This window comes from Triturus cristatus, chromosome 5_1, assembly GCF_964204655.1.
Source record: "Triturus cristatus chromosome 5_1, aTriCri1.1, whole genome shotgun sequence".
NCBI classification, from domain to species: Eukaryota; Metazoa; Chordata; class Amphibia; order Caudata; family Salamandridae; genus Triturus; species Triturus cristatus.
In genome coordinates, this window is record NC_140587.1 from 975,769,534 (window position 1) to 975,841,622 (window position 72,089).

Genomic DNA, 72,089 nt, shown 5'->3' on the forward strand with positions numbered 1-72,089 from the left:
TCCTCAAGCTACTTGCTCCTTGTTCGCCAGACTCCACTTGGTAACTTGGAAACACCTGCAAACACCACCCGCCTCGGGAGACACTCGCAGCCCGCAACTAGCCGGCCGCCATGTTTTCCCTCCTTCCTGTGGGAAGAAGAGTTTTTACTTGAAGTGAGTGAAGTTGGAGATTCTGGGAAGAGAGAGATTCTCCTTTTTGTGACATCACTATTGATGGAGTGAAAGTGCGAATGATGGCTGACTCAGGAGCATGCTACATATTGGTGGGGGAGGAATATCTAGGAAAGTTTCTGGATAGGAAGTTGTGTGCTCTGGACATAAAATTAGCGGTGTATGGAAACACGCCAATTGAGTTGGTGGGCTATTGGATGGTCTCACTTGAATTTTAAGGTGTAAAAACACAGCGCAAAGTTTATATTGCCAAGTGTGATTCAAGCTTGTTTGTTTGTCCACAGTACAGAGAATTAGACTAGATCCAAAGCACCCTGACCAAATATTGGGAGCACAAACTAGTGTGAATGTGATTGGGGAGACAAAGTGGGAAAGTGAATTTTCAGGTGTCTTCCAGGACAAATTGGGTCTGTTGAAGGTGTTTGCCCACAATATCATACTAAGGGATGGGGTGTGTATCAAAGCACATAAACCTGTGGTGTACCTTTGGTGTTGGGAGAACTTTTGCTGAAGGAGTTGCAGAGATTAGGTCAAGAGAGTATTATTGAGGAGATTGAAGCCTCAGAATGGTTGGCCCTTTTGTTTGCAAGAGTAGTAGGGACTTGCGGATGTGTGAGGATCTAAGTGATCTCAACACGTGTATCTGGGTAGATTGTATTCCTCTTCTCAACATTGGTGATATGCTGATTACAATCAAGGTAGCTTACTGTTTTCTACATTGGATCTGTCATCTTCATATGACCAGATCCTGAGTCGAGACCACTTACTTTGTTTATCATGACTGAGGGGGCATGCTGTTTTAAGCGCATGCTTTTTGGTTTGGCATCCACGGAAGCCATATTTCAGAGTGCCATGCACCAACTATATCAGAAGGAAGGCAATGTGACTTTTTTCCAGAACTATATCTTGGTATTTGGGAAAGATAAGGAAGAGCATGACGAAGTGTTGTGGAGGGTGAAAGGTATTTTACAGGATTATGGATTCACCATCAAGTGTGATAAATTTAGGATCAATGAAAGAGGTATGGACTACTTGAGTAATTGGTTAGATGAACAGGGGGTGGTGCCAGAGCTGAACCTAGTAAGGGCCATAAGAAAAGCACCATCTCCACAGAACAAGGACCACTTGCAATCATTTTTAGGGCTTGCAGCGTATTACTCCTGATTTGTTTCTATATTTGCAGACAAGACAGAATGCAGCAGGACACGGATGGCAAAAAATGGGATGAAGGTTGTCAGAGGGAGTTTGTGCCAATCAAAAATTGCATTGCATTAGCCCCTTGAAACCGTTTGACACAAGAGCTAATTGAGTAATTTACACAGATGCAAGCAATGTATGTTTGGGGGCCATTTTGATGCAATACAGAAATGGGACTGGAGAAACTATTGTATATGGTAAGACCTTTGAGGAGAGCAGAATTGTCTTATTCCACTATTAAAAGGGAAGAATTTGCACGTAGGTGAAGTGTGTGTAATTTCCTGAAATTTGTGTGGGGAGTGGATTTTGTGATTCGTGCAGATCATTGACCTTTGGTAGATGTGTTCACAAGGAAAGGTACAGGTCAGGTTTCATCGAGAATCACCAAGTGGATGTTGAGATTGTTGGAGTTCACATTCAGAATGGAATATGTTCCAGGAAAGAAAAATGTGGTGGCCTATTGTTTCTAGTGGTTATCTGTAAAGAGTGAGGTTTGAATGATTGAAAGTGATGAAGAGTGGCTAGTAGCGGTTGTATATAACCTTACCGAGGGGCGTATAGCTCATGAGGAGTGGGTGCAGGCAGTTAAGGAGGACATCACATTGCAAGAATCAAAAGGAATTTGACAAAAGGTTGGCAGCAAAAGGTAAAGCATACTATTGGGTAGAGTTGTTCAAATGTAAGCACTGAATTATCAGTTTCCTGTGAAGTATTACTCAGAGGTGAACTATTGGTAGTACCAAAAAGGCTGAGAAGTGAGGCTGGCACATGAATGACACGCTGGCATGAGTATAAACAAGCGCAGGGAGAAGTCTGAATACTGGTGGTATCATACGTTGAGGTGGTGCTAGACTGATCCTATGCTCCCCCTTTAGGATATGTTGGTCTATAGACCTGCTAGCTCACAGTGCTACCATAAGTTCCACTAAACCTGGCAAGGTAAAAAATGGTTTGGGCAACCTCAGAACATGACAAACCTGAGTCCCCAAGGAATCTTGGTAATCGATTTAGAACCTTTTTGCTCAGTTAATCAAGCTCACTCAGAAAGGTACACAAGAAATACACAAAGAGGCATTTTTCAATATTTATTAAACCACTGTGATTCTTGTATAAAATATATGTGCTGCAATGATTAATAGACAGAGGCAGGTAAAAGTTATTAGTGAAACAGAGCAGTAAATTTGATAAATGATTCAACCATCATGCCAAAGCAGTGTATATATGCGGGCATATAAGTACTGTGCATAGTGTACTACTACCATGCGCTCCCTAACCCAGGTGCCTTGGGCAGGTGTTCTGCCAAGAATCCCCTACTGGATGATCAAACTCCCCATTACATGAAGGAAAGGCAAGTAGGTCCCCATCTTGGTTACAAGGTGGACATCCCTCCTCGCAGAGGGTAAACAGGAACCAACTGGTCTGAGACACAGCAACGACCTCGCAATGAAGGCAGACTGTTCCTCTAATTTGAGCATGGAAATGCATGCGTATGTATAATAAACTCAGCCTTGCTTCTGTGCCGAGGTTTCAGCCGTGTCAACATTGTTTATTGTCTTGGTGATAGCCATGTCCCCTCATGGACGATTAACAAATAACAAAATTGCAAAATGTGTGTTCAGGCCCTGTACTAATTGTTCAAGGTGTCATGATAGTATACTTACAAAGTGGAATTGTAAGCAAAGTGGTTTCAGAGAAACTAATCCTGTACTGTCACGGAAGCCAATTTGTGTCAAAAGTCATCAATTAGAAAAGAAGGCAACTTGAGAAAGGAGTATATGTAAAATGGCAGTGTTTCTTCCTGGGCCTAACCTAGTCAAATGACAGTGGCCGAGATTAGATAAAGATGTTTGCAGAGCAATAAGGTAGTGTATGCCATGCTCTTGGAGTGAAAAGTTGCAGAATACGGTGGAGTATCCACTGGTTTAGTGGACAAAAGGGATGCTCCCTGGAAGAAACTTGGGTTGGACATTTCATGTTCTTACAGGTAGGGGTGAATGACAAATTCTTCACCACCGGTGAAGCTCGCAGAGTTTTGTCCATTCCAAGCTCCGCGTAGAGCACGAAGTTCCGAAAAACTACTTGAAGCGCTGCTGAGCCAAGTTTTTCTTCTCCCATGGCTCACCAATGTTGAGTTGGCGAGCAGGAGCGAGGAATATCATATTTTAGACCACCTTCTGGCAAGATTTTTGAATGCAGGCGGTCACAGCAGGTCACCACTGCTCACTTTGCGGACTCTGCCACTTGTGTTGAGGGAGTTGCTGTGAGTGGCAGAGAGAAGCAGCGCTGTCTTGTGCTGCGAGTGGTGCCATTCACACTGATTTTACAGCACTGGACAAAATCCTGGTGCAGCTTGCGGAACACCGGGGAGCACGGCAGTGTTTTTTGGGCAATTAGTGGAGTTCCGCACAGCTCAACTCCGCAAACTCCACTCAGGCCTACTTACAGGATGCTGAGTTTATGCCCTAAATCTGCTTTGAGAGCCATAGATTATTTTTCAAGATGGCCATAAATTAAGATTACTGATAATGTGACCACTCAGGATGTAATAAAATATCTGGAGGAACCATGTCATGGAGAGGGGATGCCAGAGCAGATGGTAAGTGAGATTGAGGTACAGTTTGTCTCCCAAGAGATGAAGGAGTTCTTGGAGATTGAAGGTGTTTAGCACATTAGATCATCAGTTTATTATCCCCAGAGCAATGGATTGTGAGGGGTGAAACAGGATTTTAAAGGAAGGTCTACAAGTGGCATTGGGTCAAGGGAACCAATGGAACCGTATGGTGAAGAGGTTTGTGTGGGCATATCACACTATGCCTAACAGTGTCTCAAGAAAAATGCCATTCAATGTTATGTGAGGAAGGATAGCAAGAGGTATGATTTCTAAAGGAGTGGAGAGGAAAAGGTGGGTGGAGGATGTCACTGGACTTAAAAACGTTTTGGGAGGTGGAGACTTGATGCATGTGAGGAAAGGATGCAGGGATGACAAAGGCTTAGCAAAAGTTTCAGAACCCTTACAGGTTAAGAGGGTGTGTCCTTATACAGTGGTATTAAGTGATGGCAATGTGTGGAATTACAAAAAAGTGGTGAAGATTGCTGACTGCTTGTTTGAAGAAGGAGATGAAGATAGGGTGACTGAGAATAAAAAGAAAAGGCTAAGGGAATGAGAAGAAACAATGTAAAGAGGGCAAAAAGCGAAAATTCAAGGTGATTGTAAGCCTTTCCATCAGACAAGGGAAAGAAAGGGTGATGGCATTCATGACAGCATCAGGCAAAATCCCATCTGTCATGGAGATTATGTTATGAGCTGATACAGGCGTATGGTTTGGAATTGTTAAGTGTTATGTTAACAATATTTATAATTGATGCTCATTTTATTATATTAAGTGGTAAAAATCAAGAAATATTTGATACTATATGTACACTGTTTAGTTTTCATGTTATTTTATTTATTTTTTGTTTTTAATTTTGCTTTTATCACTGTTGTTGTTTAATATATGAGGGAGATGTGTTGTATTGAGACTCGTCTGAGTCCTGACTCACGTGACACGTGTTGTGCATGGATAAGAATTCAGGCTGTGATGATTGAGACGAGGACCAATGGGGGAAGTGGTTGGCAGCTCACTCCGGATGTTACAAGATACTTTAAAAGAAGAGTAAAAGACTAGCACTCACTCTGATGTTACGATATACTTTAAAAGAAGAATAAAAGACTAGCACTCACCCTTGTTGTAACAACCACTTCATTTTACTAATCTAATAGAATATCGAGGGGAGGGCTATTGTGCTTTAGTTGAGGGTAGAAATATGCATAAAATACTCAAACATCTACAGAAACACGTTTCAGGTTTATGTGGGGAAAAGATAACAAGAAATCCTGAAAATATATAGCAATGTATGCTAATATTTCTCAATTTAAGTTCACATGTGCAAAAGGGGCATTGGACACAGTAAAAAGTAAGCTTGTGAGGGTTCACAAATATTTTACAAGTAGTTTTACATTCTGAAAATAGCTGACAATTTGTTCCAGTCAAGGTCAGAAGTTAATATGTTTACACAGTGTGAACTCACACAGAATTGATTGTAGAGTAGGGAAAGGGGCTTCTCTAAAAGAGATGAACTTTTTAATGTTGATAAACAGAAATGTAACCATTTTTATCAGTTAACATACACTAATACATAACATTTATGCACTTGGATATGTATATTTTCCACATTTCTGAGTGGATAAATGTTTTTAGAATTGATGAAATTGAGCAAATTAGTTGTAACCCTAGGAAAGCAAATTTCCACATTTCTCTCGGAATCAGCCCTATTGGGTCCAATGAGTAAGTAAATTCAAAAATGAACAATCAATGGCTTATACTTATAGGGGCATATTTCTAAGAGGGTTTAGTCACGTTTGCACCATGCAACACGGTATTTGCTTGAAGCCATATTTTGCAGCCACGCAAAGTCACTTTGCGTTGCTGCAAAAATCTGGAGTCCCACAACGCAGAGCTAATCACTGTGTTGTGTTTCTATATACTAGAAAGGCATTCAATGGGCATTGCGTGGGTGTTCCCATGCAACTCTTATGGTTTTTACTCATTCCCACATTTACAAGACCTTGTAAACCTGTGAATGTGCCAAAAAGATGCGCCTGACTAGAAGAGGCGTAACAAGGAGAATTATCTTTATTTCTCCTCATTATTTCCTTTTTCTATGTGTGCTGCATAGAAAGAGGAATAGGCCTCTCAGGCTTGTATTTGTAGAAGAATGTGGCCCGTCCTGCACAAAAACAATCCTGCATGCAACACAGGCACGCCTGCGCCATGGTGCAAGGGTGCCTGCTTTGGTGCTAGGCAGCCCATTGTGCGCCAGTGCAGGGGAAAGAATTCAGGAATACGTCATATTTCTTAAATATGGTGACTTCCTGCCCTTTCGCAGTGGTGTAATGTGGTGCATTAAGGTGAATTGACAAAGGTTTTCAAGATCTAACTCAATCTTAGAAAAAGTATATATTGCCAAAGATAAAGAGGCACTGCATAATGAGAGAGAATATCGAGTTACCAGAATATTGTAGCCAAAATATTGAGGACCAAAGTATTAACTGGAAAGCATGTCTAGTATAGGGTTACTCTACTTAACTCCACACATATGTACCTTGATGAAAAATAAAATATATAAATATATGTATTATTTTTTTGGGGTGATACGTCAAGCGATGACCGAGAAAAGGGGAACTCAAAAAAAGAGCTTTTCCCATGTTAGTTCCCATAGATATTTTAGTTGCAACTACAGCCAAATTTGTCAGAAAGGTAGCTCTTGGTCTTGAAAGAACCCTTTTTGTTATTTGGCATAAATCTGTTCAGTAATTTTTGAGAATTAAAAAAAAACTAATTTGTATATATAGGGATGCATATCCTCTGAGGATAGGCTACCAACAATTCCACCAGGAGGAGTTGGCAGCCATCTTGGGACTTAGCTTCAGCCGAGTCTCACGAACAAAACATAAAAAAGAAGGGGGTATGGTAGAAATACCCTGACCCCTTGGCCTCTTTGGGGATCTCGCAGGGACCCTGCCTGGGGCAAAAAGGCATTTTTTTTTCAGCGGGAGTCACACTGAATCCATGGATCCTACCACAAAATGGAATAAAACTGAAGCGCAGGCTCCCGTGCTTCTCTAATATTTTGCCCCTAATAAAATGAGGGGGATGAGTGGGGCCCTCCTCCTGGGGCTCTTTTAAGCCCTGGCAGCCACCACCTCCCTGTGGCTTTTTTAATTGAAGGCAGGGGGCCATGGGCTCTTTTGAGCCCAGGGGACCCACACTGCCCTGGCACTTTGCTTTCAATTTTGAGGGGGGCCATACTGGCACCCCTGCTAAGGTGGGTTTAAGCCGCGGTGACCACCACCTCCCTGGGGCTAAATTAAACACAATGGAGGGGGGCCACATGGACTCCCCAAGCCCCGAGGACCACGACCTTATTGGGGCTTAAAATATAATTAAATCTGGATGAGGCTGCGTGGCCCTCCTCCTGAGCTATATATGGCCCCAGGGACCACAACCTCCAGGCACCAGCCCGTGCTCACAGAAGAAGAGGGGACTCACGGCCCCCCTCCTTGAGCCAATAATGGTCCTGGGGACTGCTACTCCCCGGGCTGGCTCCTGTTATGGCCTGGGGTGCCCAGACCCAGGACATAGTTGTTAGCTGTGACATGGCAGGAGCTTAGACAGATCCCACCAAGTCAAAGCATACACTCCACTTCCAGCAAGCGAGAGCTGTAAAAAATACTCCCGCTTGCTGGAAGTGAAGGTTTGGTTTGTTTGGGAAATAGATGAAAGGATTGCTCCTGCACAGAGGGAGCTGCTTTTCAGCAGCTCCCTCTGTACAGCGACAATGCCAGCTCCAGCAGGAAGTGGGGACCGGGTAGGGACCGGCATGGCCTTGAGGCTCCCCCTGCACTCCTGGGGTAATGAGCAGCAAGAGGCAAAATAAAGGTGAGAAATGAGCAGTAAGAGGCAGAATAAAGGTCAGCAATGAGCAGAAAGAGGAAGAATAAAGGTCAGGAATGAGCAGCGAGAAGCAAGATAAATATCAGCAACGAGGAGAAAAAGGAAGAATAAAGGTCAACAATAAGCTGAAGAGACAAAAGCGATCGGAAAAAGGGCAGAAAATGAGCAGATAATAAGCCGAAGAGGGTCAAACAGAGAGTGCTCAGACATGCACATACCCACTCATAGATCAACTCAGAGACTCACACACCCACTCACAGACTTACTGAGACACTCATGCACTCACTCACACACTCACTGTCAAAGGTTAGTGGCTACATTTAGGAAATAAAATTCAAAAACCTTAGAAATTCACCTAAAAATCTAAAGGTTACAGGGGTGTTATAGTTAGGAAATAAAAGTTAAAAAATAAAGAAATTCACTGAAAAAACCAACGGTTATAGGGTTATTATAGTTAGGAAATAGAATTTAAAAAACCTTAGAAATTCACTCAAAAAAACAAGGGTTACATGGACGTTATAATTAGGCTAAGATTTCACTCATACATAACCATAGAGATTCAGCAGTTATAGTTACCTGAGCTAACTATAACTTATGCACCTGCAATGTACTATTTATGACCTCACATATTAGATCACTCATGACATGGTCACAGACATCACTCTTTTAAACCCCAGGTACCGCCACTTCCCTGGGGCTAACTGTAAAGAAATCAGGATGGGCCTTACGGACCCCCTATGCCCTGAGGACCACCACCTCCCCAGGGTAAACTTGATAGTAAAGGGGGGCCAAAATACCATTTTAATTGAAAGGGGGCAGCAAGGGATGCCCCTACCGGGCCAGACCCAGACCAGACCCAGACCCAGGAACCACTACCTCCCCAGAGCCGGGCCGTGCTCACAGAAGGAGGGCCGCACAGTCCACTCCTGGAGCCAATAATGGCCCTGTTGACTACCACCCCCGGGCTGGCTCCTTCCTTGTCCTGTGATACCCACTCCAGGGACATAGCTGTTTGCTGTGATTTGGCAGGAACTTTGACAACTCCAGCCAAAACAGAGCATAGCACTTCGCTTCCACAAAGCAACAGCTGACAAAATGCTCTCACTTGCTGGAAGCAGAGGTTTTGTCTTGTTTCCTTACGTACTGTCAAGAGGGCACGGAAACAGACAAATGGATTGCTCCTGCAGTGATGGAGCTGCCTTTCAGCAGATCCCTCCGTGCAGCAGCAATGCTGGCTCCATAGGAAGCAGGGAGCTGCCTACCCATAACTCTGCATAAAAACTCCTAAATGCACCTTACATGTTTGAAAAGTTACTTCATTTCACTATGTCAATTTGAACAATCATACCAAATTCTAAAGTATGTATCTTTACAGAACTGTATGCAAGTTGGTCCCAGACCCTCTCCCAATGCTGCTACATAAAACTATAGTGTCCAAAAAATAGAAAACAGCTGCCCCACAAAAATGAACTATTTCCCTGGTGTCAAACAAGTTACCTTGATTATGACTAAATCATAAGAATGTATACAGTTCTTCTTCAAAATTTAAACCATTGGGTGATTTGGAATCTAAGTTCAGTTTGTAGCATGTCTCCAATTGCCTAAGCAGCGTTCACGATTCCTTCCACGTGTCAGCTTAGAAATGGCACCAATCACAAAATACACAAAACATTTAGGGTTATTTGCTGTGACTTTCATTAACATGCATCACCCTGAGTAGATGAATCAATGTTGGTGATTGCTATCAAATGCTACATCATTCCCTTGTGAACTACAGTTTGGTGCTGCCAACATATCTTAAGTTGCATTCACACTCTAAGATGTAAACTGCATATTCAGTTTTGCAGTGAAATGAGCTAAGTATACTTTGTGGTCTGTCATGATGTATTCAAGTGTATTGAAATATCCAGGTCTTACAGGAACTACATTTACAAACCCTCTTTTTAGTTTAAGCCAACTGAGTTGTTCAATTACTTCTGGGCCTCGCTTAACCAAGGCATCTTTCATTGAGGGAGTCTTTCTAAAAGTAATAGGTGGTGATTTAGGTATAATGTGTCCTAGCACAGGATACCCCAGAATCAAAGACCAATGCTTTCTAAGGATAGCCCTTAAATGTGTTTCTTGCTTACTAAATGTCAAAACTAAACTGACATTAGAGTCTTTAGCTCTAGGCCACCTGGCAAATAAAACAACATACCTACTTCTCTGGTTTGCTTTGGTTACCGCCTTATCTAGATTTTCCCTTGTATATCCTCATTCTAGAAATATAGCTATTGCCTTCTCCTGACATTTCTCCAAATCATGATTGCAACTACAATTTCTTTTTAGTCATATCATTTCCCCATACGGGATGCTGGCCTTTAAATGCATGGGGTAAATACTACTTTCATGCAAAAAGGAGTTGACTGCTGTTGACTTCCTGAACAATCGAGTCTCAACTTTGTTATATTGGATGAACACCTGCAAATCTTAAAATTAGACCTGTTCATTACTCATATTTGCTGTTAAATGTAAGTTGTTAAATTGTTGTTAATGTTTTCAACAAATGCTTCTGATGTGTCTGGTGTGCCCCTCCACAATACAAATAAATCATCTATATAATGCAGCTAGCATTTTACATGTTCATCTCAAATTGTGCCACCGTCAGCGATGAGCACCCACTCCTCCCACCATCCCATGTGAAGACATATGTAGCTGGGGTTGAAGCAGATGCCCATCAGAACTGATGGAAAATGTCCTAGTTGAAATGAAAGAAATTGTTCTCAAGGCGCCAGTTAATTATAGACAACAGCATCTTACTATGATTGTGCAATTTCAGCTGTCTACCCTTCAAATAATATTCAATGGCCCTCAGCCCATCATGGTGATTAATGCTTCTATATAGTGAAGTCACATCAAGTATCAATAGCAAGTACTCATGTTGTCAAGGAATATCATATATTCTCTTGAGGAAGTCCTCTGTGTCTTGAACAAAAGATGGCAGGTTGTGGACATGTTCCTGTAGAAAGAAATCAATATATTGTGCTGTATTTTCAAATACACTGTCCCTTGCTGAGATTGTTGGTCTGCAGGTGGTTGTGATCTATTTTTGTGGATTTGGGGTATCACGTACATGTTGGCATTTCTGAAAGTCATTTCTACAAACAATCATTCTTCTTGGCTGAGCAATCCCTGATTCTTCCAAGTCATCAGCTGGATTTGATACTCTGCATTAATCTGTTTCACATGTTCAGGACTACATCGCAAATAACACTGAATGTCATTTAACTGTCTATATGCCTCCTCGTTATAGGCAACCAATGGCCAAAGGACTATGTTTCCTCCCTTGTCAGAATTGCGGATAACCACTTGAGTTTGCAATTGCAGTTTCGGAATCAAATTTTGATATCTGACTTGCTGACAATTGTGTTTCCTGCACTTTCTCTGCATGGTGGAATTCAGGTTTCTGACTTCCTCTACCACCTTTTCATTGAAAAGTTCACTGGAATCATGTGTAGAGAATAGTATAAATGTAGATCTTGGTTTAATGGGGGTCTCAACTTCCCTTAATAGATTCACTGAAAACTCATCAATAATTTGATGTGTGGATATAGGTTCTTGAGTTCCTGAACCTTCATTTTGCAATTCACTTAAATCTTGCATGAGACGCAAACCAGCGATTTGTAGTTGATCTTGTGATTGATCTTTATTAGAAGGTACTTCTATTGGATTATTTATTTTATGTCTCTGTTTCTGCAAATGAAACTTCACTGGTTTTATTTTGAAAATGTCAATTCTGGTTTAGCTCTAACTAAATATCATCCCTCCAATATATTCACTGAAAAACAATAGGTTACAGGGATGTTACAGTTATGCTCAGATTTCAATAGTACAAAACCATAGAAATTCAGCAGTTATAGCTACCTGAGCTAACTATCGCATACAACCCCACAATGCACATCATGACTTACTTACTATGAATTACTATGACTATTATACTATGTGTACTACTAATGAGTGATACTATTTCTATTATATACTTTGTGAGTGGTTTTGGGACTGTGTATCTGTGTGTGTGAGAGTAGCTGCATGTGTGTGTGAGTGACTGTATGGGTGAATAAGTGTGTGTGTGTGTATTTGTATGGGTGAAAAAGTGGGTGTATGAGTATCTACCTGGGTAAGTGAATGGCTGTGTGAGTGGCTGTATGGTTGAGTTAGTAGTTCTGTGAGTGGCTGTATGTGTGAGTGAGGAGTAGATATGTGAGTGGCTGTATCAGTGACTGGGTAGCTGTGGGAGTGGCTGAATGGGTGAGTGACTGTGCGTGCAACTGGCTCTCTGGGTGACTGAGTGACTGTTTGAGTGGGTGCTTAGTTAGCTAAGTGGGTGTTTGATTGGCTGTATTGGAGAGTGAGTGTCTGCATGGGTGAGTGAGTAGAAGTGTGAGCGCTTGTATGGGTGTGTGAGTGATTGTATGAGTTTAGTGGGTGGCTCTGTTGAGAGCCTGTATTGGTGTGTGAGGGGCTATGTGAGTGACTGTATGGGTGAGTTAGTGACTGTGTAAATAGGTGTATGGGTAAATGAGTGACTGTGTGAATAGCTGTATGGGTGAATGAGTGGGTGTTTGAGCAGTTGTATGGGTGTGTAAGTGTATGAGTGATTGTGTGTGTGGATATGTGAGTGATTCTGTGGATGATTTCATCAGGGATGTTATCAGTGATGTTATTTGAGATGTCATCAGTGATGTCACTGACCATGTCATGAGTAATATAATATGTGAGGTCATAAGCAGTGCATTGCGGGGGTGTAAGTTATAATTAGCTCAGGTAACTATAGCTGCTGAATTTCTACAGTTTTGTATGATTTAAATCTGAGCATAAATATAACGTCCCTGTATCCTTTGTTTTTTTCAGTGAATTTCTAAAGTTTATTAAATTCTACTTCGTAACTATAATGTCCCTGTAATCTATGATTTTTTTAAATGAATTTCCAAGGTTTTTTTAGTTCTATTTCCTAGCTATAATGTCCATGTAACATTTGTTTTTTCAGTGAATTTCTAAGTTTTTTTTTTAATTCTACATGCAAGGTTACAAACTACTAACCAGAATTCAGATGTTTTCAGGAAAAGATCCACAGCCCATTTAACAGGCCAAACAAGTTCTAACCACCTGCCCATTTTCATCCTCTGCTCGAACTTTGCGGATCCCAATCCACTGCATGTGCTGCAACCGAACCTCCACCAAAAGCTTCAAAATCCCCATGAGTAATAACTTGCAAAGCAGGAGTCCAGTGGAAAAAACCTCTAGACCAGATGCCTTGGAACAAACCACCTCTAAACTTTGCAATAGGATCAAGCCCAAAAGGGACAACTCATTGTTGAAGCAAAAGCTGACAGGCGTAAACGTGGAAAAGGGAAACTATCTGGAAGTTTACATCTCTAAAAAAAATACAGTAAGCAACTTTATCCCTTATGATAGTTTGGTGGTCACTTTTCTCCTCTCACTCCGTTATGATTTCACAATAGGACACTCATTTAACTTCAGCTAGGACCCCCTGCACTTAAACAGCTGCTGAAGTGGCTGTGGGCATCAAATCATTGCTGGAGGAATGCAGTGTGATCTACATCTCAGGAACTGGAATCTCTGCCAGACCAACTCACCCAATCATTCTACAAGGTAGATACATTACGTATACTATTAATACTTAGCAGTTTGAATGCTATATATTGTTCCACTTTCAGTACCCCATCTCTCAAAGATTAAGCATGGTTGGAGCGGCATTTCTCTTTGACGATATATGGACCTACAGAGCCCTGACTCATACAGTATAAAGACATTTTATGTACTTTTACACTTTTGTTGATGTTTATTTTAAAAGTGAGTACATAAGGGATAAAGTGAGAACTGAGATATGGTGCAGCTGTGTTGTAGGAGAGGGTGCTATAATATTAAAGGTAAGTAATAAATTAAGTTTTCTGTTTTGGTTTGGTATTGGTACATTGAAGTAAGTGTTTATAGTTATGTAGGTAGGTTGATTTGTAGATTTAAAACTGCAACATAACATACAACCTGTTTTTATATTATGTGTATGCCAGTAGTAAAGTAAGTTTTACATTGACTAGAAAATAAATTAAAATATATTTCTGGGTGAGAATTGTTGCTGGTGCCACTGATGGTCCTCCAGGTTCCCTCTACTTGATTGCTAGTTAGAGATGTTCTCTATGTCATGCTTTAAGATGATAGAGCATGGACGTCATCACACATGAATATTTTTTGTTCATCCCTCTGGAGTGGTTCTTTTCACATGAGTGTGTATTGCACTAGTTTTGGAGCAGTTTTTGATTCCTGTTGAGTTTGGGTAAGAATGGGTACTTTGATGGGTGTTTTGTAGGTATGTTCTATTCGTTAGTTCATAATTAGAAAGTTATTTTTTGGAATTGTTTTTTTTGTTAAATGTATTGTTAAAATAAAGTTAAACAATCATGTTACTAAACAGCTAGACTCCAACTTTGTGTAAAATATGTTTATATATCTGTTTTACATTTTGCCATTTGGATTTGTGACTACTGACCTCTGGTGTTGCTGTGAAGAAAGAAAATGAATTTTTGATGTAGTTATTTTGACAAATGAATGCAAAGAGGAACGTTAAATTAGTATCTAACTAAATAGCTACACTGAAACTTTATGTTAAATATGTCTATATGTGTCTATATGTGATTTACACAAAAAAACGGAATTTGCAATTTGCCCTTGGCAATTGCACTCCTAGAATCACACAGGAACTACCTGTCCAATCATAAAGGACGTCCTTTCTCCACCTCTCTTCAAACACTCCTCCTGGCACACTACTAGTTGGGGGATGAAGTTTCCTTGGCTTTTTAGAGTTGTTGGGGGCCAACTACCCCTCCTGTTACCTCCAGCAAGTCCCACACAGTGTGCTTCCTACAAGGTCTTTGGAGACCCCGTCCCCTTTCTGTACCACTCTGCAAACGCATCTCCCTGGTTGGGGGATTAAGTTATCTTGGATGCTAAGGGACCTAGGGGACCAAGAAGCCCTCCTGGTACTTTCTGTAAGTCCTACACAGCATGATTCCTGAGAGCTGGTCAGAGGCCCCAACCCCTTTCCCCACCCCCTTTCCCCATCACCCTGCCAACACCATTGCTACTTAAAAAAAAATTGAAATTCACTAAAAAAATCTAAGTCTACAGGGATGTTATAGCTAATCTGACATTTCAATCGTACAAAACTAGAGAAATTCAGCAGTTATAGTTAGCTGAGGTAACTATAATTCACACCCCCACAATGCACTGCTTATGACCTCACATATAACATCACTCATGACATGGTCAGTGACATCACTGATGACATCACTGATGACATCATCCACAGAATCTCTGACACAACCACTCACTCCCCAATATAACCTTTCATATACCCACTCCAACCTCTACAATATCATTTTCAAAAGCATTGACAAACCCATAACAGTACTTACACACCCACTCACTGATTCATAGGTCTACTTACACATTCACTCAGTTACCCATACAGCCACTCATCTACCAACTCACTCACTAATACAGCAACTGATATATCCACTCATACACCCATACAGACACTCGCACACACAATCACTCATAGAGCTACTCACACACCTCCTTACTCACCCATAGTCAATCACACAGCCACTTACTCACCTGTACAGTTATACACACACCCACTCACTTATCCATACAGATACTAACACATACTCACTCACCTATACATTCAGTGACACAAGCACGCACTCACCGATACACCCACTACCACGATCACTCACTCACTCACACATACGGTCACTCATATATGCTGCTTTTCACAAATGCAGTTACTCACCCTTATCCCAATGAGACACCCATTCACTCACCATGCACACACACACTCACCAATACATCCCCTTACACACACACTCACTAACTCATAGAGCCACTGACTCACCCACTCAATCATCCATACAGGCAGTTACACATACCCTCACCCACCCACACAGACATTGAGACACCCATACATGTGTTCAGACAACCAATAACTCACTTATACAGAAACCTACATACCCACTCACAAACCTATACAACTACATAGACACCAACTCATAGACAGATACATACATTCATACACGCCACTGACCCATACATTCACTGAAACACTTAGTTAGACCCTCTGTTGATATTTTCCACAGGCAATGAAGATGTTTTTACGATTAATATTTCTATTTTGAAGATGTATTTTTTATACTGGAAATGTATACTATATTTTGTAATGATGTGTTTATATTGTATTGATCTCTTAGTTATTCACTTATACAGTTACTTACGCACCCACTGAATCATCCTATCAGGCACTCATACACCCACTGATTCACCAATACACCTTAGTGTGTATATTTAACATTCATACACTATTTTTTAAAACACTCACATTCACTGGATGATGTAATCAGTGATGGCATTATTGATGTCATTTGAGATGTCATCAGTGATGTAATCAGTGATATCACTGACCATGTCATCAGTGATGTAATATGTGAGTTCATAAGCAGTGCATTGCAGGGGTGTGAGTTATAGTAAGCTCAGCTTAATATAACTGCTGAATTTCTCTGGTTTTGTATGAGTGAAATGTCAGCCTAACTATAATCTTTCTGTAACGTTTGTTTTTTTAGTGAATTTCTAAGTTTTTTTGTTCTTATATTTCATAATTATAATGTCCCTGTAACCTTTTATCAGTGAATCTATCTATCTATCTATCTATCTATCTATCTATCTATCTATCTATCTATCTATCTATCTATCTATCTATCTATCTATCTATCTATCTATCTATCTATCTATCTATCTCTGTCTATCTATCTATCTATCTATCTATCTATCTATCTATCTATCTATCTATCTATCTATCTATCTATCTATCTATCTATCTATCTATCTATCTATCTATCTATCTATCTATCTATCTATCTATCTATCTATCTATCTGTCTGTCTGTCCGTAAATCTATCTATCTGCCAATCTGCCAATCTGCCTATCTGCCTTTCTGCCTATCTGCCTATCTACCTACCTACCTACCTACCTATCTATCAATCTATCTATCTATCTATCTATCTATCTATCTATCTATCTATCTATCTATCTATCTATCTATCTATCTATCTATCTATCTATCTATCTATCTATCTATCTATCTATCTATATATATATAGATAGATAGATAGATAGATAGATGTAGATAAATAGATGTTGGGATGGCGCTTACGCAACAACATTTTCTTGTTTGGTTTGGAGCTTTATCGACAGCTGCAAAGGAACTGCGATGGGCACCTGCTTCACCCCCAGCTATGCAAATTTGCATATGGGCTAGTGGTCTATGTAGCAGGTGCTGTCTACAGAGTATGCTATAGAAATGTCTGAGAATGTGATACTTTGGCTCACGCTATATTGACGATTTATTTGTCCTATGGTGTGGCAATAAATCTTCAGCAGAAAGATTTGTCAAAAAAATAAATAACAACTATTTAAATCTACAGTTCAGTGCACATCTCAGTGATCAGGAAGTACAGTTCTTAGATTTATCAGTGTACATGGCAGATGAAAAAATACAAACTAAGACTTTTAGAAAACTAGGAAATACGGGGCTACATGCACAGAGTTTCCACCCCACAAAACTAAAAAACAGCATTACCTATGCGGAAAATCTAAGAATGAGAAGACATTGTAGCAGTTCTGAACAGCTTCTGGAAGCTCAATTGGCCCTGTCACAAAGGTTTAGAGAAAGGGGCTCTAAACAAGCCGTCTTAGAAGAAGCAAAGCACAAAGCTAATTTAAAACGTAGGGAGCAATTGATTTTCACTGAGGAAACAAAAGCAAATGCACCAGATACAGATGAAAAGATATTCCATTTTATCACTAACTACAATGTGTTACATCAAAAAATACGAGCCATTTTCATGCAACACTGTCATCTACTATGTTGTGATCCCAGATTAGGACCCATATTACATAAGAAACCACTATTTACATTTCATAAAGCTAGATCAATGGGAAAGGATCTAGTAGTTAACAGTCTAGGGATCAAACAGCAGGAAACATGGCTTAGTGGAAGTAGAGGCTTCAGACGGTGCCATCAATGTAAAGCTTGTACCTATGGCACCAATACCACAGAGGTACCTCTACCCTTTGGGGATAGAAAATGGCAGATCACAAAGCCTCTCACTTGTAGGAGTGAATAGTCAGTATACGTGTTGAGGTGTAGCTGTCCAAAGCTTTAAATTGGTAGCACCATTCTACAGGCACATCAGCGTGTATTACAACACATTATAACCATTAGAAATAAAGATAACACTTATCCAGTGACGTGACATTTCGAATTGATCCACAACAGTAACATCAATCATTTAGAATATTTTGTGCTGGATCAGGTGCCAGGGAGACCCAGAGGTGGCAATAGAGAAAGATATCTGAGACAGCTTGAATCCAGGTACATATTAAGGTTCAATTCAAGGATTTCTAATGGTCTCATCACTGAGGAGGATATGCATGTACATCTGTAAAATAACTAATTTATTCCGCTCCTTGATCACTGTAGAAACAATGTTACTGTAATAAGATGCCAGATTCTACCTGATTGTAGTCTGCATTTCTCCCTAGATCCATCTGATGATTTTTAAATGTAGGAACGTAAATTCCTGACGTTGTTTGTATTGGTTTTTGCACATGCACTTTAGTAGTAAGGATGCCATGTTAAATATTGCAATTTTGCACACTTTAATAATACTGTTGACGCTGCTAAATACGGGTATTGAGTCGTTTTGGTATGGCATACATAAGATGGGGTTACGAAATGGGCACTTGCAATGCTTTTCTATTTATGAGTATTTAAATATATGAAATTTTATTAGCGCGCAATCTAAAATATTAAGGTAACCTGATAATAATTGTTTAGGCACTTGTCACTTTATCCTTTTTCATATTAACCTTTTGACCAACTGAATATGTCAGGTCAACACAAGCATGTTTCACTTTAAGTGGAAAAAGGCACTGTCACTCTAAATTTTCAAAAAAAATTGTTTTTTAACGTCAGGAACATTATAAATAAATGTTTCACTGCAATGGTGAACAGTTTGACAAAGATCGCAGCTGCGATTGAAACGTGTTACCTGTGAAGCAACAATAAAGCCGTCTCTGTAAGTGAACCCGGGCGTCCCGGTGCTTGTTGTTTATACAAACAGGTGTGTTGAGGAGACAGATATAGATAGATAGATAGATAGATAGATAGATAGATAGATAGATAGATAGATAGATAGATAGATAGATAGATAGATAGATAGATAGATAGATAGATAGATTGATAGAGACATAGATACATAGATAGATAGATTTTGTTTCTTTCCACTGAAAAAAACTAAAGGTTACAGGGATATTATAGTTAGGTTCATAGGATGTCATTAGGGAAGAAAATGGGGAGGGGATGCTGCAGCCCCCACCCCCAACCCCTCCTTGAGCAGCAAGTGGCCCTGAAGAGCTCACCTCTGGAGCAGATTATCTGAAGGGAAGGAGGCTGCATTCCCCAATTTCCTGAGCCATTAATAGCTCTGCGAACCCCATCTCCCGGGGCCGGATCTGATGGCGAACATTATACAAAATATTATCACTCTGTGTATGTGCTTTGTGTTTTTCTGCCTCCTTTGTGGATATCAGGTGTCTAAATATGCTCTTGCAAGAGCATATTTAGACATGTGGCATTCACGTTTCTGTACTATGCAAGAGCACATTTAGAGAGTTCCCTCTCTTCATATTTTATCCACATATGATTAGTCATTATTGTGAGAGAACATCTTCTCTGCATGTTCCTTCTGGATATCAAAGTCTGTGCTTTTTTGATAAGCTGTCCATGCTATATGTATGATTATCTACCACAGCCTTCACTCACCAAAATCCATTTGGAGAAAATTTCCATCTGTTTTGTTATTTTCAGTGGTGTCCAGGAGTTCTGCTGGGATGCTGTGAATCTCCCATTTATCCCCCAATTCTCCTGGAATTATTTTTGTGAACTACATTTTCTCATGGACAAACATGAAGATGCATATTTGCTTGTGCAAATAAATCTCCAGGCTGACTAACCATTGTTCTCCTTTTTCCTCCTTCTAAGAGACCTTTAACAATTTTGAGTGTTTTACCTGCCCATTGCAAGACATAACATGAGTACTAAACTGACTGTTTTCAGGATGCTAAAGGACTTGAAAATGTTGTGAATACCAACAAAGTCACAAGTTCGGTGATCACTACATACTTTCAATGATATGCTTGCATTGAAATGCACACTACCTGCCCATTGAAGCATATTTGGGGGTATATTTATGAAACAATTCCCAGCGCAGCTGCGTGATATAGAAAGGACAGGAATGCACCATATTTTACATTATAAAATGCATTATTGTCTTTTCCCTTCGCTGGCACACAATGTGCTGTCTAGTGGCAACACATGCACCCTTGCACCATGGTGCAAGGGTGCCTGCTTTGTAAGCAGGATTGTTGTTGTGCAGAAAGGTACACCTTCCAGAGCAAAAAACAATCCCCATAGCCATTTTTCTCTTTCTATGTGTGCTGCAGAAGAGGAAAAAATGAGGACAAATAAAGATGTTTCTCATTGTTTACCTTCCCTGGGGATGCATAGCATTTTGATTCAATCCTAGGTCTACCATTGATGATACATTTGGGAATGCACTAAAATCCACCGGTGGATGCATGGTAACACCCACGCTCCACCCATGGAATGCCTCCCTGGTGCAGAGTAATGCAACTTAGTGACTTGAGCTGTGTTGCATTACTCTAGATTTATCAAGCCACTCTGGGCCACTCAAGGTGGCTTTGCATAGCTTGATAAATGTAACTTAAGTGTTTCCTCGCTCTTGTGGCCTGTGGAGTGTACCAAGAGCTTTGCAACTCTTTAATAATTTTGGCCCTTGGTCTTACATATTTGCTGGTGTAAATGTGTGTGATATAGTGGATCTACAAGTGTAAACGTTCATTTTATGAACATACATTGTGCATATGCACTCGATAATTAAGTCATTTGCACATTTACTTTAAATTTGCTTACATAAGTCGCTTTGTTTTTCTGGTTCTATAACATCATACTTTTGAAATTCTAAACATTGATAATTTACTTTAGACTTGGGGATTTTCTTGGGGCAACTTTCAATCAATATGTATATTCTTTGTCAATCATGGGTGTCAGGTACATTTCTGAAAGATGAATGCAATATGTTTTTCATGACAGACAATGAGACATGATGAAATAACTTGAATATATCCTATCATAACTCAGCATAAATCCAGAGGTCAAAGACTTAGAATGGGACAAAATATATTGATGTAAAACAAAATAATCTATCTGGGTATTCACTTAAAATATATATATATTAAAGGAAAAAAATACCTTTACAATATGGATGCGTGCATCAAGATATATTGTATGTGACGTGTATTGGTTTGTGAGATTTATTCACAGCTTAAGGAGACAATAGCGATGTGAATGTGATGAATAGGGGAATCTCTGAAACTAACCTGAAGCCACACAAACTTGACACAAACCTATAAATGGAAGGATATTGCTGTCACAAAACTATAATCAATTAGGGCATGGCTGTATCTCTCAAAACTACTTTCTATAGCTGATGATTTGCTCTCATCAAAAGTCTCCATCACTTTGCTGATTTAAATACTCAACTAAACCTGTGGATTTTTCTCTTTTAATATAGGTCACAACTGACATGAAGAAAAATAACCGGGTGACTGATTGGTTAAACAAATAGACACATTTCAAATCATTTCAAGCACCACAATTTTGAGAAAATAGTGAATACCCATGAATGATCATGCTGTGACAGTTATTGATTAATGCTTTGGCCAATACATCAATCAAAATGTCAAAATGAAAGCAGTTGCAAAGTTTATTGCGATCCTTCTGCAAAGCCTTGTTTGCAGAGCGCATTCAAATGATAAGTAAGTGTACCACAATTGGGAAATTATTGTGTTCCATAAACTTCACACCTCCACAATTTACTCTTGTCTAAGTATTAATGTATATACTATATTAATAGAATTTCACATTGATTTAATTTAAAGGTTTTCTATCCCTTTTTGGTGTGAATAGTGCTTTTGTGTCAAAAAGACCAAAGATTTGAATTGTTATCAAGTCACCCATAAGTTGTTATAAATTGTTTCCTAGTTCTGTTTGGTGCAAATACATCCTACATGTCATATATTTTGTGGGTCACAACTTACACTGATTTACTCTTTCTTTCCACTTCATATATCCAACTCTACTAACCCACTGGCCTGAAGCCTGCAATGATCATCACCGAATCCCGCTTGGCTGTAAATCATCATATCCTGTAATATTTCAAGTGCCCTTGTTTATTTTTCTGGTACTCAACCTCATTATGTGCCTTAGTCACCAGGAAAGTTCTGGGAGACCATATCTATTGAAGTCAAATGTATCCATTGATGATAGGACAGGAAATCTGAGGTTCCCTGAAAGAAAAGGATGTCAGGCTGGAAACATATAGACCAGCGGCCATTAATTGTTGCATCTTTTATAGCTAATCCTGGTACTTGAGAAGAAGAGGTATACTTTTTATTGCTTTCAGTCCTTTGAAGAGGGGTAGAGATAGAGGAAGTCTTAATTAGATCTAAGAGGAAACAAAAAAGCCATACTCTGATTCGGAAAAATGTACTTTTCTGCACTCATTAGATATTGCATGTTGTTTAACAGGTTAAGACTGAAAGGCATACCGACATTCAAAGGCTTAGAACTTGTAAAATAATCATCAAGTTATCTAGATATCTGATTACCAGGGTATGAATTTAATATATTTACCAGTATTTAAGTATCTGTGGATATACATTCCACAGTTTGGAAGCTCTAATCTAACTATATTTCCCACTACCTCGATGTTCTGTGCTTAGTATCCTATGGATTGCGTGAGAAAGAGCATTATTAGTTGGGATGGATGGTACTCCATGACAAGTAATAATGGAACTATGTTTGTTAGGTAAAGTAAAGGTTTCAGTTATTTAAACCTGAGCTCAACCCTGGTAGTTATGGCAAAGAGCAAACAGGCTTAGCTTAGGAAAATGTGTAAAGCATTAAAAGTACCAAAACAATTAACCCTTTCAGTGCTCATGACGGAATGGTTCCGTCATGAGCACACGTGCTGCTGTGCTCATGGCGGAACCATTCAGTCATGAGCACATGCTCAGAGAATCCCTCTGCTTCAGGCAGCAGAGGGATTTCCCATTTTTTTATATTTGCCTGGGGAGGTGGGGAAGAGCTCCCCCAACCTCCCCAGGCCTATGATTAGATTTTGTTGGAATGAGGATCGCGCGCATGGCGCGCTATCGTTATTGAAACAAAACAAAACTGTAACTTAGTTTCAGTGCTCGTGGGGCTATCTCAGCCCCCTGAGCACTGAAACACTAGGGAGAGGTATCGTTGGAAAGGGGAGAATCTCCCCTTTCCAATGGTACCCTTCCCTAGTGGATCCTTGCTTGGGGATCACCCCAAGAGGGCGACCCCAAGCAGGGATCCACCCACTAGCACCAGGGAGGGGGGGAGTGGCCCCTTGGGCAAGGGCCTTTGCTCCCCCATGTTTTTTTAGCCACTTTCAGTCTTTCTGCCCCCCTTGGGGGGCAGATGGGGCAGTAGCCCCCAATCTGCCCCCCTGGGGGGGCAGGAAGTCCACTGGAGGCCAGGGATTTTTTTTATTACTACAAAATAGTGGTGGGGGCTGTCCTATATGGGCACCCCATAGCCCCCACCCCCATGCACAATTAGAGTCTTTCTGCCTGGGGGCAGTAGCCCCCAATCTGCCCCCCCGGGGGGGGCAGAAAGCCCACTAGAAACAAGTGATTTTTCATTTTTTATTGACGTTGGGGCCTGCCCAAAAAAGGGCATGGCAATGCCCCCCTAGGGAAATCTCATTCTTTCTGCCCCCCAGGGGTCAGACGGGGCAGTAGTCCCCAATCTGCCCCCCGGGGGGGCAGAAAGCCCACTAGAAACCAGGGATTTTTTATTGACGTTGGGGTGGGGGCTGCCCAAAAAGGGCATGGCAATGCCCCCCCAGGGAAATCTCAGTCTTTCTGCCCCCTAGGGGGCAGACGGAGGCAGTATCCCCCAATCTGCACACCCGGGAGGGCAAGAAGCCCACTGGACGCAAGGGATTTTTTTTGCACCATTTTTTTAGGGTGGGGGCTGCCCGAAACGGGCACGCCAATGCCCCCACCCCCCTGCCACCATTACAGCCTTTCTGCCCCTCCAGGGGGCAGATGGGATTGTAGCCCCCAATCTGCCCCCCTGGGGGCAGAAAGCCCACTTGACGCCTTCTTTTTGCGCCATTGTTTTTAGGGTGGGACTGCCCAAAACGGGCACGCCAATGTCCCCACCCCGCCACCATACAGTTTTTTTGCCCCCCCTAGGGGGTAGATGGGATAGTAGCCCCCAAGCTGCCCCCCGGGGGGGGCAAAAGGCCCACTAGATACCAGGGATATTTTGGGGCAAATCTGAATTAGGGTGAGGACTGACCAAAGTGGGCATGCCAATGCCCCCACCCCTCCCCCACAAAAAATACAGCCTTTCTGCCCTCCCTGGGGGGCATATGGGGGCATTAGCCGCCAATCTGCCCCCGGGGGGGCAAAAAGCCCAGTAGACGCCAGGGATTTTTTGGGGGCAAATTTGAATTAGGGTGGGGCTGCCCAAAACGGGCATGCCCATGCCCCCACCCCCTCCCCCTCCCCCGCAAGTATTACAGCCTTCCTGCCCCCCTGGGGGGCAGATGGGGCAGTAGCCCCATCTGCCCCCCAGGGGGGCAAAAAGCCCACTAGTCGCCAGGGATTTTTTTTTAGGCGAATTTGAATTAGGGTGAGGGCTGCCCAAAACAGGCATGCCCATGCCCCCATCCCCTCTACTGCAACAATTACAGCCTTCCTGCACCCCTGGGGGGGCAAAAAGCCCCGTAGACGCCAGGGATTTTTTGGGCACATTTTAATTAGGGTGGGGGCATTGGCATGCCCGTTTTGGGCAGCCCCCACCCTAATTAGAATGTGCCCAAAAAACTTCCTGACATCTAGTAGATGGGCAAAAAGCCCTGTTTTTTGGGACAAATTTGAATTAGAGTGGGGCAGCCCAAAACGGGCAAGCCCATGCCCATACCCCCTCCCCCACAAAAAGTACAGCCTTCCTGCCCCCCCGGGGGGGCAGATGGGGCAGTAGCCCCCAATCTGTCCCCCCAGGGGAGCAAAAAGCCCACTAGATGCCAGGGATTTTTTGGGGCAAAGTTTTATTAGGGAGGGGGCATTGGTATGCCCGTTTTTGGCAACCCCCCCCTAATTAAAATTTGCTCAAAAAATCCCTGGTGTCTAGTAGGCTTTCTGCCCCCCTTTGGGGCAGATGGGGGCATTAGCCCCAATATGAACCCCTGGGGGGGGCAAAAAGCCCACTAGTCGCCAGGGATTTTTGGGGCAAATTTGAATTAGGGTGGGGGCTGCCCAAAACAGGCATGCCCATGCCCCCACACCCTCCCCCGCAAAAATTGCAGCCTTTCTGCCCCCCCTGGGGAGCAGATGGGGCAGTAGCCCCCAAACTGCCTCCCTGGGGGGGCAAAAAGCCCAGTAGACACCAGGGATTTTTTGGGCAAATTTTAATTAGGGTGGGGACATTGGCATGCCCGCTTTGGGAAGCCCCCACCCTAATTAAAATATGCCCAAAAAACTCCCTGGCATCTAGTAGACTTTCAGCCCCCCCCCTGGGGGGCAGATGGGGTCATTAGCCCCCAATCTGCCGCTCTGAGGGGGGGTAAAAAGCACACTAGACGCCAGGGTTTTTTTGGGGGCAAATTTGAATTAGAGTGGGGCTGCCCAAAACGGGCATGCCAATGCCCCCACCCCCAACCCCACCCGCAACAATTACAGCCTTTCTGCCCCCCCTGGGGGGAAGATGGGGGCAGTAGCCCCCAATCTGCCCTCCCCGGGGGAAAAAAGCCCACTAGACACCAACGATTATGCTGGCAAAGTGCCTAGCTGAAGTTATTTAACACTAGCTCTGCTGGCACCTAGGGAAACCTACCAAACCCACAAATTTCTGAAAACTAGACACTCAGGGGATTCCAGGGAGGTATGGCTTGCGTGGATCCCCCAACGTTTCCTTACCCAGAATCCCCTGCAAACCTCAATTTTAGTTGAAATCACGTTTTTTCACACATTTTTGTGTGGGAAAGTTGTGGCATCACCGGGCTGACAAAAATTTCCTACCACCCAGCGTTCCCCACGGTCTCCCGATAAAAATGGTCCCTCATTCATGTGGGAGGCCCAAGACTTTGGGGAACGCAGGGTGGGTGGAAATTTGTGGATCCACGCAGATTCTAGAACATTCCACCACAGAAATGTGGGGAAAATGTGTTTTATTGGACAATATTATAGGTTTGCAAGGGATTCTGGGTAACAGAACCTGGTGGGAGGAAGTCAAGTCACCCCATCCTGGAATCCCCTGGGTGTCTAGTTTTCAAAAATGTATAGGTTTGATACTTATCCCTAGGTGTCAGCAGAGCTAGGGTTCAAAAACTACAGCTAGGCACTGTGCCAAAAAAGGGTCATTTTTCACTGCGAAATTGAGGTATGACCAAGTTGCGTTTTGTGCCGTTTCCTGTCGCGGGCACAAGGCCGACCCACACAAGTGAGGTACCATTTTTCTTGGAAGACTTTGGGGAACGAGGGGTGGGTGGAAATTTGTGGATCCACGCAGATTCCAGAACTTTCCACCAAAGAAATGTGGGGAAAATTTGGTTTTTTTTAACCATTTTTTAGGTTTGCAAGGGATTCTGGGTAACAGAACCTGGTGGGAGTCAGTCAAGTCACCCCATCCTGGATTCCCCGGGTGTCTAGTTTAAAAAAAGTATAGGTTTGCTAGGTTTCCCTAGGTGCCGGCAGAGCTATGGTTCAAAAACTACAGTTAGGCACTTTGCCTAAAAATGGTCATTTTTCACTGCGAAATTGAGGTGTGTCCATGTTGCCTTTTGCGCCGTTTCCTGTCACGAGCACTAGGCCGACCCACAAAAGTGGGGTACCATTGTTCTTGGAAGACTTTAGGGAACGCGGGGTGGGTGGAAATTTGTGGATCCACGCAGGTTCCAGAACTTTCCACCACAGAAATGTGAGGAAAATGTGTTTTTATTGACAATTTTGAAGGTTTGCAAGGGATTCCCCTGGGTGTCTAGTTTTCAAAAATGTATAGGTTTGCTAGGTTTCCCTAGGTGCCGGCAGAGCTAGGGTTCAAAAACTACAGCTAGGCACTTTGCAAAAAAAGGGCAATTTTTCATTGTGAAAATGTGGTGTGCTCACGTTGGGTTTTGAGCCATTTCCTGTCGTGGGCACTATACCTACCCACACAAGTGAGGTACCATTTTTATCGGGAGACTTAGGGTAATTCAGATTCGTAAAGCAACTGTTATTACCTATTGACTTACGATGCATCTCTGCCTTCCAAATGAAAGACATTGTGTAAAAAAGAAGTTATTTTGAAAAATGACAGATAATTCTCAAGCTAGTGTGAGTATTCCCAGTTTCGAAAATGTGCAAATATCTACTGTTTCTAAACTCTATAATTTGTTCCCATTTCAGAAATACATAGGTGTCTTTCATACCGATTTTCCATGTATACATTTTCCCACAATAATTGCTATATACCCGGTACATAAAAAAAAAGCCATTGCAAATTGCTGCTCAGTTTTTGACTCTGGGTTCGTCGGGTTCTTGGTGAATCTACAAGTCCTATATATCCCCACAACCAGTAAGGTCCAGCGGATGTAATGGTATATTGCTTTCAAAGAGCTGTCATAATTGGAAGAAGTTACAGTTGAAAACGTTGATACAAAAGGCTGTTTTTTTTTTCAACTAATTTTCAATTTTTCCTATATTTAACTGTTAGTTGCTATAAAGAAACCTTGACGGATCTACACAAATGACCCCTTGCTGAATTTAGAATTTTGTCTGCTTTTCTAAAATGTATAGCTTTCCAGGATCCATTATTGCTTTCATACCCATTTCTACCATTAACTGGAAGGAGGTTGAAAGCACAAACAATAGAGGAAATAGGCTATGTCCCAGATAAACGCCAAAACTGTGTAAGAAATGTTGGTTTTCTGACAAACGTCTGTCATTCCCTAAAAGCTGGGAAAACGGTGATTTCAGCCCCACAAACCCTTTTTTGATACCATTTGCAGGGGAAAAACCCAGATGCTTTCATTTGCAGCCCTTTTTCCAATTTTTCCCCCAAAAAACAAAATTTAGCTGTATTTTGGCGAATTTCTGGGACCCCTCCAGAGGAATCCACAAACCCTGGGTCTCTTTAGAATCCCCATGATCTTGGAAGAAAAGGACGCAAATTTGGCGTGGATCCCTTATGTGGTCAAAATGTTACAGGGGCCTAAGCGTGCACTACCCATAATAGCCAAAAAAAGGCTTAGCACAAGGGTCGAAAAGGCCTAGCAGCGAAGGGGTTAAGAAGTCTAAAACACAGCACAATAAAAATACAACTCCAATTCACAAAAACAGAGAATAGCTTAATGAACAAAATAACAACAACATGACAAAATACAATAAGCGGAACCAGAGATAAGAATTTTTCAATTTAAATTTAAAATTCGCTACAAAACCTGTTAAGCACTCACTGTAGTCACCCGATTGCGCTTGACATGGAACTAGGTGCCATTTAAGGCTGACCACAATGGAGTGCATGTTTACTAGAGAAGCTAGGTTAGTCCCTTCTGACTCTGAGTCTCTGATATGGAAGTCAGAAATTCATAGCAGGGCAAAGCAGCACACTGTAGCTAAAATGGGCTCCACAAAGTCAGATAGCCGATGGACGAGGTCCTTTAGCCATTTTCACTGAAATGTTTTGAGCAGAATACATTAAAAATTCACACCCAAGGATGGTCCCTCGACAGCCGGATCCCTTTGACACTTCCGCCGTTTGGACTTAGTCACTTTTTTTGGAGCTCTGTTTCCTCCAGCAGGGCAAGGCTGCAACAGAGTTCCACATGGTTGGATTCCCTCTCAGCAGTATCCCACTGATAGAGAATTGCTGCTGCAGAAAAGCTCAGCGCAGTCACAGCTTGAGTCTTTGGACCAGCTGTAATGCATCTTCCTTATGGGCATTAAGGCCTAATTAGGTGGGACTTAATATTTCAAAGGTGGATTTAGGCCTCTCAAATAGGGTTATTTTGGCAGTTCGGACTTGCAGTTTTAAAACTGCACAGACAGGCTACAGTGGTAGGCCTGCAGTCATGTTTGCGCTGTCATTGTAGTGGGTGGCACAATGGGTGTTGCAGTCCACTTGTGCCATTTAACTTACAGGCCCTGGTATCAACTTGTACCATATACTAGGGACTTGCAGGTAACTTAAATTTGCCAATTAGGAATATAGCCACTGTTGCCATGTTTTAGGGTTCAGAAACATGCACTCAGCTCTGGTTAGCACAGTCCCAGTGCACAGAGTCAAAAACAAACAGCACCATTAGTCCAACAAAATGTGGGTGATCATGCAAAAAGAGGTATTTTACTGCAGATTGTCTCAGGGATATCACCAATGATTGTTTTTCCACAAATGCTCCTCCATCCTCCTTGCTTTTCTTATCTAGGTGTATTTATTCCCATCACTAATAAAGATGTTCATGTGCACTCAATATTCACAAAGCACCATTCTTGGTTTTCCAAACAAGGCGATTTAATAATCATTGTACTTTCAAATGAATGTATATTTAATCTGTATTTATTCAAATTCCTTACATTGTAGACATAACATAGAGTGGCAATATAAGCATAATAAATGGACATTAAATGCACAATAATATAACATTTAAATGGTCTGTTTATAAAATCCAAAAACGAACAATAAGATGGGATGAGATGAGATAAGATGAGTTATGATAGGATCAGATCAGATGAGAGGGGAATACACAAGATGCCTTGCTGAGAATTACCATTATTCCCATACATGCCTCCAAACCAATATTGAAAACCAGTACTCACACTGGCTTGATTGCCAGAAATTTAGGCCGCATAGGAAAAAGTCTTTGGGACTCCAGACGGGACTACTTCACTGCACTGAATCCACCTGAGGAACCTAGGTTCACCAACTTAGACTCGACATCGTTACCTCACGAATTGCTTCAGGCCGACCCAGGCCTTGGGACTTCCCGAAGGCTTCCAGTGTTACTGCCTGGAACACACACACCTAGCTCAATGGTTGCGTTCAATTTGCTTTATTCTAGACCATCTTGGATTAAGCCTATCTGGCTTTCATACAGCCTACACTGCGCCCACTAGACCGGTGGGGAGCGCAACTTCGTATAAAACAACTACACTTCAATACTAATACTCGCCTAATTAGACTATTTTGATCCAAGCCGAAACTGGCTTCCTTACATCCTACAGTGCGCCCACTACACGTGTAGGGAACGCAACCCTGTGTAGCGGCACAAACTCAAATACAGTTACTTGCCTTATGAGCCCTGACGAAGCTCTCTTCATGAGAACGAAACACGTTGGCTGACTTTAAAATTTTGATGTCATGAGAGTTAATCGATTGAAAATAAAGACTTTTGAACACTCAATCTTGACTGTCTGGATTTCGTTACCTGGCGCACGCCCAACCCCTGCCTTACCGATGATCTGTTCTACAGAGGCATCACGTAACGGCTGATGCCAGGGCTTGTTGGGCAAGGACCTCAAGATATATTTGAAACTAGCTTGAAGTGTGGAAGCATAACTCCGCCGTGAAAGTAGCCTTGTTTTGCTCACCTTCATTTATTTTTTTTCTGAATGAGCCTCTTGCATCTGTGAGAAAATAGCAACTCTTTCCACTCTCAAATGTGTCTTGGAAGCAGATTGAAGACGTTAGGCCCAGAATGAACAGTTCCAGTCCAACCTTCTCAAGTCCAACCCTCCATGACTGCAACACTTAGCATAGGCCTGGAACAGGAGGAGCCACCGTCTGTTAATTTGTAAGCTCTGCTTCAGCAGTGCCACATTATAAAGAATTGGGACATGAAAGTCTGGGCACAATAATAGTTCTTTACTACTGTCTTCTGCTACGCATTTCTTCCTGGGTGGAACCCTATACGCCATTCTCAATAATTTGCCTCAATCATGACCAGGAGGAAGTAGGTGCTTCATGAATACCTCTTCCAGGGCCTCTACAATGAAGACCTTGCATGACTCAATGGGAGTCTCATCACTATGGTAAGGGTAGCCAGTCTTTTATTTTCTGGTGCCTACTTTCTACCATCAAGAGACAATAATGCTCCGGTCACTGGCCTATCCCACTCAGTCGGCCATTCAGATCTTCTTTCCACCTGGGTAATCTTGCATGCCACCTGCTATATTTGCAAGCCTACTTTCATTGAAGCTTCAATTCCAGACACCTATTGTGCCAGCCTTGCAAACCACTGTCCAAATACTGCATATGTTTTTCAACCTTATCCAATTTCTTCAAAATTGTATCAAGGATCTGGATTATCCTCACCCGTCCCTCTGTTTAGTCATCTACATTCCTTTTACTCTTTGTCAGAGACTGGAAAATGTCCCTTTTGTCCCTCTGTGCATGTTTCTTGGTTTTACTATTGATTTGTGCGGCTTTGCTCTCACTGTGTCTCAGGGTACAAAATAGTACCACTCTCTTGGAGAGCAACTCCTCACTTGCTACAGTCCCTGGCTCTGAGCCTGTACAGGACAGCACTCCACTTCTCTGGCCTCTGCTCAGTAGCACCACTGCCAATAAGAGTACCCGCACTCCAGGACCCAAATCCAATGAGTGTTTTCTGTATGTAATCAACAACAGCCCTTCTTACAGGTAAGTCCAGGACCTTTGGTGCACCGCTGGGAATGGGAGGACTCTCCCCCCACCAATCCTCATGCTCGCCAACTCCCCATTCAAGACAGCGCCCTCAGCCCCTCCCCCCATCTTCCACTGGCATCCTTTGTCCATAATTACACATGTATTGTTGGGTGAAGGCCTGACCAATGGCCAAGGCCTGAGTGCACAGCAGAAATGCAGCCCCTACTGAGGCTGGGCGCAGTGCTTGGCCAAAGGCGAGTTGATATTTCATAACAATTAATAACATTATATAATAAAACGTCACTAAATAGCAAGACATACACAAACGTGTGTATCTATGATGACAACGGTGGGCATATATGCAATGCCACTAGTGATGACACTAATGATGCCCTTCTGATTGTATTCCATGGCATGAACATTGCGTTGGGATTAGAAATAGTGAAACATAGATGGTAGATTTCTGACTAAAAATCATAACCATTAGATAGCTTTAACTGTTTTAGTTCATTTCTATTTTTTCATATTAAACGTTACAGTCTTAAGAGCAACATTTACTTGGGCTCATCGTTAACAACCTTCTAAAAAATTTTCTCCAGGTAACTTTATCGAACACATTTTACGACAGATCTTTGGTTTTTACTTTATTGCTTACATATGCGAGTGTGTCATGGTTTCATTAAGAGTGGTGATCGGATTGCCGGGGATGAAGACTCAATTTTGAATTGGTATTTTTTAAAATTTAATTTCGGGGGTGCTCTGCCATATAACTAGTAAACGAGCTTCCTTTCCAAAGTTCTCTGCTGCTGACGTATGTAAGCTAATTGTGGATACCTGTCTGCCCGCAGTAAATACATCATGCACAGAGAGCGCATGCATCATGGATTCGTGATTGGTAATTCCACAGACAGCATATACATCATGACTGAGCAATTACTTGTGATAGGTGAGGGGAACATTTCTTGCCTTGTTTATTGTTATTTTGGAGCAAATTCCGCGCGCCCAGGATGAAAAATACAGGAGAAAAACAAACAGTACAATTTTGACAAAGGTACATAAGAGCCACCTGCAACTTGTGCTCGTTAATTAACAGACTGTGTAAATCTATGCACAACTGCACGGATCGTATTGATCAGACATATTTGAGAGAAGACGAGCGCATGCAGTCAAACCCACAAATATGTCAGCTTCCTATGGGGAACATTTCAGTGTTAGGAGGTGCCTGGGACATAAAATGCTCACATTGAAACCACTAGAGGGACACTAGCCTACACCAAATACACACTTACACTACAAAAGCGGAAAACAAAGCCAAGCAAGCACACGCTTGTGACAGTATATAAATAACATCAGTGAACCCAACAACCGTTTTTTGTTCAAAGGCACTTTTATTAAAATGGCAGAATAAAAAAACCTAATAAATCTGCATTTGGAAAACTAACTACCTTCTGTAAGTATTAAATAAAGTAGATCACAACCTAAAAGAAAAAAATCCCTTCACAGTGGTATGCATTTTGTAAATGTGAAAATGCACCCACGCGCAAACATTAAGAGGCAGATGTACTCATACAACCAGTCACAGAATCTGAATTTGCTGCACCGTGTCTCGCAAGGGGAAAAGCCCCATCTTTGAAGATTGGCTTTCTTCTGCTGTCCTCTCCTGTTCTGGATCTCTGAAGGCTGGCTCGCGCAATTCACAGAGGTGAAAGTACTCTGTCTAGCATACGATTTGTACTGGAAGCATTCTCTTCTAATTCAATTTCCTTCGCCTAGACAAACTCAGAACATTCTCATACATTGGATACATGCAGCGACGGCCCGTATAGGGCGTGTTACCGGGGCGGTGACGTGGGGCAGAGGAGGGGCAGGGTGGGGTTTTGCAAAATGAAAAATTTCGTTGCGCGCGCAGTATCGCCAAATGCGATGCAGCGCGCGCAACAAAATTAGTTTTCTTAATTTTTTTCGTAACTTACCTGCAATCGACCGTATGCCGCATTTTGAAACCCCCCACCCTGCCCCTCCTCTGCCCCACGTCACCGCCCCGGTAACACGCCCTATACGGGCCGTCGCTGGATACATGTTAGGCACTTCAGCAGGCTGCACACATGAAAACCGTGGATATTTTTGAGAAATGAAACCATTTGCCCTTGCTAAAAGCCTGCTTCAAGGAGACAGTACATTTTGGGCAAAGCCCGGTCTTGCTATCTTAGCAGACTGAGCAGTGGCGGCTCGCCGAGGGAGTGCTGCGAGGTGGTGAGGCAGAGTGGAGGGGGGGTAGTGGAGTCCGACATATGATGGACAGGAGTAAGGTAAGTAATTAAGTAAATAACACAATTTACCTTGCGCGCGCTGCAAGGCCAACTTGGTGATGCAGCGCACGCAAGGTAAATAGTTTTATTTATTTAATTACTTACCTTACTTCTGTCTGTCGTATGTCGGACTCCACTACCCCCACACCCTGCCCCGCCTTCGACCCGCCTCACTGCCCTGCAGCACTCCCTCGGTGAGCTGCCACTGAGACTGAGCTTTGCATCAAAACCTATGGGTGTTTATGCTTATCGACCCAAATAAACCCCAGTGGCATCCTCTTGATGCAAAGCAGTGCACAACAAGTTTTACTCTGAGAAACGGGCATCATACCTGCATAAAATACATTTTGCTCTGTAAAATATATAACAATGGGCCAGATGTACAAAGGCCTTTTGCATTTCTTAACGCCCCGAATTGCAATTTCGGCCCGTTAAAAAATGCAAAACAGTCTTTTTCTATGAACAAAGGCCTTTAGGGACTCGCAAAATGCAATTTCTACCCAGTAGAAATCGCATTTTGTGATTCCCTAAATAGAAAATTGCAAATTGGGGTTTCCTATTTGCGATTTCTTAGAACATGTACAAAGCATTTCATAAATGCAAAATGAGCTTTTAGGAACTGCATTTACCACTGACTCAAAGTCGATGACAGCCACGTGCAATTTAAAAAAAGCACCCCAAGATGATGTTTTTATGGTTCAATAGAGCCCACACATGCCCCTAGGACATATGTGTGCTCTAAATGTGCACCACTAGTTTTTTAGGTAGATAACAGGGGGACTTATGCCAATACCATCCTTGGTTTAGCATTTCCTAAATAGCGATTTCCAAATTGGAAATTGTCTATTTTGGAAATGCAAAAGCTGCCTATTTGTACGAATAGCATGGGATATCCTAATTTGGAAATTGGTAATTTCATACATATCATTTTGCATTTCCTAAACAGAGTCGCTATTTAGGAAATGCAAAATTTTATTTTCGTACTTCCGGCCCTATGTGTTGTTTTGTGTCACTTTGCGATGGTGCATACCCATAGTGAGTGTGAGCCAAAGCGGTGTTCTTACCATTATTAAGGAAGATGCTTGATTTGAGGAAAAGAAGGATGAAATTCTGCAATAATCCCACCGTGAGTCTATTTAGCTATCAATAAGAGATGCAGAGATTTGCATTACGAAAAGTTAACTCGCCCCCTCTCTCCTCAAAACCCATGACACTTGAGAGCTAAAGGACGAAACAGAAGTAGGAATGTTTGGGGTCAGTGTCTTGCATAGATTTAATAATTCACAGGAGCCTTGGTTACACAAGAAAATAGTGAATTCCCAAAAGGCATTAAAGAATATTTCCAAGAAGATTTCATCCCTGTTTGAATTTAGGAAACACCTCAAGACATGGCTTTTTACAAATTAGTTTCTCTAACACATTATGCGAACCGTAAGCGCCTAGACACCTATGGGTATTAGTGCGCTATATAAATTGTTATAACATAACATATTAGGTATTCTATGACAAGACTCACTACGTGTGTCACTTTGCTGCATTTAGAGGTGCATATGATTTGCCTATTTTCAGCTGCAAGCACCCTCTGTCGAGTGACTTTTGGGCATGTTTTGCTACCGAAGGATACATCTTAAACATATTTAGAATCACTGAATTGTATTTCGATTTCATTTTTGTTGTTGTGTTTCAACCTTTTCAGTTTGGGTGTGCGAAAACGTTATAATCGAAATCTTAGAGCAGTACAAAACTGTAGAAAATATAAGCAAGGAGATGCAACATTTGAGTATTTTAAGAGTATCTAACCGGATTGTTTAACTGTGTGAAAAGTCTGTAGAGGGTTTTAAATTAGGATCACTCTAAATAAAGACTATGGGATATCACTCCACCATACCATAAGTAAGCCATAAATCAAACTTGAAGGAAAAGTTTGAAGGATTTTACATCTCTGCTTAATTTCATCATCCCCCGTTAATTGCATTCTTTTACCTTGAGTTTCTTTTTATTTTCTACTTGAGTTCTTGTCATGTTTTCTTTATTCTCATCGATTTGAGGTTCCCTTCTTAATTCTTTTTTTTTTCTTTTAAAAAAAAAATGTGTTGGGGCACAAAATAAATTCATATTCAAGCAGTTGTTCCAAGAGATTCCAGATTAATAAAATAGACATTGGAATAAAAACTTATAAATTTTGTAACAGCATTACTTTCATATATTCATGATATTTTCAATTCATTAATACTTTTTAAAGGTAATTATTATTCCAGAAAAAAAAACCTGTACACTGATAGCAGCATTATTTTCATGTGCAAAATTTCCCTTCGCTATTATTTCAGGGGCCCCCGACCTCCGCCTTTCAGCGATTGATTGGAGCCCATATAGTTTTTCCCAGCTTTTGGGCCTTTCGGCCTTTTCTTTCATAAATTCCTTTCTCCAGATTGAAAGTGGAGAAGAGCCGGGCAAGACATTGCGAGAAAGAGGACGTCACCGGGTCTAGCCAAGCTATGGCAATACAAATTTTAACCACTGCCATTGCCAAAATCATAAAATACGGTTGGGCACCATCAGATCCTGTGCTACTAACCCCCAGTAACATTACTTCTGTGGTTAAAACCACATTGACCTTCAGGGTTAACTCTAAGAACTGTTCTATACCTTTTTTAAGAACATCCAGCCATGAACAGGTAGAAAACAAGTGCACCGCATCTGCCCTGGTGGCCTGGCAACAGGGACAACAGATACCCACAGACCCACCCCACTTTGCTATTTTATCTGGTGTATAATATGTCTAAAATCGTTTTAAAGTGCTGTGCCTGTAACTTTGATGAACAGAGTATATTATGTCCCTTGTCTAAGGAATCAAGAAAACCGGATCCTTTTATCTCAAGCCTTTGATCCCCTTTTACGGCCTGTCTCTCTAGGTCGTCTGGCTGCATGGCGATCAGCTCACTATAAATTCTTCCCCAAATAGCTATGTACCTGTAAGTTTAAAAAAAAATCTTTCCTCTAAAAAAATCTTTCCTATCTATCCCATATCGGACCCGTCGCTCTGAAAATGACCTAAACCCAGCTACAGTGACTAAGTCCCCCACCGCAATGACCCCTGAGTCTTTCCATTGTTTCATTATACAATCATGAAAAACTATTGATAATGCTGAATTCATATATAGGGGGCCTGGCCTGCTGCTTGTAGGGTCTTGAATCTCACCTTCTTATTGTAACTAGGTTTGATAAACCTTAAGTGCAGGTTTTTAGTGTCCTTCCCCACCAATAACTCGTAAATATCTGGTACCCTCCCCTGATTCCAGGGGTCATAGGGGTTTCCCCCCACTAATGCACACAGGTATTGTAATGCTGATGCTAAATATTATAATCTGAAGTCTGAGACCGATAATCCTGCTCTCTCCCCGGGGAGAGACATAAACTTCATGGACCGTCTTGTCTTACCATATGCCCGTCCAACTTTTTAAACCATACTGTCTTGAATATCAAAGGTATTGATCTAAAAAGGAATAAAACTTTAGGCAAAAAAATAATTTTCACAACATTACAGCAGCCTATCAACGATTGGTGAAGATTATTCAGCCGGGCGAAGTCCTGTGATCCCTTCTGGATAACCGGGGCACGATTCAACTCCACAATTTCCCCAATATTGGATGAAATATTTACTCCTAAATACATTGCCGACTGTGCGACCGGAGGATCATTCTGCCTAAGACATTCAATAATTACAATTTGGGTTTTATGCTGATTAAGTGAATACCCTGATATTTCCCCAAAGGCCAATGTTTTTTTCGTTATTTCAGCCAATGCTGACTCCGGCATTGTTGTGGTAACTGCTAAATCGTCTGCATAGCCCAGGATCTTGGTGTCCATCCTATAACGGCTTATTGGTTTTATCCTGGGGTTAGCATTGATTCTGCGGATTAAGGTGTCAATGTAACAGGGAAACAATAATGGAGAGCTGGGGCAGCCCTGCCTGGTCCCTCTTTTTATCATGAATTCCTCTGCTTGTCCTCCCGCCAGTACCAATCTGGCTGTGGGAGAAGCATATAATACTCATAGAGCTTTAATAAAAGCCAATCCAGCCCCCAGCTGTTCGAGGACCGCCCAGAAAGTCCCAGGAGACCCTATCAAACGCTTTCTCTGCATCTAGAAGTATAAGTGCCATAGGGTCTCCTGAGACTGACGCCTCGTCGAAGAGCGTGACTATGACTCTTCTGACGTGATCTGTAGTACACCTCCCAGTTATAAATCCGTGCTGTCTAGGCAAGATAACTCTTCCAATGACGAGAATCAAGCGATTTGCCAAGACCTTTGAATATATTTTAGTATCCGTTTTCATCAACGTAATCGGTCGATATGAACCTGGGTCTGTGGCTGGCTTCCCCTTCTTCAAGAATACCACTATACTGTCTTGTGCCCAGGATTTTGGGGGTGGCTTCCCCATGTACCAGACAAAGTATATTTGAAAAATCTTTCCCAAGAGAGGGCCAGAATACTTTATAAAACTCTAACGGAATTCGGTCTGGACCTGCAGCTTTCCCTGCTGCAAGCTCGCTGAGTGCTTTAAATATTTCAAAGGACAAAAAGGCAGCAACTAGTACTTCCCAATCCTCCGAGGAGAATTTCTCTAGACCGAGAGCAGCTAAATATTCTCTTATTGCATCATCACCGCTATCCTCGCTAATTTTCTCGGACTCATATAATTTCATGTAAAACCTACAAAATTCAACTTGGAATCCCTGAACTGTGGTAACCAGATTCCCATACTCATTCTTAATTGATATTATCTCGTTCTGTACATTCTTCTGTCTACTGCGAATTGCTAATATGCACCCTCCCATTCGCTACACTCGTAGCATTCCTCCTTCCGTGTCATATATTTCTCAGTGACCTTAGCTATAACCACATCACCTATTGCTGCCTTGGCTAAAGCAAGCCTATTCAGTATACCCTCAATATTCTCTCCAGACTCCATTGCCCTGACTAGATCCTCTTCAACAACTCTTAGTCTTTGGTATATTTCAATTAAATGTTGTCGTTAATTTTTAAAACGGTGTAAACTAAAATGTAATGTCTCTCCACGGATACCTGCCTTTGGAGCATCCCACACAATACTAGTTCAGGCACTCCCTCTATTATATCCCAGGAACTCTTCTATCCAATTTTTCATATGGGCACTAAACTAGGGGGGGTCACCATCTTAACTTGGGGAAAGGAGATTGTTTGCCACAAGCAATTGGCCGATAAATATGGGCGCTGGGTTATTGCAGAGTTACATATGTCTATATTTTCATTCACCCTGTGCTAAATATACAGGCCAATGGGAGACGACCCCAAGGTCTTTGACTTCCTAAATCTAGAATTGGCAGGGTGGCTGACCCCGATTATAATGTGTGGGTATCTGAATATCAACGGGATCAGGGAGTGCTGGGGTGGCAGCCCGGGATCATATAAATGCTGGAAGCCCAGGGTTTATAGGGCTCTGTCCCACTTAGTAGAAGGGAATTGTATATTAGATACATGAAGAGAGCTAAAAATGGCAAAACCCGATTCCAGAAGTACCCCACAGAACAGTTGCCCGATTGGACTATTTTTTTGGTCCCAGGGTTTAATTGCGAAATGTCACATTGAAAAATTTCCCTGTGTAATGTCAGACCACAGCCTCTAGTCCTGGAGATATCACAGATTAGGGGGGAGAGGGCACAACAGAACTGGACTTTTGAAACGGGACTGCTAGTGGACTAGGGGTATATTGTCCTTTCTTAATTCTGTGTTATGTTTTCCACTGATTGTGTTTCTGGATTAATGAATTGTTACTTTGATACTTAGCAATTGGCAAACGTAGGCATCTTTTTAAGTGTCTTCAGTGCTTTACTTCTATCACTTTGATATTTTTTCTCTATTTATATAATTGTTTTCCTCAAGTTCATTCTTTCCCTTGACTCAGATTTCTCCTTCACTCTTAATTCAAATGTTTTGATCTCAAGCTTATCTTAAGCCACTTGTCATTCATTTTTTCTTGATTCACTACTACTTCACTACTACTTCTTTCTTTTTCTTAATCTGTCAACATCTCATTTCTTTCCTTCCTTTTGCCATTTTGCCATTTTTCCATTTCTCATTCCGTTTTTCTGTTCTATTGATCAGAGGTTATGACGGAAATCCATGTCTAAATTTCCTTTTACTTTTCATTCTGGTGCTCTTTGGATTAAACTGTGTTGTTTCCACAGCAGTTTAAGAAATATAACAGAACGTAGCAGCAACCAAAGTTGCTGTGATGTCTTGTTTCAAAGGGGAAGCAAAATGTACATTTTTGGCTGCCATGCACCAAAGAATACCCCCTTTAACTTTAGTGCTAAGGTGAGTGCCTTATTTTAAGCATAGGTTTTATACTGGATGGAGGACCTTCCAGTACAAAAGCTATCTTTGAACATCGTATGTATTCTGTTCAATGCAACACACATGCAAAGTTGGAAAAATAAGCAGAAATGAAAATATTTCTGCCTCAAGCAGGCATAGGTTTTTGATAAGTGGTTGTGTGGAAACGCTCATGTAGAACACAGGGAAGCCTCTTGGACATATAGAAGCACAAAGTAGAGCTTAGTGCAACTTTCTGTTGCTTTAGGAAACTTTCCAACACAAATTCTGGCATGCATTAAATAGTAAATCTCACCCCAACACTTTGCGCTGGGTTTGTGTCACTTTTGTGATGGAAACCTGGTGCAAAGCATTAGCAAGTCTTGTTGCAAATGGACTCCACTAATTTCACTTTTTGATCACCCAGTTTTTTGAATTTTTACTATGGGTGAATCTCAACACTTGGTTCTCACCCACGGTAATCACATGGTAAGTGGACTGTATGCATTACCAATGATAAGGTTGCTATGTCACAGCTAGGGTAAAGGTCACTTGACTGATTACACATGAACGTGATGCATGTGCAAACATGTGCAAACATGTGAGGGCTGCTTGTGTGAGACTGCGGATGTGCTCAACCCGATAACTGTGCACAGGTAGCTTGGTGCCGAGGGGACTCTGCAATGTTTGATGATGACCTGGGATAAGCTTATAATATTAGTGGCCACTCATAGGCAAGGTAAGTAGGGTTTACTGGTTTATCTGCAGGGTCACTATATAATATACACAGGGGGAAATCTGCCTTAAAGTGTAGTTTAACTTCCCTTAGGCCTCCAAAGTCCATTAAGGTATCAAACAGAGGGTAAACATGTGCACCAAGTTTGAATATGCAGATCCCAAACCCTACATGTACATCTTATGTGGTGTCCAGAATTGTCATATTACTCTGCCTCAGCTCATGCTCAGATGTTAGGCCTTTTGTCACCCTGCTGGGCCAAGTTAATTACTCTGCTCCCCAGCAGATGGAACAAAGGCTTCCCAACACAAATGGAGTAATTAACAGTACTTTACTCAGCTCCTGAGGAGGAAGGGGTGGGAAGTAAAATCTGAGTCTGCTAATTAGCTGTCTCACTGTTACCAGGATTGGGACACTCAGGCCCACAGAACAAAGAAGGAAGCCCAGATCCCTGAAGCCAACACAGGAGGAGGTTCCCCTTCGACATTTTGATGGGAGGGTCATTGTTGTCAGCTAGGGTGGGCTGAGGACTCTAGAGGAAGTGTAAACCGAGACTACTTGATGGGACCATCATGGATTGTCCCAGCATTCTGTGCAGGAGGGTTGGGACAGGGATGGAGGGGTGATGTGGCACCCCGGGATTTTCCAGGAAGGCCTGCCATTTAGAACTTTCCACCCAATGTAAAAACTCTTGCACAAGGTAGAGAAATAGAGTTGGACACTGGACCTGGATGGCGGCAACACAATGGAAAGCTGGAAGGACAAGACCACTGAAGCACTAATGGACTAAGGACTCTGCCCACAGCTGATTCCAGGACCAGTAGGTCTCTCAGGACCAGTAAAGTGGGTTCCCTTACACCCTCTGAGGACCAGCTGGGGAAGATCTGGACAACTGTGCCCCAGCAGGAGGAGAGGGGCACCAGCGTCCAGGAAAAGGAAAAAAGCTGGTAAAGGGAGCGAGTGGAACCCACTCCCTGCAAAGTGTGCCACGTTAGACGACAGGAGGCCTACTGTAAAGGCTCCAGATGGTTAGGACACACCACAGGGAGCACAACAAGCCCAATATTATCAAAATCTGCTCACAAGACCTGAGTTATGGCCCTTTAAGGATTTGACTTTTGACTCCTTTTGGAGAAATTGAGTGCATGGCGTTCTGCTTTAGTTCCTAAAATGACCCCTGGAGTGGGCCAGAGTCTAGGGATCAGTGCAAGAATAATTAATTTGTTATGAGCTTGGGAGCAAATGTGCATGGTGTCCTCTCCCCAGAGCTCTGCACAGGAGGTAGACCTCATCCTCATGGCAGGCATGTGCAAAGACAGGGCCTGTGATCCCATCCCTTGGCCCACAACCAGGAATGAAGATGGGACCACTGTTGTCCCTCTCACGATGGAGAGAAGACCCCATCCCTGGGACCCCAACAAGGCAATACCGAAAGGGAGTGCTGTCACGCTCCCCACAATGTCAGTGGGCTCATCTCCACTTCCCACGCCTGTGTCTGGAGTGGGCATGGAGAATCCAGCTGCCAGCTCCCACACCTGGCAGTCAAAAGAGCCAGTCGGGTAAGAAGTTGTTTGGACAACACTGGAGTGGGAGGCGCAGAAGCCACATGTTGTGAGCAATCGGGCACCCCAACAAAAGTGAAAAAAAATCAAAAGGAGAAAGAAGACAAAGGGCAGAAGCTCCAGGCAAAAAAAGGCACTAATAAAATATACACTACTGTGTCGAGGGAGCATCCCATAATACGCTGCAGAGCTTAATTTGCATACATTTCCCTCTTTGCAGTGGCCCCATGATGGCAGGAGAACCACCAACAGTTTTAAAAAGTGTTGTGGGTGGCTACAGGAGTCACAGCAGCCCCCCTAAAAGAATTTCAAAAGTGACCGTGCGTTTGTTGGGTCATTAAAATTATGACATCCCAGGCTTGCAGGCAAGGCTTGACCTTTTGTTCTATAGTCTGAGATGCAGTGATCTCTAGTGGTTGGCTCTGTGACTCCATTTTATGTGGCCTAAATGTGTTAAAGAAAACACAGACATATGTTATGTTGATTTTCAATGCTATTTTGAAAATGTATTGCTGACGCTTATTTATGTTAAATGTTTGAATGCTGTATTCATAATAATGGTTGCGTTTATTCACATATGTTTGATTTCAGTGACATGATGGTAATTCTTAATGTGGTGTTTAGCTTTTTACTTTGGTGATCCCTTGACCAAACCAATAGGCTTTCCATATTTTATTGTTGTGATGACCCCTTGCCCTACATTATGGTGGGATGCTCTTTAACAAAGCCAAAAGGCCTGTTTTTTTAAAAAAGTGATCCCCCATTATATTGCCATCTACCTGCTATAGGTGGGTGGATTACCATGCCTTGGGGATCATGACAAATTAGGGGTGAAATGTGAATTCAAGAATGTCAGCAGGGTATTTCTATATGCCTGATGTATATATTTGTAAGTTAATGCATAGTATTTAGTAGGGTGTGTGTGTGTGTGTGTATGCGTAAATGTACTTTTCTTTTTTCAAAGAAAAAGCAGTGACTGGACAATAATTAATTTTGTGTAATTATTATTGTGTGCCAGTGAATGGTGATTGCCAGCCCACACCACCTCCCCTGAGTAGGCCTTGGACTGTTCTGCTTAGCTACCTTGAGAGAGTCAAGTGATACAATTGGATGCTTGGATCCCAGTAAGGAGAAATCGTGGACCAATTTCTTGCACTGGCCTCACATCCTGCACTACTAATAATCCAATTTCTTACAAGTCTGAGCCATTGACTTTAATGGTTGTGAATGCATAAAAGCCAAAAGAAACACAATGCCATCCCACAGATGACAGATTGATGGGTATTTGAGCACTTATAGACAAAGTATTATGTGCCTCAGTCCATTGGAATAGAGTTGCAATATATATAGTCTGCAATACTGCATGTCAGCGGTCTACTAACCTGCACACTAGCAGGACTAAAGAACCGAGACCAACTGCCATGCCTGGAAAAAAGCAGCCTACAGCCAACAGGATCCTTATTCACAGTGAGCACTACTGTGGTGAGGTGTGGGACTAACCAGTCCACTAATCACTAACACAACCCAAACTATATTAAAAAAGTGTACGTAATGATTTTTTTCAAACATTATAAAACACATCATATTTTGAAAACGATAAAAAAAGTACCCTGGTGAATTAATCAAAAGAGCAATATGAAAGATATCACCACCTATCAAAAGCAGCAATAGTCGCTCTATAGCAAATATGAGTTTGCCTAAATTTGACTACAACATTACATTTAAATGGCAATCTCATCATCCTTATGACTTATAAAGCCAGCCTACACTTGGTTTTAAAATTGTATAATTTTATCTCTATTTTTTCTGGGAAGCCATGGATGTGCATGTTAGATTTCAGTTGTCCTTTAATTGTAACTATCATCATGAAAGACACCATAAATCATCCATGTCATTGTAACTCAAACTCTGGCACCTGCGACACGGCTACTTATTTTGTTTCTTTCAATTTGGAAAGATAGCATGAAAACCCTCCTTCTGTGATAATGTTGGGACAAAGGAGGGGGTGGGGATTACTGTTGCACTGGCCTCTAAGGACACCAGTGTCTGCACAGTATTTACAGAGTTTCCAAGTGCATTATTATTTGCATCTATGGTGTTTGACCATCTATTTGTCAAATGGGGGGGGGGGGTGTTGTAATTGGGTTGTTGGTTTGTGTTTTGTGTGTCAAATGGTGTTACGGACAAAGATTGTGCTATGAGGAAATAGGACATTGATTGTGCCTGAACAAGAACTTGTCTGTTGAGATCAAAGGGAGATAATTGTCTGGTGGTTGGTTTGTACAGCATGAAGCTGAGGGATCTGGGATTGTTTCTGGCTTCCTTGTTTAACAGGGTTGTGTGACCCTAGGCAAACACCTTTACGCTCCAAACCTCTTCATTTCACTAAGATTCCTTGTTGTTCAGTGCCACATAGGGGGCACATTCAGAAGTGTGCGTTTCAGGTTTACTTGGACAGCAAGGCTTCTATTTGATCTTCATTGTGCAATTTAGCCACTAGATGGGTGTCACTTTCTCACATCAAAGGTTAATGCTGCCAGATACCATGCATCCACTTTTTGTGGCAGTCTATAGCTCGTACCTTGCACAAGGACTAAAGAGCACTTCACAGCAGCCGCAGGGTACATTACAGGTTTATTTGATTTACCTGGATTTGCAGGCTTTTGAGCAAAGCCCCTATTCGAAAATGGCTTTCCCATGTTGCAGGGCAGCAGCTGTAGAAAGTAGGCCACATGGCCCCTCGTGAAAACTTGGCTCGTTTAGGCTTGAGGTTCCAAGAAGTCATTGAGCTGAAAGATCAACAGGATGTCTTGCTCAAGCTTTCAGCAGTCTACTAACCTGCACACTAGCAGGACTAAAGAACCGAGACCAACTGTCATGCCTGGAGAAAAAGAAACCCACACCCAACAGGATCCTCATTCACAGTGAGCACTACTGTGATGAGGTGTGGGACTAACCAGTCCACTAATCACTAACACAACCCACACTATATCCCATCCAGACACATACTGCCGGCGCAAATTACTCCCAACTGGCCCCTTTCTGTCACCAACAAACCTATACTCATCTTTTCATCCACCAACACTCACCTCTTTTTACCAACAAAACACAATCACACAGCCCTTACACCCCAATGCACAACATAAATTAACACTTTTAGCAAACAACTCGTACAAAAAGACTCTTAACTTTTGTTCATTCCCTCTCATGCACCACATACACTCTTTTCCAAAACGCATCACCACCCCCTTTACCTTGCAGCGTCCACTCACCAACAATACTTTACGTAAAAATATTTATAAGAAAGTAAATACATCATCACCTTTTCTCAACACTCCTCAAAAACCAAACGTAGCAAAATAAAATCACAAACACACACCTCATAGCACTTTCTGTCACAAACTAGAAACATACACCCACTCCCACCTTCCTGACTACACACATAATACACACCGTAAACCAACTCCACTGCCAAGTTCTCACTCACACCCCAAACCTACCACATATACTGCAACACAGCAACTCTCTATTACCGCCTCTCATCCTTTGGACAATTTAGAACCTTACAACATAACCCACATGCTGCACCACCACCCCTAAATCATACACCTTCCACTCTAAACAGACGCAAACAAAATAAGCAACATGGCACTCTTCACAACTTCGCATCTCCATGTCTACTGCACAACAAGCCTACTCTACAAAAACAACACAGCTCACCAACTCACTTTCAACTACCATCTGCACCTACACATTCAGACCCATCAAAATGCCTTCTTAACCTGCTGAATGAGGAATACGATAAGGAACAGCTACACTACTGCTATCCTCATACAGCTAATGCCAGCACTAAGGACACACAGGATAGTCACACAATCAACAAAAACATATTCTCTAAACTGTCTACTAATCAATGCTCGACCACTCTAAAAAAACAAGCATCGCATCTACGACCTTCTCACTGACACACAACGTGACTTATTCTTCATAACTGAATCATGGCTCCAGTATTGCATGAAGTTGTTCCTATATTCTATCAAACTATCACATAAAATGGTCTTGGCAAAAAAGGAGGAGGCCTAGCTGTTCTATTCCAACAAACATTCAATATCACTAAAGCTGATGATGTCTCAATACAAGGTTGTGTGGTCTTCTCCGCCAGATGTAACCCTACACCATCTTCCTTCCACCATCTTCCTCCTGTAACTTCCCGCTCCTTTACAGACCTCCACCTAGCAATGCAACATTCCCCGACACATTTATAGACACAGTTTCAAACCATATAACACTATACTTCAATCTTTACATTCTTGGTGACCTAAATATTTTGTTTGAAAAACCCAATATGCCCCATCAAAAACAATTATCGCAGACCTAGATGCACTGAACCTACATCAGATCATCCACAAACCCACACACATCGCTGATCACTTCCTAGATGTCATTTTTGCAAGTACAGAACTAGTTACCTTTCAAACAATTACTCCAGTCACATGGACAGACCACCATCTGTTGGCTTTCCAATATAAAACAACACATCTAACAGACCTATTCACCATGAAAAACTCAATTTTAAACACATAGAAACACAACTAACATCGAGTACCTGTCGAAACACAATAAATGAAGTTAAAAAACTATATGAGTGGCTACAGGAAGCTTTTGACATCCTAATATTACTAAGAGCAATGCGACACAACAGAAGAAAACAGGTACCTTGGAGTAATCCAGAGCAAAAAGAGATAAAACTGAAAATTGGAAAGCTGCAACGTACCTGGCTCAAAACAAACATCAATCAAGACAAACTTCACTTTCAGAAACTTAACAGATTATACAAGTCATCAATCAAAAAGGTAATAAAAAATACTATTTGCACAGAATTCAAAATGCTAAATGTGCAAATAAAGAATTCTATACAATGCTCACAGAATTTCATAAACCTAATTGCCTAGAAGGAGCTCATGCCATTACTCAAGATTTCACAGACAAACTAGCTAATCATTACATGACCAAAGCAGATACATAGGACTCTATTTTAAACAAAGAAAAACCACCAGCACCGAACCTTTTCCATAAAATCCTTCAAGAGTAGACTAACCCAGCCACTGTATTCCTTTAAAAAAAATATCAAACAATGAATTTATGGACCTGGTCAAAGCAAGCAGGCCTCCCAGAAGCCCTACTGACCCGTGTCCACCACAAACCCTCAAGAAAATTCTTCTAACTACCTCTGCTGCCACACCAGTAGGAAGAATCATCAACAATTCATTGACTACGGGAATATTTCCAGAATATCTAAAAAAATCATACATATGCCCATTACTAAAGAAAACAAACCTGGAACCTCTTAACCCTGACAACTACAGACCAATTACAATGGACCTTTCCTGGGCAAACTGATAGAAAGAGCAGCATTCGCCCAGATGTCACAATTCATTGAAGATAATTCCATACTTTAAGACTTCCAAATAGGTTTTCTCCAGAAAGAAGCACCGAATCTGCCCTCATTGCCATCTGGGATGATCTTAAGAACACAGTCGACCAGAACGGGGTTGATGTACTACGTCTCTAGGACCTCTCAGCTGCCTTTGACACAGTTGACCATGACACTCTAATGCTAAGACTCTATGAAGAAAGCACATAGGGGAGTGCTCTCGACTGGATTACAACCTACCAAAACAGAACTAATGTCATCCATAACCCCCTTTCCTGTCCACACCGTACTTCACAAAAGCAGGGGTCCCTCAAGACTCTATCATCTCACCCATGCTTTTCAACACCTACATGAAGTCATTGCCGGCACTGATCATTCAGTTTCACCTCACATTGTTATAACTATGTAGATGATACACAAATACTCCTTATATTTGAAAGCCCCAAAGACATTGGAAACGCACACATTTTCATTTGCCCCTGAGCCGGGAATCAGTGGACGACATGGAGCCATGTCAAATTGAATGCTTCAAATACAGAAATACTCACATATAGCGATTGGAAAAATTATGACCACCTCGCCACATGGCTTGATGATCGACGATCTGGGAACACTGCCTAAAGTATCAATTGAATAAACCTCAGAATTACCATGGACTCCAAGCTATCAATGAATGCCCAAGTGGACAAACTAACAAGATCAAGATTTGTTACTATAAAAACTCTGTGCCGCATCTTCCCCCACCTGAAATTTCCACACAAGGTCCAGGTTACTATCTCTCTTGTTCTGTCTAAACTTGATTACGCCAATAGCCTCTACCATGGATTATCTTTAACAACTATGAACAGACTACAATGAATTCCGAACTCTGCTGCAAGACTACTCTTACATATAAAGTCACAAGCCCAAATCACCTCTGCCTTGAAAGCCCTCAACTGGTTACCGGTTGCCTGAAGATCCACATTCAAGCTGCTTTCTATCACCCACAAAGTGATACATGGAACAGGACTCTTCATCAGGAATAAAATCACCAAATACATTCAACAAAGGAACTTCTGCTCTAGATTGGCACCTCGCCCCAATATCCAACCATACAAGAAAAAAACATAGGTGACACATCCTTCTCTGTTAAAGCAGCCAAACTATGGAAATCTTTACCCCAAATATAAAATCCACGGATAACTACCTTATCTTCAGAAGACTACTCAAGAGTTGGCTCTTCCCCACATCACCACCACACTCAAACATAAATATACAGCAGATTCCTGTGTATATAAGCATTCATTTGGACTATGTATATGTAACTAGATATGTGTAGAGCTTTGTATAAACATGTATAATAATTATGCTTATAAATATATAGGTATTCATTAGTTCTGCTTAACAAATGTACATATCACTTATGGCCATAATATTTTATGTCTAACATGTATATAAGTGAATGCATAAATAAGTAAATCGTAATCATAACTATTTATCCACAATTGCTTCAATATTCAATTACAATTTTCTTTTTATAAAGTCAAATAAAAACTTAAAATGCAGCAACACTTGAAAGTCTGAATTTATTAAATACAACTTAAATCCACATATATTACTTTCTGTATACATATATACCTTCCATGTACTTATATTTCTTTTTATATTTATTACTTTAGTTTTAATTTAGCATTTCCAATTTACTACCCTATATCTCACCCTATATCTCTCTCAATATATCCTCTACCTCCACTCTGACTCATCTCAAACCTCATTCTGCTACTGCTATGAGCTCCAATAGAAACCACACTTTCTAGAACATTCCATTGTCTATCCCTCCACTGCCCTTTTTAATCCAACTAACAGACTAACATGTCCACCGCTCAAATTAACGTAATTTTTCCCAATCCTAATTTCCCATTAATCCTGTTTGAGTTCCGGAGTAGTGTGCTAACTGCCGAAAAGCACTTCAACACCTCATCAGGGGAGGCAAGCACTATATAAATGCAAAACCCTCCCTTCTCTATCACCACCCTCTCCTTTTTAATCCAAATAACAAACTCATATGTCCACCGCTCAAATTAATTTCTTATCTCCTTATACAAATTCACCACTAATCCCCTTTTGGTTCCGGAGTAGCATGCTACTTGCCAGAAAAGGGCTTTTACACCTCGTTAGGGGTAGTAAGCACTATATAAATGCAATTACAAATACATTTGCAATCACAGAAGGCATCAGTTCTCTGCTGGGGCTGCAGCATCATGTTTGGCATAGCACAGAAAAAAAACACCCCCTCAGTGTCTCTATGCTGGGCTAATCATCTCCTGCTTGAGGTTATAGAGTTATTTGTATTCATTAGAGGCAGCAGGCAGAGCAAGACAGTTAAGCCACTGCTTAGAAGGTTGCTTAGTGATAATGCAGCTCAGACTGATTCGCATTAAGTGTGCCTTATCGCTGGTGTTGATCAGGGGCCCTATAAATATGTTACTAATGCCTGTTAGTGCATTGATGCAGACACAATCACTAAAATGCATTAGTCTGACCCCCAAGGCATGGTACTTGGCAGGGATGATGCCTTATTTTGATTTACTTGTATATTATTGTTTTGTCTATTTTAGCATTTAACACATATTTTTTAACTGTCACTTTGGGTGAGGAGTTGGCCTAATGGCTAGGGTAGTCGTCCTCGAACCTGGGTAACTGGGTTCGAGTCACGGCAATGACGCTGAATATCCTGTGATTCTGGGCAAATTAATTGATCTCCCTGTGCCTAACAAAAAATGAATGTGTCTTCATGTAATGCAACTGGTGCTATGTAAAGCGCTCTGATACCCGATTTGGGGCAAGTTTGCGCTATATAAAACTCCAGGAAAAAAAAACAAGTTTATTGCTTTAGATCAGTGGCAGCTCACAGAGGGTGTGCTGCGGGACGGTAGGGCGGGTGGGAGAGTGGCAGGTTGGGGGGGTAGTGGAGTCAGACATATATGACGGCCAGGAGTAAAGTAAGTAAATAAATAAATAAAACTATTTACCTTGTGCTCGCTGGATCGCCAACTCGGCCCTTGGGGTTACAAGGACAGAAAGGTTATCCAGGGGGCTGAGAACAAATTCATGCATAAGCTTCTGGCTGTCCCACCCACTAGCCCAGCTTTTATATTACATGAAGAACTAGGTGTGGGGTGCATTTCAGATCTGATAGCGGTAGCCCCTTTTTTGCGTTTGTTGAGAATATGGGCTTGTCCGACCATCAACTTAAACCAACTTATAATCACTGACTGTGTAGCACTGGAGGGGGCAAAGTACATTCCTTGGCTAAAATATGTAATGGATCTGACAAATTGGCTTGGCTGCCCTGACTTCTACTTGAGCCCTAAACCTTTGGGTAAATCAGCAGTCAGAATTATTAATCAACAGTTCCTAGATAAACGCCAAGGGCTCAGGGAAGAAAAAGAGCTGGCAAAACCCACTGTGAGAAGGTATGTCACACTCTCCCTGAGCAAGCAAGTCCAACCATATTTACTCGTTGCTAGCAATGCTTTTCATTGTTTCGTATTGACTAGATTCCGGCTACTTTTGGTCCCTTGGCTTTTAGCTGTTCCCCAAGGCTTTACAAAACCTTGTACCCTCAAAACCTGCCCCTGTGACAACTTCTCAAAGCAAGGTACACTACATTTTATCTTTGTGATTTTTATCATTCACTGCGTAAAAGGTTTATACTCCCACTGCTCAGAGACCGCCATTTCACCCAAGTTAGGCCTGCCTTACTGTACCTTCAAATGTTATCCTTCCCTATGGTTTGTTTTGGGGTTGCGAGTTTTTTAACAGGAGCTACCAGGTACAGGAAAAAGCTGTTTTTATAATAGCCAACCGGGCCTAGGGCCCACACTATAGTTGAATATGCACTATTCAATATCTTGTCCGTGCACTTGACCTTTAGCACTCTGCACTTTACAAAATGTATTCTCTGTAATTTTAAAGCCTGAATCTTGTACTTTCTGTACTGATATAAGGGATGCTTCTATTTTATCTTTTTTAAGTGACTAAGGCTTGAAAGTTTGAATCAATGTTGATGAAATTAATGCTATTTTAAGATGTTGGCTTTTATGGCTTTCAGTTGCTGAATAAAGTACATTTTAAATTTGACTTTGAATGCCAACAAACTATCTTTACCAAATATACCAAACAGACTCATGATAACAATTTCATGTATGTGCTCAGTTCATTCCTACCAGCCTTGATTAGAGGATGAAAGTTAAACCTGATGGGGACAACAACGGCAAAGGATAGGGTAATGAATGAGAAATGAACTATTATTGAGACAGCACATAACAACCACTTGCCTTTGATTATCTAAAGTGCACTTTTGGAATTTGTCCTTTTATTTTGGGTTATCTCTGAAAAATCCCCCACAAATATTGTTGAAGCATACCGTTAAAGTGTAATTTCTCTCATGTGTGAGAAAACAGGACTTTTTGCTGATGCCCCCCACTGTCACGTGGCTGGTTTATGCCCGGGAAGAAACACATTCTCAAGTTGCCTTCTTTTCTACACATTAACTTTTGACACACATTTGCCTGCATGACTGTGCAGGATATGGTTCTTAGAAACCACATTTGTTGACATTTCAACTTCATCTGCACATTATCATGATACCTTGAACATCTAGTACAAGGGATAACGGTTATTGCGCATATGTTGTTGTTTCTTAATTGCCCAGTAGGCGACATAGCTATCATAGGAGGATAAATAATGACAGCCTAGCTGGAGTCTTGGCACGTCAGCATGGATCTGTTTATTATACATACATCAGCACGTCCGTGTTCAGATCAGAGGAGCACTCTGCTGTCACTGCAAGGTCGCTGCTTGTCGCAGTTCCAGCCCAATTGTTCCTGTTTTCCTCTGCGAGGATGGATGTCCAATTTGTGACCAAGGCGGGCCCCTGAAGACACTTACTCTCAGGTAATTGAGAGTCAGATCATTCAGTAGGGGATTTTGGCAGATCACGCCCCCTGGCAAAAAGGTTAGGGAGTGCATTGTAGTACACTATACACAGTCCTTATATGCAAGCATATATATACACACTGCTTCAGCGTAATGGTTATTCTTTCCGCTATTCTCGTGATGCTGATAACTCTAATAAATGTTGCAGCACATATATTTTAAATAAAAATACTTCAACAAATATTGAAACACTTCGTCATGTGCTTCTTCTGTATCTCATTTTGAGTATGCCTGAGTGACTGAGTTAAATGGTTCTTTATCTGTTACCACAATTCATTAGGGAGTCAGAGTTGTCATGTTCTGATGTTGCACAATCCATGTGTTACCCTCCTCGGTTTAGGGGTACTTATGGTTGACTGTGAGCTTGCAGGACTATAGACCAACATATCCTGAGGGGGTGCATAGAATCAGCCTGGCATCACCCCAAACGTGTATGTTGTCCAACGAACGCACAGTTCCTACTGAGGAAGTGTGAGCCATACATAATGGCGTCGCCAAGATTGGTAGTTTGGGTTCTTATTTAATGGATCACCTGAGAAGTTCTCTTTTGAATGCCCAAAGACCCCAACTCACCACTTAACCGGAGACATCCATGGAAATAGGGAATATCTTCCTCGGCTGAGTAGCTAACCCGTATGCATTGGCTGCAGGTTGTCTAAGCTTGAACTTTTCAAAGGATTATCCTGTTGTGATTCCCTCTCCGAATTCCACATATTCTCATGGCTGAAGACACAGCATTAAATCTAGCTAAGAACTGCAGACATGCTGTTACTCAGAAGCTGCTATAACATGGTCTCGCACTTACGTGTGGGGGGATGTTACCTTCGTGGTTGAGGCTTAGGAAGCATTTAGGACATGGGTTATATCCCAGCAGCAGACAACACACCTAGATTGTTTCACAATTACACTGCAGCTGAAGATCTGAATAACTACACACCATACAAAGAAATGGAAATGCCAAGAATATACCAAGAACATAGAAATTGATTTGAAGGTGCCCTACCACACACAATAAATACATTCAAACTAAGTCCCCTTAGCAATGGGTGAGCAACATGGCCAGTCTTAGCTGGTTGCAAACCACATCCTATTATAGGAAACATGACAGCACTACAGGTACGCAGATTGTACAACAGTTTAGTAACCCAGGATAGGTTACAATTCGTTATGCGAGAATTAACATAAATCCTGCGAGGACTGCTCAAGCTGCACAACCACATATGCCTATACCGGGCACAAGCCCAAAAATGATTAATGCAGTCAGGGGTAAAAGTCCCATCAGACGGGTGGAAATTCAGTTCTGGATTGCACAAAAACAAGTCAGCTTGAGGCAGAGTTTCCTCATACAGGGCCCCAGGAAAAATGCAGAATTCTTACAATATGCTTGCCAATGGGGATGGCTCCCCCTATTGAAGACTGTGACACTTGGGGTACGGCCTTTGCTGCAGTATATAGCAGACCTCATGGTTCCCCCCATTAGCTGTTTTGCCAGAAGTGCTTAAACAGATCCAGAATGAGTGCGGGGCAGCCCCTGCCCTAGATTTGGGGATGAAGCTGATGGGCAATTTTGAAGCAGTGCCTGCCACTACGTTAAGCAACATTAAAGGGCAGCATTGGCTATATGCCAGCAACTCACAAATTTGGTTTCAGGATAACAGGAGCGCAAATTACCTAAAATTATATTTAAAAACAAATCTATGCAACGCTCGGTAGAGACCATTTGGGAGCCAGACCATGTAAACTACAAATAAAGAGTAAATATGAAAAAGATAATTCAAAGCAACCGCCATATCTTCTAAAAAGAAGAAGTAGGACAATAAGAAAAATAAAGGAAAGGCTAAATCGCGGGGTGTGTCTCCTCAACAGGAAGCCACTGAGAAGTGCTGTAGCCTGCATAACCATGATAATATTAGACAGCCTAACAGGTTTAAGGATACTGATTCACATTCGTCTCATTCCTTTCAGGAATTATCCAAAAAATGCTTGGAGAGAGATGGACGTTCAGAGCGCAGATCAGAGGAGTACATGAAACCGAAGAAGGACTCACAACACTCATCTGACTACATAATTAAACAGGAAGATAAACCTAAATCATCCAAACCGCAATTCAAAAAGAAGAAGGTAGTGGGACTGAAAGTCAGTCATGCCACGGATATTGAGGAAACTGCTTCTGAATAGGGAGTGGGCTCTGACCATGCTAGATAGCGTGGCAGAGGTCACAATAGTTTGCCAGAACCTGATGGAATGTCTGGCGGCAATAGTGCTGAGTGACTATATCTAGGTGGAAACACCGAGGACATGGGTGAGTGTTCCACATCGGTTGAGCGAAATGCAACTCCAGATGGACGGGGACATACAACGACCCATTAAGGTTCTCTTTTGGGAGAACCTGTCATTCGGCTGACATTCTCTTGGCCGAAAATGGATTAGCCACCAGAGCTTGTCATGGACTGCAAAAACAGAGAAACAGTAATTTATCCGACCTTCTCCAACCTAGTTCCAGAACATGTAAAACATTCCTTCGACAAGGAGGGGGAGTTAGTCTAAGCTCCTGCATTATACTGCAACCATTTGGGGTGAGATGACGGTTCCCCTTTTTATGAAAAACCATTGAGGTCGACCCCACAACCTCATTAAAATATGACTAAAAAAAAGGTTGAGAAATTCTCCAGCAACTTGAATACCAAGGAGTAATAGAAAGTTGCAACTTTTCAAAGAATAATCCTTTGTTTCCGGAATGAAACCAGACCACTCATATCCTCCAGTATAAGACTTCTGACATTTAAACACATCTACTTGCACATTTGCAGTACAAAACGTGCATAGTGCAGCACTTATGAACAACCTAGTGCGCAAAAAATACAAAACCACTCTAGATACCTCAAATGGATATTTCTGTCAAAATATAGCACCTGAAAGCAGGTATTTGAGTACATTTTCCACGCTGGGGTCTTAACGCCAATACTGTTGATTGCCCGAGGGGTATAAGAATAGCCCCGGGCTCTTTTCAGCTTGAGTGACAGAACTGCTACAAAATTTTGACATTCAGGGATTGACCTATGTCAATGACATATATTTGATGGATGATGACCTTTCAGTACACTTGACAAGAGTAGATTACTTAATAGTGGGATTTCCTCACATGGGCAAATGTTATTTTAAAAAAATCAAAGATTGCCCACCTCAGTGTCCTGTTTCTGGGATACAAACTGTTGAGTGAAGGCAAAGGCATGGCAACGCACTTCTTAGAGAAGTGTGCAACCTCCAACTATGCCGAAGAGATTGCTATCCATATTGGGAGTCCAAATTTTGGCAGAATTTACATTCCAGATTAAGCAGAAAGGGGTAAACCGTTCCATGACTTCATTGATTCAGACTTTTCAAGCATATACTGGACCACTGAACACAGACAAATATTACGTTGAGTACAAGCTGACATGCTAGCTTCAAAACACATATACACATGTGTAAACACAAGAGGCTTCCCTCCCGCACTGTGGGTATGGAGTCTTGAAACGAGAGCGTCTATTATAACGCGTCCTGAAATATACTATACCATACTCGTCTTTCCTTGTATACTATTGGATGACCTTCATTCTGGATACTATTAGTAAAACTTTATACAAATCGTTACTTCATTATGCCCTGATGAAGTTCCATTAAAAGGAACGAAACGCGTTGGCTGTTGTCCTGTGTGTTCCTATGTTTTATATGAAGAAGAATAAAAGGAGTATTTTTGAATAAGTTCATGTTTACGGATTCGTGACTTCTGTCCTGGTGCCACCTCCATTTTTCTTCAAAAGTTTCCTCTATGGTTTTCCAAGTGAGATCTATTCACAGCAGGTCTTGGAGACGTTTGGCACAGGAGCATCCTACTTATGGGACTTGGACATTGATGTGCACAACACTAGTCGGCTGTGGGATCTTTTGCTTGTCAAGAACATGTGTAAACACAACAAACCTGGTGATCCATATAATTGTGGGGGCATCAAGGCATACATATGTTATGTTCAATGAAGGTGACACAGTACGATTGCATATTTCTCATTTATATACTAATGCTGAAATGCGTTTTGCACCAATAGAAACAAAACTGACAGTGGTACAGGCTGCTGTGGTAAGGGAGCGAGCATTAGGAAAAAAGGAGTTGTTGTGACCCCATTGCTAAGCTTAGAGGCCGTCCAAAAGGGTGCCATCACAAAGACTACCGTTCTGAACGCTAAAGCATTACTTCCATGATGGATGCAATGGTCCAACTCCCTTACTGCACCAGATGTAGACTACGGATTTCACGCTACACTGCAAACGCAAGCTTTTCTGAAATTCGAACATAAATATCCCCAGCCTAATTAAGTCATGACTCTAGATCAATATGATAAGAGCATCTATACTGATGGGTCGGCCTAGCCTGCTGAAGGGACAAAGCACCAATATTCGGCAACATGCACTGCCGTAAAAGGTTGCATGCAGGGTGGAGAGTTCCACCCTGAAATAACCTACATGCAGTCATTTGTGGACTGCACCACGCAGTTGACTGAACTAAGACCTTTAATTCTGGCACTTGCGAATATGGATCCTGGATTTCCTACACTAATCTTGTGTGATTTGTATTATTATTTCCAGTCTTATAATGAATACTTGCACTACTGGAGCCAGAATGTTTTCAGAGACTCAAAAGGGTGCACAAATAAGTCAAGATGCTTTGGGAACAAGTTGCAAAGCAGTGCTTGCCAGGAACTCATGTAATACACATTTTGAGTCATGTTGCAGGGAATTCCATGGCTGATGAAGACACAAAAGCAATAGTGCAATAACTCGTTCAAGTACGAGAATAAATAGAGACATCATCATGGCTGTCAGTGCTGTGCCCAATGACACCCACCTGCCGAAATGCCTTCTCCTCAAGTACACCTACAAGTTAATTGCGCAAAACATACCGTTTGCTCGTATTCACTGAGTGGGGGATAGAGTAATTACAAATTTAGACCACAGGTTGGTTTTAATCCTAACAGCACATGAGGGTCTTGCATCTGCTCACGCAGGGGTGGCAGTTACAATTTCACTATCTCAGCAGTGCTATCTGTGGCCAGTTCTCTATAAACAGACCAAGGACTTCATCCTAAAATTCAACATCTGTCAGCAGATGATGGGTTCCACCATAGCATGCCCACCACAGACACCTCTACTCATTTCAAGCAAGCCTCTCACTTGTGTTTCTTTAGATCACTGTAGCCCTTTAACATCAGATGGGGCTTACAAGTATTGGTGGCAGTGGATTCCTGCTTTTGATTCCTATGGGTCTGGCCACAGTGGTCAGCTGATACCTGAACAGTTATAAAAGATCTACAATTCTTTATCTGGATACGCAGTTGGAAGATTCCATTCTGACCATCATCCGGCGTTTGCCTCCAGGGATTACGAAGATGCATTGGGAAGCTTGGGTGTGACCCTGTGGCATTCCTCACTGTACCATCCCAAGGGAAATTCTGTAGTGGCGAGGAAAAAATGAGACCTAAAGCAGTCTTTAACAGTGAGGGTACTATGCTCTATTTGCAGTTGGGTCATCACCTATATAGGGTCCAGATGGCATTGAACAATCTGCCTAAAAAATCCAGGGTGGTCGGACTCCCTATGAGATACTGTTAGGGGTTAAGATGTGGGTGTCAGACCTCAACAGTCCCAGCACAGTGGTGGCCGATATACCATTTGATATAAATGAATGTTTGGCTGTTTTATAGGGACTGATCACCTTCTGGGACACACAAAGCAATGTCCAAGTAAAACGCACCACCGCTGATAAAGTGAACGCAGCACCAGCGACTCCTGGTTGCATTCCCAGAATCAGGAACCTGGTCAGGGAGACAATTGTGAACAAGAAACAATTCAGGCCATCCTACCGAGTGCCTATACTTGTCCTGGCAGTTTCTGGTATCAGAACTGTACTTCTCCTGCCCGTCGCTGGTTGCAAGAACAAGAGATTCATCCCAATTGACCTAATCAACCCACATTATATGGCCTATTCTCCACAGTAGGCACATGGGGCCCTGAGTAGTTACCTGCCTCCTCTCACTACCGTACAGGAGATCTCCATGGAAGATGCACTCAGTGATGATGCATCCACTCACAGGCTGGGGACAGTAAACAATGAAGTATCCCTTCTACCTGTTACAATTTGGAATCCTGACATAAATGCTGTTTACGTCAAAGTATCATAGATCGAGTCATCTCCCAGTTCTACACAACTTGCAGATCTGCCAAAAAAGATCAGACTGCCTCTGACTACTTCATCAATCTTGATGACTTCTCTTTGCAATCAACGGATCTGCCTGCATCTCCACCTCTAGCTGTACAGCTGAGACTGCGTGCTATTTATCTTTGGCTAAAGAAAACAGACTTTGTTCCTCCATGGCTATACCTTTGGATTACAATTTCGTTACTTTTCTTGGCGCTTTGGATTGGTTTTGTGACAGTTTTTTTCTTGCCACTTGTGAACTTGTATTTAACACCACATTCTTCATCACACTAAGTGGGAAGAGACTTTTCCCGGGTGAACATTTCAGCTGTTTCAGTTCTTGATGGAATTGTTTGGGATAGGGTATTGTATGATGTATTTATTTCTATAGAATGTTTGCAAATATCATATGTATTCCATATTTCTCTAAACGACATTATATAACCCCTAGTAAAGTATCTGAAGATTGGGATATAGACACAGTGCATGAAATGCTAGAAGATCTTGAGCATTTTACTTTGTTTTCTTCTGAGGAAATGTACAAAGGTACAAATAATTGTGATGAAATGATCTGTTTTCAGCATTATGGTCACAGGTTCTTGCATAAATCAAGTGCTCCATGTGCAGGCGTTGTTCAAAAATAGTTTCACAGAAGTTTGCTTATTTTTCTGTTTATGACACAGCAGTCCTGTGTGCCTTATCATTATAAGCTGGCACCATCACCTGCAAGGAAAACTATGCTTACAAATACCAAGCTGGTGTATTCTGCATTTTTTCTTTCCCAGCTGTCCACACAAGGGTTTGACTTTTGGAGGGAAATGGTAGATATAAAATCAATATGGGGAGCTAAGTACTGGCAGGTTCAGGGAAACAAGGCTTTTTTTAGAGCATGCCTTATACCACATCAGATTATTTTACCGAAGAAAACTGTGAAACAAACATCATGCCTTGGTTTTAGCTAAGATCAAGGATTTGAACACACCACACTTTCCCATATTTGCACGTTCTGCAAACTGGCAGCGGTTGACAAAATGGAAGGAGGATACACTTGACACCATGCTATGTAATGGTTCCTACAATTCATCTGATACCAATGGACAGGGATGGTTAGTGTGGTCATTAGATACTAACGAATTTTAGGCATGGTTCCTGGGTAATGCCAAAGGTTTCCAGTTAAGCTTACCTGGCCTGGGTTACATGCAGACAGAACACTCAGTGGTGGTAACAACTTACAGTGTTGGGAGGTTGTGCCTTGATTGGCTAAAAACCTCAACATTTTCCCAGGTGAAACAACACTTGTCTCTACTGTCTGATGGCTTGAAACTACAGGACATTTTGATCGGTCCTCGAAAATCATGCCAAAAGCAATTCTTGTGTGCAATATACAATGAAGCGTGGAAAGCTTGTCAGCATGAAGCTGTTGAAAGACTGTGCAAGAGTGACAGGGCTAATTTAGAAAAGGCTCTATTAGTGGTTGATAATAGGATGACTACCTTGTCTTCTAGGATATACTCTCTGGGCAACATTGTGTTGTCAGCAATAGACAAAGTACAATATGACATGTCTGCACTACAACATAGGCATTCGCAATTCATGCTGCTGAGATGGACACTCCAGACACTTCATTCTGGTCAAGTACCACGTGACATATTAATGCCACAGTCTGTTTTCCCCATACAACCTTACAAAACAGCAAATGCACACGGCACACAAGGATGTAACATACACTATATTACACATAGATGAGCTGGAAAATTACCTTCCACTGTTGCTGAAGCTCCTTTCGCGGAATGGGGATAATCCATGGTTTTATTACTCTGCTGATTAAACAATTTCAGTTTAAATGCTGTCTACAACACCATCAAGTGGGTAGGTATGAAGTGCTAGGAGAAAGGTATGTACATGAGCCATGGGTGCTGCCTTTTAAGTTCCATTCACGTAATAGGGAGACTGACGTTTTTCTTAGCGGTTTTGATTGCGAGAGCACTTTAAGTCATTCTTTACTGTGTAAGGAAGTTTCGCTTCATGGGGCTTGTAACACATCCATGGAAAACTTATCTTGCTCCTTCAAAGGTTCCCTAGTGGCTGTGATCCGTCCAGCTTCCAGATTACTCTCTAATGGGAGTTATCTGATGCTGAACGATCAAAGTTGCTTTGGCATGAAGCCAGGCATAGCCTATCTTATAACAGTTTCTTCAGTTGTAACTTGCTGTACACAAGTACTGTTCCACCTGCCCAGATTTAAGGTTCTCTGCTTTGCATTTAAAATCCTAAAGGGTACTCCCCCACAAATCTTGGAGAAATTGCTGATCCCCTATGTCCCCTCTCGCACTCTTAGATCGCTAGGCCAGAACTTAGCAGTGGTCCCGCGTTTTAAGTTGAGCAGAATTGGTGGCCGCTCCTTTCAAGTCCTGGCAGCGAGTTGGTGAAATTCTCTTCCTCCACAAATTCGGGCCATCGATGAGCTCCTTCAGTTTAGACGGGCTATCAAGACCTTTTTATTTGCTTAGCTCATCTGTTGTGTCTCGTCTCCTTTTGTCCGCTTTTAGTGCTGTGTTGTGTTCACCTTCCCAAAGCGCCAGGACGCCCCTTTGCTGGGGCAGCTGTGCGCGGTATAAATAAAAATAACATAACATAACATACATTGAGGGAGGTGATGATTTAGCCTTCGATAAAGCTTTTGAACGTATGTTTTGATGCCCTGAGCAGACTGAAAGCCTTACTGTGTCTGAAAGGTGTGGCCTTAACATCTGCAAAGGAGACATTTGATCTTCAAGTTTCATGGTCCTCTTCGGAGATAGAATCGCTACTTTGCAGTAATTTTCCTCAGCGTTTAGGAGAACAAGTGCACCACATTTCTCACATGTCTAAAACTGTGAGGGGAGCATACTTTTTCAAAAGCATAGGCTCAAGTTTGTTTAGCAGCTCCCAGACAGTATTTGGAGTCACTCCGTCATTCATGCACTCCGTGCTTGGAAGTGTTTTGGAGGTCTTCCGCTGGCCTTGCTGCTGATTGTCGGGAGTGTGCATTTATTTTTTCTGCTCTGCAATAGATGTCCCATCTCAAGGCCAAACGCCAGCAAAAAACATTTTTTACCCCCATTTGGACTACTTGATGGTGATTTTCAACTTCAACAGTGGCCTGAAGTCTGCTAACCAGGCCCCGTGCCAGTGCTCTGTCCCTAAAACTGATATGTGTGAATTAGTAACCCCAATTGGCAAATAACTTTAACCTCCTTATAAGTCCCAAGTATATGGTACCAGTGGTATGCAGGGCATTGGTTTTACAGGGGTCACCAGGGCCTGAAACACTGTTTGTGCCACCCTGAGTGACCCAAAAAAACTACTGGCAAAAAGCCTACCATCGCCTACTGCAGGAGCAGTGCGAACTACTTGAATTCGACTTTGCCCTCACCATTTGTGGCAAAGTCAGTGCACTATTTTTAATATATGCCAATCCCCCCTAAGGAAAGCCACATGATCCCAGGAAGCAGGGTGCATTACAGTAAAGGCATGGACATGTAAGTGCAAGCTAATATGTCCCTATAGGGGACTTTACCATTAAAGGACACTATGAGGGATAGATGTTCCACATGACAACATGGCCTGGCACCTGTGCAAACCCAAGGTTGGTAGCTCCCTTATGGCACCACCTAAATATATCACTTTGTAATCAAACAGCGTGCCTCATCACTCCTGACATGAGTCTTGTGTCAAGGATGATGTGGCATGCACCCAGGTGGCTACCTTAGAGGGTTCCCATTCGCTGCCCAGCCTTTTCTGTGCTCTGATTGTCTGCCCACACCTGCTACTGCTAAGACATGAATCTGACCCACTGCCAGGAGGTGTGAGCTCTCTCAGGAGTCAGAAACAATGCCTGGATGGGAATGAGGTCATACCTCCCTCCTGACAAGATGGCTAGTGAAGTGGCAAATCAAGGATGTGAACTTAAAAGGCTGCACAGCCTGTGATATGCAACCAGGTTGCCTCCCAGTGGAGGAAACAGCCGTACCCCTGCCCCCAGGCCCATTTTCACCCAGACCAGTGGGAAAATTAGGCATTCAGGAGGTGTACACCCCCAGAAACCTAGCCACACCTCTAGGGTGGACTACCTGGTCTTTACAGCTAAAGAAAACTTCTGCCATTTTTAAAAGTGGTGGAATATTATATTCTGGGTAGAAAAGGTGACCTACAACCCTTGATGTGGTCACCTCGGGGGCAGATTTGTCGCTGGGGCTAGTAGCCCATTCGCCTCTTGCATATTAACCCTATAACCCTAATACCCCTAAATGTAGGATTTAAGGGCTACCCCTGACACAAGAGCCTCAGTTCTGATCGGACTTGCAACAAGGACACAAGAAGAGATCCGAGTCTGCAACAAGAAGAGCGACACAAACAAAAGGCGTGATATTCTGCACCTGTTGGAACATTCCTGGAACTGCACGACTGCAACCCACCCTGGACCACAACTCAGTTCCCCCAGACAGAAGGACCCCATTGAGAGCTAAAGGCATCATCAGATGCCCCTGGACAAGTGACACTAGTCCTTGCAACCGCAGGTAATCATACCGGAACAAAAGTACCACTGGCCATTGGGCGCTCCGAGGGATCCCCCAGAAGTAGATAGCCCAGTGCATTGTGGGAAATGTAGCCCTGACCTCCATGAAATTTCAGGTATCTACAGTGTTCCCTTAGACATCCGGACATCGGAATAACTTTCTGCTGTGCTTGCAGCTGCCAAGGCTTGTTGTTTACCAGTCTGGAAACCACCACCTTTACTCTATGAACTCTGCAAAACCTTAATTTGACATCAGCACTGGCATTGTTGTTGACTTTTTACATCCTCTTCCGCACTACCTCCTGCTTCAGCACCAAGGACAGCCCGGACAACTCTGAACCCTGGCTTCTTGAGTCAGGTAAAATCAAACTGAGTTTTGTGGCTTGGTCCTAGGACCCCCGTCCTCTTTGCCCTCCTTGGTTCCATGCAACTCGACCTGCAAGTGATTGAATGTCACTAGTGCTTTTCCTCTTTAACCGGAATGATAACGTTTAGCAGTAATGTTTTGCACTGATTTAATATTGCTTCTAAAAATCCATATCTCCGGTTATAGTTATATGATTTACTTAATTTTGGTGTCTAAAATTATATAACAATCTGCTTTATTTCTATACATTGGTGTGGGATTACTTTCTAGTTATGTCAATTACTTATTGTCTATGCCGAGACTCTGAAATGCTTAACATGTTCCTCTAGTAAAGCTTGACTGCTCTTTGCCACTCTAGCAGGACTGAGCTAAGGATTAATTGTTGTAAATTCAAGGTCCATCTTTGAGGTATTGTAAGAGTATTGCATAGTGAAGCCTAACCATCATCACCAGATATTATTCCACCTTCCCATAGCATGTTATCCGTGATAATTGTAAATGCTGCTATATTCAATGCCATGCATTACAGGTATATAACTGTGACACAAACCTACCTATATTTGATAATGTTGTGTTCTAATTTGGCTGATTAGTTTGTCTCTCACATTGGTTTCTGGTAATTAGTATTTTCATTAGAGTAAACATTCCATTTATTTGGCTTGTAAAAACACCAGGGACTGCATCATGATGGGTTTCTCTGGCTCAGAGCCCAGCACCTGTTATATGCACCTGCAGTGCATAAACTGAATTCATAAAAGGATATATTTATGAGGTTTGTGGCGCAGGGCAGCGGAGCAAGTCATCTTTTTTAGTTTTATATAGCATGAACTCGACCTGAAGGTATCGGAGTGCTTTACATAAGCACCAATTGCGTTACAGAGGGACACATTAATTTTTTTATTAGGCACGGGTAGATTAAGTGATTTGCCAAGAATTACAGTATGTTGAGTGTCCCTGTCGAGACTTGAACCTGATTCCCCAGCTCTGAGGTCAAGCAATCTACCGCTAGGCCACATTCTCTCCCCTTGCTGCGCAGCCCTGCATCACAGGGAAAGGGCAGTAATGCACCGTATTAGTTCAATACGGCGCATTCCTGTCCTTATTCCTTGTGCTGGCGCAGTTTTGGCAGCCTAGCGTCAACCAGGCACCCTTGCACCATGGTGCAAGGGTGCCTGTGTTGTAGGCAGGATTGTTTTTGTGCAGGAAGGGACACATTCCTGAAAAAAAACAATCCTGAGGGGCTTTTCCTCTTTCTATGTGTGCTGCAAAATGCAGCACACATAGTAAGAGGAAAAAATGACAAAAATGAACATGTTTCTTCTAGTTATGCCTCTCCTGGGGAGGCTTCTCTTTTTAGGTCTATTCCCAGGTTTACAAAGTCTTGTATATCAGGGATTGTGTCAAAATCCATGGGTGTTGCATGAGAACACCCACGCAATGCTTATAGAATGCCTACCCAGGGCAGAGTAATGCAACACAGTTATTTGCAATGCTTTGTGTTACTTCATATTTTTGGAGTCACTCAAAGCCATGCAAAGTGGCTTTACATGGCTTCAAGAATATGGCTTATGGTTTGCATCGCTCTTGCACTATGTTGCATGGTGCACGAGTGATGCAAATCGGGTCATAAATGTGGCCCATAGTCCTTACACCTGATTTTCAGACATTGCAGCTTTGTAAGAGAGAGAAGAATTTGCCTCCAGGGGCTGTATCGTGATGGGATGCGTCGGCTCAGAACAGAGTCAATAATATCAATCAATAATAAAACTTTATTCGGTTTGGCAATTACAAACCATGAAAGCATTTACATGTAAAAAACAGTGAGATTATTACAGTTACTGTCATTTCAATATAAAAAAGAGGACGAAAAGCATTTAAAAAGGAAATATTTAAAAAAAAAGTAGATTTTTTCCTACTAGTTAAAAATGTGCAAAATTGGGGTCGTGGGTGCTTCTTAATTGCGTATACGTTTTGCTATAGTTAAAATTCAAAAATTTTTTGAAATCATACTTTCAGTTTGTCAGAATTCAGTTTAAAGGTTCGTTCTATGCCGCACGCAGAATTTTAAGAAGTTCGACATATTTGCTACCACTAGTGCTGAGTTTAACATCTGAAGAGCCAGTAGAGCTGGACGACACTGCTTGAGGGCCAACAATTTGAGTAAGGGTATAAGATACAGCTTTCTAGGTACGGTGTAAAAGTTACAGAACATGATTACATGCAAAGTCGACTGGGGGGAGATATCGTCACAAGGACACGGAGTCAGTTGGATGGCCCAGTCGTTTATCGACGGAAAGGTGATTAATCTGTGAAACATGTTGAGTCAAAATCTTGTTAGTAAAAAATTTTCATAGTTACTTAAACTCAGGTTCAGGTAGGGCTCCATTTTATCTGTGGTTTGAATAGAGAGGGAGTGCTGGACAGAAGATTTTGTCGTTTCAAGAACCAGGCGTAGGTCTGCTGAATGGGTTAGGCACGCGTCTCGGAGGTTCTTTCTTGATATTGAATTCAGATTTTGGGGATTGAGGTAAAAATGTTTGAGTCCCATATCTGAGAAAGACTTTTTAACGTACGATAACCAGGTGATTTTGGATTCGTAGTCCAGGTTCATACAGTCGGTGATAAGTGCCTGCGTTAGTTTTAGTTCTGTTGTGGTCCAAATACGATGCCAGAGAAGAATTGGTTGCATCCGTATCACATCAGTAATGTGTGGAAGACCCAGTTCACTGTGGATGTTAAAGGTTGAGGTAGACGAGGGGACGGGCAGTAAAAATTTCAAAAATGTATTCTCTACCTTTTGAATAGGATCTACTTTTACGTTGCCCCATATTCCTGCCCCGTAAATCACCGTACTGACACATCTTGAGTGGTAAATGTCCAGCATTTCCTTTGACGTTCTCTTGCCCAGATTTCTGGCTAGCTTGGTCAGAGCTGTTGTGGCTTTTTGGAATTGGAGTTTTCTATTCTCTATTGAGCTTTTCCAGGTGCCTTTGCTGTCTATTACTACTCCCAAGTACGGATAGGTGTTAGTATTTTCTACCTGTATGTTATTTAAGAAGATGTTATTTTTTCCTTTTCGAATTTTGTTACCTGATGTCATTGTGAATGTTTTTTTGACATTGATGTTTAAGTTCAGGTTATGCATGAAGATTGTGTATCTGTCCAGTGCGCGTTGAAGTGCGAGGGGAGTGCGGGCAATTATGACTGCGTCATCCGCATAGAGGAGAGCGGGGATTGGGCGTTTTTGAACATATGGCTGGTCCTGGCTACCCTTCAACAGGGCTGCTTCCAAACCGTTAGTGTACAAATTAAAGAGGAAGGGAGCCAGGACGCAGCCTTGCCTCACTCCCCGCTCAACTCCAAATGGTGACGTTAGTTGCCCCCCTGTACCGTATCTTACTCTTGTGGTCGCGTTGGAGTAGATTTCCCTAATAAAGTTGACCAATTTAATATCAGCTCCCAGTTCGGTCATTATACTCCACAGCTTGTTATGAGCCACGCAGTCAAAGGCTGCGGAGAGGTCTACGTATGCCATGCAGAGGCTGCCACCCTTTGCCTGGACATACTTCCCTCTCAAAATTATGAGGTTTAGAACCTGCTCGGTGGTGCCTCTCCCCTCCCTGAAGCCGAATTGCAAATCAGATAGTATATTGTTTGTTTCCGCCCAGTCTTGCAAGCGTGCCAAAAGAATTCTCCCTACTATTTTTCCTAGGGAGTCCAATAGGGATATAGGTCTGTAGGACGTTGGGCTATTTCTGTTGCCTTTTTTGAAGATGGGAACTAAGATCGAGTCCGACCAAGAATCAGGCAGTCCTACCTTTCCTATTGCCACTAGGACTTTGAGTACTAGGGGGGCCCAAAGATCTGTGTTTGATTTGTAGAGGTCCATAGGGACCCCGTCAGGGCCCGGGGCCTTCCCTGATCTGCTTAAGTTCAGTGCCAGTTTGACCTCAGAAAGGTTAAATTCCAGGTCTAAAGGGTCAGTCAGATCAATTGGTAAGATATAAGTCTGGCTGCCTATCCCCTCAGGATTTGCAAATATTTCGGAAAAGTGCTTTATCCACTCTTCTTCCGTTATAGTTGTTTCAATTAATCCACGGTCTTTTGGGCCTGATAGGAATGGGGAATTAAGAATCTCCCAAAAGGTAGCCGGGTCGTTGTTATTACAGCTATCGTGGAGAGCGGTCCAATGTGCCTCTTTTAATTCTTTCTTCCTGGTTTTTAGTGCTAAATTATATACTTTCCTAGCTTGTGAGACCTCTATGGCGTCCCTTGGGGTTTTATGTAGGGTTGTTTTTAGTGTTTTGTGTGCTATGGTGCACTCTGAATTAAACCACCGAAACTTAGGGTTCTTTTTTTTGTTTGTCTTCCCACTAGACTTCGTGGTCAAGGCGTTGTTGACTTCTAATATTATTTTATCATAGTTTATTAAGATCTCACGTGGGGACGATGTGTCCGTTAAGCATACTAGGAAGGCTGGGCGAGCTGCTTTGAGTATAGTTTCAAGAGTAGCTATAGGGTCGATGTGGGTCCATTTTAGTGTATAGCCATTTAGTCGAGGCATTGAAATAAGATCTTCATGATAGAATGTTTGGGGCTTTTTTTGAGGGGCAGTAGTTCGAATGGTGATTGATAGTGGAAAATGGTCACTGAACGCGCAGTCGTGGGTGGTGACCGCGCTAATCGATTCTGGGGGATTATTTCCCACCAAAATGAAATCAATACATGAAGATGATCCTCTGCCGTTGAAGGTTGGGGCAAAGGCGGCTGGGGGATTAAGCAATTCATTTGCGAAAGCTAGTTGGAGGAGAGTCATGGTCTCGTTCAGAAGCGACCCCTTTTGGCAGTGGGGAAAGTGTGTGATGTTATTGTTTAAATGATCTGTGTAGCCACAGTTGCCTTTGTGTCTGTTCTTACACAATGTGAGGTTAAAGTCTCCTCCCCATATTAGTGTTGGTTCTTTTCCTTTGTTTTGATTAATATGTTTAGATAGGAAATGGCGTATTTCTTTTATGGTCTCCATGAATTTTGCATCTGCAAGATTGTTATATAAATTGACTATCAGGAAGTCTGGCATTTTAGTTATGGTTAATCGTAGTATTTGGTAGTGTGTCTCGTTTTTAAGGGTTGGAGCTTTTAGGGTGGGAATTAAATTTGAAACATAGGTCACTAGGCCGCCCTTTGCTCTCCCCGAGGTTGAAGCCAGGGCTGAGCTAAAAAAAGTTTTGTAACCATTGATGTGGATAGGTGTAATTGCCCAAGTCTCCTGTAAGGAGACAATATCGCTTTCTTTTACGAAGTTTATCCATCCCTCATTGTTGACCTTTGATCTAAGGCCTGAAACATTCCAAAAGGTTATATTCAGGTCTTGGTCCGGCAAGGGGTTGTTATATGAGTTGTTAAAAATGGTCGGGACGTTTAATTTGACTCCGGGAGGGTCCTTGGGTGGGCTTGTATTGCCCAGGTTACATTGTCCCTCTGTAGTGAGGGGTGTATTGTTAGTCGCACTGTTGGATTTTAAGGTGAGGGGCTCCCCTGTTAGGGCGATGGGCGCGGGATGGCGGGGAGTGGAATGCGATGTACTATTTGCCTGTCTTAGATTGATGATGGAATATTTTTTACCGATAGTGTGGTTCTGATTTGCAATCATGGCGGTGGGTTTTACTGGCGATGTTAGTTGTCAGTCCACCTCCTCTAGTGATGCAAGTTGTTCGAACCTGTTTTGTAACAGGATACACCCATTCCTTGTGTGGTTGTTTCTTGATTGTATGTGATAGAAAGAGTCGAGCGGCTCCATTTTGACTAATGTATTTTCTTGTGTTGTTCCCCTGTTGATCCTAAGAAGAGACCGCACCAGGCCGGGTGATTTAAAGTTTACGACTATGCAATCTCCGGTAGTGCTTTTCTGAGAGTCGCCCACCCAGCCCACTCTCCTGACCATCAAGATCTGGTTGATGTGGTTAGGGTGGAAAAAGGTGTGTTTAAAGAGCCAATCCAAAACCTTGTTTCTGAGTGAGACCCATGACTCATTTGAGCCTTTGTTTAGGGGTGGAACGCCTGTTAGGACTAACACATAGGGTGCAGCGGCCGGTGGTAAATTTAAACATTCTTCATTTGGCACTGGGGGGGATTTTGTCAGGGTTGGTTTGCCTTGATTTTGTGTTCTGTTGAGTTGGTTACTTTTTCTGCTGTGGGATTTATTGTGTTTACTCCCGTGTTACCCGGGTTATTTGCCAATATAACGGTAGTGTGGGGGGTAGGATTTTTTCCAATTAAGTTATTATGATTGTCTACTATGGGGGGTGGGGACTGTGCCTCCTGGGGAATGGATTGACTGTTAGTGTCCTGTATGCAATGCAGATTTGGTCGTGATCTGCCCTCGAGTACCATTTTCTCTAGTTGGGCAAATTTATCTTCAAAGACAGCAAAGAGTGTAGAAATCGTTTCGCTCATTTTCTCCTCTATTACTTGGTTCACAGCTTTTTCGATAGACTTTACGGTTTGTTTAGATGTTGTCGCTATTGTTTTGTTTAAAGTTTCTATTTTAGCGAGGAGATTATGGTTACTTTCCTCGGTCTGTGTACCTATATTGCGGGAGGTAGGATGAGGTATAATCTTGCCCTCTTTGATAGTGCGTCCTTTTGGAATTGCCCTCTTCCGCCTAGCTGTTTTGTTTTAGTTTTCGTTTTTCCCCGAGTTTGAGGTCCTTTGGTTTTTGGAGGAATGGGTGTTAGTACTACCTCTGTGCACTCCGGGGATTTTAAGGGGGAAGAAACTGGGGGGTCAGGAGAGAATAGCAGGGTAGGTGAGTTACTCATTGGGGAGACGCTCGAAACGTCGGGGGGTCTGGGTGTTCTGTTACTTGGATCTAGCGATAGCCTTTTTTCGGTGGACAGTATTTCCTGGTCAAGTAGTGATTCTGCTCTCAGTAAATAAGCGTCCAGGGTACCCACGGCGAGCTTACGTTTTTCCATGCTTCGACGACAAGTATCGGGATATGTACAATCTGTGGTGGCCCTCTCTGTTATGTTGGCAGCCAGGTGTCGCTGAGATGTAACGTACCTTAGCTTCACTGTGGTCTTGTTTGCTGGCGGAAGGGAGATGGCCCGGCCCTGCCTCTGTCTGCCCCTGACGGCCACAGACGGCCCGCCCTTTGCCCGGGCTTAGCCCGGCGCCACCCGCGCGCGGGCCTGCGACGCGGGAGGGAGACTGTGATTTTGTACTCCTCCGAGCACGTAGGCAACGCTTTCTGGTTCCGCCTACGACCGCTGGGGAGCCTGGGAGTTGAGGTCCCTCCACACTGCGGCCGCGATGGTTTGGCAGTGCGGCGGCGGGAGGGAAGAGGGCTCCAGCGCCCGGGTCGGCCACAGGATTGCTCAGGTAGGTGCAAGGTCCGTTTTATACTTTTCTGGGCTGGCTTGGTCCCCCGCTCCACCGGAGGGAGACTGTGATTTTGTACTCCTCCGAGCATGTAGGCAACGCTTCCTGGTTCCGCCTACAACTGCTGGGGAGCCTGGGAGTTGAGGTCCCTCCACACTGCGGCCGCGATGGTTTGGCAGTGCGGCGGCGGGAGGGAAAAGGGCTCCAGCGCCCGGGTCGGCCACAGGATTGCTCAGGTAGGTGCAAGGTCCGTTTTATACTTTTCTGGGCTGGCTTGGATTGTTTTTGTGCAGGAAGGGACACATTCCTGAAAAAAAAACAATCCTGAGGGGCTTTTCCTCTTTCTATGTGTGCTGCAAAATGCAGCACACATAGTAAGAGGAAAAAATGACAAAAATGAACATGTTTCTTCTAGT